Source organism: Lytechinus variegatus, chromosome 7 (assembly GCF_018143015.1).
Source record: "Lytechinus variegatus isolate NC3 chromosome 7, Lvar_3.0, whole genome shotgun sequence".
NCBI lineage: Eukaryota > Metazoa > Echinodermata > Echinoidea > Temnopleuroida > Toxopneustidae > Lytechinus > Lytechinus variegatus.
This window is the reverse complement of record NC_054746.1, coordinates 31,723,236-31,795,324: the sequence shown is the minus strand read 5'-3', so window position 1 is coordinate 31,795,324 and position 72,089 is coordinate 31,723,236. Positions and strand designations below refer to the sequence as shown.

Here is a 72,089-nt window from a genome sequence, read left to right as displayed (position 1 = left end):
ATGTACAAACATCGAATTTGAGTCCAATTTCATTTTATTTAGTCTTCTTTCCTATGACTTGCATAAATTTATATTATATATGAATTTATTTATACTCTTTCCATCGAATTTTATTTGTCTTTTAATCTATATTCAAACTATTTGTTTATTGAATATAATTATATAATTTCTTTCTAAATTTATTCCATGATGTTATTTTGTTATTTATATTCTGCTTCAAACATAGAGAGTATATATTCTAAACGCATAATTATGTTTTATATAATGTTTATAAAATGCGCGGTAAAATGAATCACCCTCAAATTTTAAACATACTAAACAATAATTGCGTTCAGTAATGCTTGGTCAAAACACTATAAAAACTTTTAAAAAGCGACGAGGTCGCCAAATTTCAAATTTTTAGATTGTACTTTTGAACATTTTAGATTGAACACTATACAGTGCATATCAAAAAAAGTTTACACTTTGAAAAAGCCCTGCATGGGAATTCAGAAATATACAACATGTGGATAATTTCTTCACATATAATCTTCGGTTTGGGTCTCATCTATCCAATAAAAGTAAAAGTTTTGACAGAATGTTACACTTGAGTGAGCACTGTCCATTTTTGTAAAACTCGCAGAAATCTGCGCAGAAATGCTCGTTTTCATGCTGTGTCGAGGAGAAAGGGCGAAATCAAACTTACCGTGCGATACATTTCTGATACATTTCCCTTCCACTTTTAGTCAATTGTAATAAAACGGATACATTCCAGCATTTTGTAACAATTTTGCCACCGAAATTGAAATTTCAACACTTAGCAGTAAACAGTAAGCACATCCTTTACCCTTTGTGTGCCAGCTGGATCTGAGGACATAACTTAATCTGAACAAAACTTTATATCAGACATCTCCAGAATTTTTTCACTAAGTTTTATCATTTTGAAGTGGAGTTACATTTTATTTTTCATTTAATACTTGTTTCTCCACACTTTTCACAAGCTTAACAATGATAAACAAAACAAACAAAACAAAAAACAAGCCTAAGCCATTTCACAGCTCAGTGTAAAGCAAGTATCGTCACGATGGCCTCGGTGTGTGGGAATGGGGTGGGGCTCAATGCACTCTTCGAAGTGTTTTTGGCAAGGAAACAAGTTTAAAAAGGTAAAATACATCTTCAAGTCAATTTTACTAGCTAAATTCCATCTTCATGATTTAGGTCTACTTATATTCGCATAATTTTTTTCAAATTTCTGCGCAAATCATTTTTCACCAACTTTTCAAAAGTAAGTGGTGCTCACTCAAGCGGAAATTTTTTTCGACAGTTACATCGTCATTTGCTTAAATGGACCTGTACCAATGTCATAATGAGGAAAAATCTTCAGGATATTACAAATGTATAATTTTACAGAACTTTTTCTAAGTGTAAACTTTTTTTTTGATACGCACTGTATAGTTAGACATAATAAACCAGTTTCGAAGGGGTGGTATGAGATTATGGAACGTAGCACTGACGTTAATCCGGTCGGAGTTGGGGGCGGTGGCAATATATTGACCTGAAAAATTCAAAATTTCGGGGACACCCCCACACCAAAGGCTATATGTACGGAGGTATATATAAAACCGTATATAATAGTACCATCTTTCAGTATAATAAGAGGCCTATAACGATTTTTTTTCGATGGCTGTATTGCAATGGATTTGTTGTGATATAAAGTAATGAATAATTTATTGCAGCTAATATCAATATGCGAGAGAGCAAAAAGAGCGAGCAAATTTTGAGTAATTGAAAACTGGATGGTGTCCAAAAATCTCTTTCAAAATAATGGTGTGTAATTCATCGTGGGCAATGTATACGTATTGTATATATTATAAATATCTGTCATTTATAGGCTTATCAATATATTTTTTTATAAAGGATTAGTTGGTATCACAAATTAATGAATTGCAGTAAATATCAATGTGCAAGCGAAAGAAGTGAGTGAACAAATTTTCAATAGATGGAAGACATAATATTTCAAGGCGTACAGCGAGTGAGCGTAGTGAGTGAGTTCTGAAAAAGTTGCTTCAGGGTTTTTTTAAGTGACAAAAATGTGGAAATAGCACAGTAATGCAAATGAAAAGGAAAATATTGTAGAAATACATAATAATACATTAAAGGTTTTCTACCTAATCAAGATAAATGTATAGAAAAGTGTGTTTTTTAACCTATATAAACTGAATACTAGTTCTTGTCGGTGTGGTGAGGAAAGGGAAGTGGTGGACCTTTTCTATTAATCATCTTATTGACGCTGGTAGTGTGAATACGAGAGAGGCGTCAAAACCTGTTTTATAAGTGAATATTCTCAAAATGTCAAAATAACAAAACGAGAATGCAATAGACCCTACAATTTTGATTTACGAATACAAACAAAGGCATTGAATTCTATGTCGATTCGCTCTGTCGTATGCCTATTCTATCCATGTTTAGACTTCTATATGAAAGTTCCCCAAAATTATTCATTGTCGATCTAGTATAAGGTATATTCTAACATGTAGGGACCCATTTGCCTATGACTGCAACTAAAGAATTCAAACACAAATCCAAGATTTTCTTCTGATTAGGTAAATTATTTTTTTTTGTATGCCTATACTTAGCCCCCCCCCTACAAAAAACAGATGAATGTATCACATTGCACCGAGTTTAAAGGAACTACATTTTCTTCATTAAGGCGATTAAATGCGTCATCTAGCGAGGCAATATTGATTAGGTGCGCATTGAAAATCGTTGATGTGAGTAGAAGAAAGTAATAATGAAAATTACATCAAATCATCATCCATTCATTCTCTGCCTCGAATCGAACAATGTTGCATTGGCCTAAGCAGGGGCGTTGTTCCATGTTGAGGGTGAAAAAATGTCCAAAATTTTATGCGCCATTTCAAAATAGGCCTACAATATCTTGCGCGCTTATAGAGCGCCGAAAAACTTTTATTCATTTACTTATTTATTTTATTTTTTAGGGGGGGGGGGTATAATGATAGCATAATTATGCTAAGTTTAATGCTTTTACGGTGCTTTCCCATGCTAAGATAGGGGCCAATATTTTGCGATTTTTTTTCTTCAAACTTTTAAAGTTATCGGGGTGGGGGCAATTGGAATTGCCCCCAAGTATTTTCATTCGGAGAGACAGGGGTGACCCCAGATCAACCAAAATTTTATGATGAAATTTTTTGACAAGCAAAACAAAAACAAAAAAGGTTATCAAGCTAAATTTTAGGGGGTCCACCTGAATTTTTTGGGGATGCAGGACAAAAATAACAAGCAAAATAAAAGGTTCTCAACAAAAAAAATTAGGGGGACCGCCCCCAACTTCAAATTTAGAGGGGGGCCTGTCCCCCCCCCCGCTTCCGCCGCCTATGGTTAGTGGCGTCAATCTCGTTCGAGCAGTGGGTACTGGGAGGGCTTTTAAATTTCGACATGTTAACACCCCGAAATCAGAGGCGAAAAGTCAGTGCCGTAACAGGCTGCAGGGGCAGGCTGTCCTCCCCCTAGCGGATTTCACCGGGGAAATTAAAACGAGAAAAATAGCAAAGAAAGAATTAAAAAAAATGATTAAAGAGAGAGAGAGCGAGAGAGGGAGGGAAACAAAAGGAAAGAGAGAATGGTGAAAACATAATATCATTTTCTAAATACTATGTCAAAATATATAAAAAAAATTGATTTTGTAATAAAGATATCAAAATTTTTGCTCGCTCGCTTCGCTCACTAGCAACTTTTTTCTTAATTTTAATTTTTTTTTCTGGTACACCATATACCTGGGCCCCTCCAAATCACTGGCGTAAATCCTTGCGTCACATCTGTTGTTCAGGGGGGATGATATATTGTTCCATCCATCCCTGAAAAATAAGTGTGACGCAAGGATTTACGCCAGTGCTCAAAATGTTTGCCTCACTGCCCGTTCATACCATGATTTTGACCGGAACTTTTTTGGACCCCCCTGGGGTTAATAACACATGCATTTAATTTCATATGCACAAGCGAGAGAAAGGCAACTGACATTTTTTTTGGGGGGGGGGGGTTGTTTGTTGGAAGACTGAGCAGTATCAAGAAATGTGTTACAAGTGTCGAGAGACTAAAAAATGTTTCAAATCTGACTATAGCGAGAAAGTGAACAATGCATGCGAAAGCCTATAAAGTTGCATTTATTAAGTTAATGTGCACATTGAAAGAAAATGTCCTTTATCAGAATGTTAATGAGCAAATTCGTTATAATAAAAACTGTGCGAATGAGGATGAAACCATTAATATCATTCCATAATCACTAGTCGCCTACTCATCACTGGTTAAAGGTGAGATGAAAATCATGAAAGTGCTAGATGTCAGCTCGCGCTTCACGCTTTCATAACTGAAGAGTTTGTTTGCAAAGGCGTAGATTCACATCAGACAATTCCGAGAAAATTATGGATTTTTTCTTTAATTCTCCCATACTGCAATATTCTTATGCGAAACTAAGTTCTCATGATATATTGTACCCTACCATGTGAACATAAGATTGGTTATAAAAGAAATCTTGTTTTCAAATTGTCATTGTGGATCAAGCTCCAATTGCAGACAAACTGAAATGGATCCATTCCCTTTTTAATAAAAAGGTGATTTTTCTTTGCCATTGTTATTCACGTTTTTATGGGAATTTCAACTTTTTTTATTTGTTATTATCAGAGCGACTAAAAATCTATACATTGAGACCAAAATAAAAATCAAATTTTGTAAAAATTGATCTTTAATGCGAGCGCAAAGTGCGAGCAGAATTTTTTAAATTCATTTTTGATATACGTTTTGATCTGATAAAAAAGGGATTTGTTAACGGCTGCTTGTTAGTCATGAAGACGTTTAAACGATTTAAACTACCAAATATCAAAGCACGAGTTGAAAATTTTGACATTTTCTACCTGGAGAATGGAAATTCTAAGCACTTTTTGTTATCGTGAAAAGGATAAGTAAATAACTAAACAATGCGAGCGCGAAGCGCGAGCGGAAAACTCTCGACACTCTATTCATGTTTTGTAAATCATGAAAAGGAAGAGTAATTTGAAGTTTCCTACATTAATAATGCGAGCGCAAAGCGCGAGAAGACAATTTTTGATATTGTGATCTGATATTGGATAATGATTTAAATAGAGAACAAGCTGCGTATCTGAATAAACGCGTGTTTCAAATTACCTTTCTTCTAAAAAAATCAATAAAGCGAGCTAAAAATATAAGATATTCCGATCTGAAAAAGGGTCAATTTAAGCTCTGCATTTCAAGCATTTTGTGGGAAAATTGAGAGGTACCGTGGATATGGATTACAGTTTAAAGGAATGGTCCGGGCTGAAAATATTTATATCTTAATACATAGAGTAGAATTCACTGAGCAAAATGCCGAAAATTTCATCAAATCGGACAACAAAAAATAAAGTTATTGAAGTTTAAAGTTTAGCAATATTTTGTGAAAACAGCCGTCATGAACATTCATGGCTGATGATGTCACATCTCCACTTTCCACTGTCTTATGTTATTACATAAAATCATGTTTTTTCATTATTTCATACTTGTGTGAATAATATGTCTCCCTTATAATGAAATAAGTTGCAGCAATAAATATCTAATGCACTAAATTAGTTGTAAATCCAGTTTTTCTATTTTTTGGAGAAATGAATAAACCTAATTTCATAAAATAAAATACAAAAGAACAAGTGGGGATGTGACATTATCCGCCTATAATGGATATTCATGACGACTGTTTGTACAAAATATTGCTAAACCTTCAAATTCAATAACTTTCTTATATTTGTTATCCGATTTTGATGAAATTTTCGGCATTTGGCTAAGTGAATTCTACTCTATTTTGTTAAGCTATAAATACTTTCAGCCCGGACCATCCCTTTAAAAAGAGCTGATATGTTTCATTTTTATTACTTTGAGTTTTGACATATATAGGACCGGGACATTCTATAAGGACATTATGTCATCATATGAATATGATGACTATCTTCATATTTCTCTTCCTAAGCATGAGAGCGCAAAATCTGTTAAGTTTATGGCCTGAAAACTGGACATTATTTTAAAGCACTTTTGTAATTATAAGATGCATGAGTTAATATCTTTCAATGATCGATGCGAACGGAAATCGCGAGCAAAATCTATCATAAACTGTCATCAAATGGGGATTTTAAATAGTTTGTTTTAGAATTGATATTGAGATATATACTCACCAATTAAAATGCGAGCGTGCAGCGCTATACGTTTTGACAATCTGACCTGAATAGGGATATTTTGATAACTTTATGGAATACAGGAAAATAATAGGTACCTGACAATCAAATTTTGCGAGCGCAGCGCAAGCAGAAAATGTTAATATTCAGACCATAAAAAACAAAAATTTTTACAGAGCACTTTTTGAAAATCAAACAAAATAATGACAGTTCAATTTTCGAACTGAAATATGTTTTGTATATTGACTTTAGAATTTGATATTTTGAGCTCCATATTGAGCAAGTTATGTAAATCACCTAAAAGGCAATGCGAGCGCGAGCGAAAATTTTATATCCCGACATGAAAAAATTTTAAAATTATTTTCCAAGTCTTCCCCTAATCTTATTTTATTCACTCGTCTACCTCCTCTTATCTTTCTCCTTCTTTTTTCTCCTCTCTTTTCCCTCCTTTTTCTTTCTTTCCCTTTTTTCTTCTTTTTTTTTGCTCCGCCAATATAGGGGGAGGGGCCGGGCCCCTCGGGCCCCCCTCCCCCCTGGATCCGCATATGCGACGCCATTATGCCGCTCTATGATGATGATGATGATGATGGTGTGATGATGACACGGGGGGGGGGCACTTACATTGACGAGTGGATACCATGCGTGACCCCCCCAAAAAAAAACACGTAAAAAGGATGCCTTTTTCAAGATAGGGTACATTACGGGCGTCAAAGACACAAAAATAATGAAAAAAGGGTATTTCACTCGGAAAGTTACGTGTTTAGGATCAAATTTCCGGGGATGATGAAAAAAATTTAAAATGTTTTATAGAGGATGTCCTTTTTGCCCCAACACTACGTGTTTAGAGTTCGATTTGCGCGAGGTGTGGAAGAGGGGGTCGTACCATGGAACTACTAGCAGGTCCATGAGGTAAAATCGACGACCAAAGGGTCAATGAAATATTCCTGTACTTGTTTAGGGGTTCATTTCAGGGAATATTTGCCAAGATCGAGTGTCGTTTTGTTTCCAATACTTGTTAAGGGTAGGTTTTCACATGCCAATACTTGTTAAGGGGTGCATTTTCAGAATATGGAAAATACGTATTTAGGGTGCTTTTCGAGACCCCATGGTCGCGCATGGTATCCAGCATCCACTCGTGAATGGAAGTGCCCCCCCCCCCGGCCCCCCGGGGATGATGATGATGATTATGATGGTGATTATGTTAGTGGTGGTGATGATAATGATGATGATGGTGATCATGATGGTGGTGATGATGCCTGATGCAATGATGATTTCCGATACGATATAGAAGATATCAGAAGATAACGAATAGTAATGAAAAAAAACAGTAATGATGATACTTAAATCATAATACTCTAAATGTTAAAATGAAAGAAAATTATGCAATATTCTAATGAAAACAAATTATTATTATTATTTTTCAATGTATATTTTGAACCGGGTATTGAAGAATTATTCACTCCTTAAAATTCGGTATGATCGGCCAGCGCCGGCGCCACTGCCAGCCGGCCAATTTGGTTGGCAAAAATAATCAGAGCGGGTGATTACGATTTGATGGCAACCTAACGACGCTAACGACACTAGTTACAATTTTGCTGTCAAATAAATTACAAGATGTATCTTAAGTCCTGTATGCTCAATGTGGTATTGCTTTACTGTGTCGGTGTCTACAATTTAGGTAAGTTTGATAAAAGTCCTAGGAAAAAGACTTGACGAGTTGAATTCTTCACTTGCTGCTACTAGACTCCGGTCCTACCTCGAGCGTAACCCAGGGAGCTCCCGCCCGCTGGGCGGGCGGGAGCTCCATCAGTAGAGGTGCACGGCCAATATGGGAGACTCTCTCCAATAGGGGAGACAATCTCCCACATTGGAGACTTGCTTTGCAAAAGGACAAAAGAAACAACACCAACAAAAGCACAATTTTTTCCACCCAAAAGTTTGTCTCGCTGAGGTCAGAAGCCCATTTGTTTTGTGTGTGGATGACAACAAAAATCCTTATCAAAACAAAAGTAGACGGTGAATTTTTAAAGTAGACGGTGAAAAGGTGTAAATTTTCATGAGGAATCTGCTTATCACATTTTTATTTGCCGCCAAGGTAATCCTTTTGCCGCAAATGTAAACAAAGGAAATTAGTCTCCAAAACTGGAGACTGTCTCTGAAATTGGATACCCAAATTCTTAATAAAAGTCTCTGATATTGGAGATAATCTCCCACATTGGAGACAGTCTCCAATATTGGCCGTGCGCCTCTACTGACCATTAACTACCTCGAGCGAAGTTCGTGCAGGCTCCACTCCACTTCACTACCGCTGCACGTCTACGGCTACGCTCCACCTTCGGGTAGGTGGAGCGGGTACTACCGGTAGTGAAGAAGTGGAGTGGAGCCTGCACGAACTTCGCTCAATCAAGGTACCTAGTCTGGACCACCCATGGGTTCATATCATCTCGTCTGCGAAGGAATATCAGTCATACGCACGCGACACAGTAACTATGGTTGGAACTAGGCCTACCCCTTATCGACCACCTAATCTTCTAAGCATCATATCTGCGAAAATATCAATTTTACCCAGTTTTTGTCTCATTTGTGCAGAAAATTAAGCAGATCAGATTCCCATGTTTCTCACAACGACTCCGATTCAATCCGCGTATATATCGACGGACAACGAGTACGACGATTTTACATTTGCTCATTTGCACCCATCTTTTGAAACCGACCACCCGCGATACACTAAGTTTACGGCCGATTCTTGTCGCGGTTAGCCAGGAGGCGTTCTGGGGTAAAAATCATAGTACTATTCGTACCTTTTACCCCTAACGCCAGGCACTTGCCCGTATAGGGCCGCACGTCGGAAAGGAAAATGCAACTATACAAATGCACCAAACAGCGCCTTATAATTTGAAACTGACGTTAACACTTCTGTACATGGGTATAAATATCGGTTAGGAAAGTTTGGTATGATAGAATTAAATGAAAGGGAACAAAAATCGCAGAAATGGGATGAAGAAATAAAAGTAGAAGAGAGTTTACTCACATTTGTTGTCTTCGCCATCTTGGATCCATTGTTAATGCAACCTAGTTACGTGACGCTTATAGAGGGCGGCAAAATCAAGTGCTAAAATGTCCCGCTTCAACCACTGAACCAGGGGGGTGTTTCATCAATATTGTCACGCGACAACTGTCAGCGCTGATAGTTGTCGCGCGACAATATTGATGAAACACCCCCCTGGTTCAGTGGTTGAAGCGGGACATTTTAGCCAGGGCTCGACACTAGCGGCGGTCCGACGGTCCCAGACCGGTAAAAATCGCTGTTGGGCCAGTAGATTTTCAGAAATTGGAAGATTTACTGGTCCGACATGACCAGTAAAAAATATCATTGTCGGGCCAGTAATTTTTCCAAAAATAGCAAGATTTAAGGGTCCGACATGACCAGTAATAAAAACCATTGTTGGGCCAATAACTTTTCCAGAAATGGTCAAATTCACAGCAAACCATTTCCCCCGTTCAATTCTGCAATTCACACACAGAATACACACAGAATGAATCGCACGTGTTACTAGAGTACTATACAGCATGCGTACAGTGTACATGTAGTCAGCCACACAATCCACATGGTGAATTCTCCACTGGCCGCACGAACGAAGTCTGGCTAAACTCTGGCAGAAATCTCTCACAGAACTGTCAAAATTCACGGTTCATACTCATGAAAGGCTCTTATAATGTCCATATTTCCTAAAAATTGGAGTAACTCTGTCATCTGTAAGCAGTAAAAGGGTAAATTTTCACTTCTGTTTGGTTCAAACAGATCGGGTCTCGGGTGGTATCGTCTGAATACATATAGCCCCACATATGCATTTATGTGTGTGTTGATACACTTGGTTTCTGACTTTCTTTCGTAGCTATTTTAATTGAGCCAAAAAAGAAACAAATTATTTATGATAATAGTTTTAGCTTTCTTCCTCCGTTTTCTTCCTGTTTTCTTTCCTTCTTTCTTTTCAATCTTTCTTTTATTTTTTTTTCTCTATTTCTTTCCTTCCTTCTTTCCTTCCTTTCCTTCCTTCTTTCATTCCTTCTTTCCTTCCATCCTTTCTTACTTTCCTTCCTTCTTTCCTTCCTTCTTTCCTCCCTTCTTTCCTCCCTTCCTCCTTCCTTCCTTCCATCCTTTCTTTCCTTCCTTCTTTCCTTCCTTCTTTCCTTCCTTCCTTATTTCCATCCTTCTTTCCTTCCTTCTTTCCTTCCTTCTTTCCTTCCTTCCTTCTTTCCTTCCTTCTTTCCTTCCTTCTTTCCTTCCTTCTTTCCTTCCTTCCTCCCTTCTTTCCTTCCTTCTTTCCTTCCTTCCATCCTTTCTTTCTTACTTTCCTTCCTTCTTTCCTCCCTTCTTTCCTCCCTTCCTTCCTCCCTCCTTTCATCCTTTCTTTCTTTCTTACTTTCCTTCCTTCCTTCTTTCCTTACTTCTTTCCTTCCTTCCATCCTTCCTTTCTTCTTTTCTTCCTTCCACCCTTTCTTTCTGACTTTCCTTCCTTCTTTCCTTCCTTCCTTCTTTCTTTCTTTCCTTCCTTCCTTCTTTCCTTCCTTCCTCCTTTCCTTCCTTCTTTCCTTCCATCCTTTCTTACTTTCCTTCCTTCCTTCTTTCCTTCCTTCTTTCCTTCCTTCTTTCCTCCCTCCTTTTTTCCTCCTTTCTTCCATCCTTTCTTACTTTACTTTCCTTCCTTCCATCCTTTCTTTCTTTCTTACTGTCCTTCCTTCTTTCCTTCCTTCCTTCTTTCCTTACTTCTTTCCTTCCTTCTTTCCTTCCATCCTTTCTTTCTTTCTGACTTTCCTTCCTTCCTTCTTTCCTTCTTTCTTTCTTTCTTACTCTCTTCGTTTCTGTCTTGCTTTCTTTTTGTCCTTCATTCCTTCGTTTTACGGGGGGGGGGGGGGGGTCACGAAAGGCTAGAAAAATAAACTTGCGCCTTTTTTTAAATGTTTTCTTTACTTTTTGGGACCAGTAGATTTTAGGTTCGGACCAGTAAAAATTTGAAAAACTGGGTATCTACTGGTCCGACATGAATAGGTTGGACCAGTAGAAAAAATGGGTTAGTGTGGAGCCCTGTTTTAGCACTTGATTTTGCCGCCCTCTATAAGCGTCACGTAACTAGGTTGCATTAACAATGGATCCAAGATGGCGAAGACAACAAATGTGAGTAAACTCTCTTCTACTTTTATTTCTTCATCCCATTTCTGCGATTTTTGTTCCCTTTTATTTAATTCTATCATACCAAACTTTCCTAACCGATATTTATACCCATGTACAGAAGTGTTAACGTCAGATTCAAATTATAAGGCGCTGTTTGGTGCATTTGTATAGTTGCATTTTCCTTTCCGACGTGCGGCCCTATACGGGCAAGTGCCTGGCGTTAGGGGGTAAAAGGTACGAATAGTACTATGATTTTTACCCCAGAACGCCTCCTGGCTAGTCGCGGTGGCGAAGTATTTTGACTCTTCCAAATCAGTTCTATGATGTCAACATGCTAAATGATCGTCTCAATACTTCCACTGCCAGCTTCGGCACATGATTTGACGATTGACGACGGATATTTGCTCTAAAGTCGTTTCCTATCGGATTTCTTGGTTTTTCAGCGGGGTTAGGTTCTGGTCAATACAATTTTGATTAATTCTACTTAATTTTTACTTTTTGTTGCTTCTTTTTTTCTCGTAAAATCTATTCTTACCATTTCTATGGACACTGCGCCTACTCTCCCGCGCATATCATTTGTAATACGCAATAATTTTAACGTGCGCAAGGTGGTCGGTTTCAAAAGAGGTGGTCGATATGTGGTAGTCTCACCATACTTCCAAAATACAGTGGGCTTTTGCCCACATAAAACATGTATGATTTGGTATTCCACATCCTGCTATGACACTTACCGAATCATTTAGATCCTTTCGTGACTTCTTGAAGTTTCTTTCTAAAAATATGTATATTTTCTTGATCTTTAGTGAAGATTTCACGGAGATAGAAATCAATCAGCGTGGATATCAATTTTCTCCTGAAGAGGGCGCGCGATTTATATTCATATCAAAGACACGACAAGGGAAAGAATAGGCACCTACATTATTTTACACGCATATCGACGCAAGGCATTACGCAAAGTCCGTGAAGTGTCCAATCTTTTCATTGTATAGACTTTGGTATACCGTATTCTTATTATTGACGTTCGTCTTCTTCCTTGGTTGGCAACCAGTCAGGATTGACTATTTTTCCCACAGCTTTTGTTCATTTTCAGTAGCTTATATATTTTTTTCCATTCCTTTTTTCCTTCTCTCTCTAATTCTTTTTTTTTTCTTTTTTTTTCTTCCTTTTCTTTTCTGTTATTTTCTTTGTCTTTTTTTTCTCTTTTTTCTTTTCTTTTTCATTTTATTTTTTTTCTTTTCTTTTTGTCTTCTCTTTTCTTTTTTTTCTTCTTTTTTTTCTTTTCTTTTCTTTTTTCTTTCTTCTGTTTTCTTTGCTTTTCTTCTTATATTTCTTCTTTTTTTTCTTTTTATGAATTCTTTTTCTCTTTTCTTATCTCTTTTTTTTCCCTTTTTATTTCTTTTGTGTTTCCCTTCCTTTTTTAAAAGAAATTAATTTATTTTTCTTTTGATTACGTTCTGATTCTTGCAACACGTTTGACTTTCTTCTGCTACAGTAAGCTGCAACAGAAAAAGCAAAAGTAAACTGGATTTGTGGCCTGATAAAACTCCAGGTTTCGGGAAACCGAAACTAAAGTATTGGATGAAAGTGCAAAGTGCAAAAAACAAAAAAAAAAAAAAAAAATTGAAAATAGAACTAAACAAACCAACAAATTAACAACGAAAATTCTCTCTTCATCCTTATCTCCTTTCTGTCCCCCTGGCGAATCGCCAAATTAAAAAAAAAAACTCGGATAATCAGCCAAGGGTAAGAAAGAAGGAAAAAGTCTCCTTTCTTCCTCCTTATTCAGACTTTATATAGTCGTTTTGTTCTGAGAACGAAACGGACCAGTGCAGATTGGGTTTCTACTTTAGCACTCTTTAACTTTAAGAGATCCATTATTTTTTGGGAGGTTGAAAGATTTGTTTCTGTAAGTAGCATGGCCCTCTCTATTATATATTTGGGACATTCGATTAAGAAATGCTCAACTGTTTCAAATTTGTTAGGCCTACATGTATCACAAAGTCCCGTGGGGTGTATATTAAGTCTTTTTAAATCGTAGTTCAATCCTATTACACCAAAACGGAGTCTGTGGATAATGGCTTCGTGGAATCTAATTAGGGAACAAAAAAAGGGAGAATTAACAGTGGGATGGTATAATTTGAGGAGGCTGTGGGATTCATTCCATCTTTTTTGCCATTCTAGATTGTATCTTTTGAAAATGAGATGTTTTATTTCTGTTAAAGATAATTTGTTGTTGATTTCAATTTTTTCTGCAATGCATTTTTTGCTTTCATGTCCGCCATCTCGTTTCCACTAATACCGCAGTGGCTGGGGATCCATTCAAAGTTTATATCTATGCCTAAATATGTTAAATTTGTTAATAGGGTAAGAATTTCTGAGACAAAAGGTACTTCTTTTTGTTCTGATATTGCTACGAGGGAGCTTAATGAGTCACTAAATATTACTACTCCTACATATACATCAAGATTTGCTAACCAGTTGAGGGCTAAGATAATTGCTGCTAATTCAGCTCTATATGATGAAGTATAATCAGTGAGGCGTTTAGACTGGGAGTAATGGAAAGCTGGAACGTAAAAGGAGGAAGCACAGGCTCCAGTGACGGGTTCTTTGGATCCATCTGTGTAAATATGGAGTTGATTTGACCATTTTGAGTTAATAAGATCGAGGCTCTTTTGTTTTTGGTATAAAGGATGGTCATGTTTATTTAATTCCTTGTTCAGTTCTACTGAAACCTTCGGGCGTTGAAAAAGCCAAGGAGGAAAAGCGTATTTATATGATTCTACAGAGTAGTTTATTTTTTCCGCTCTGATTCCAAAAGGTTTATTATTTTTTTGAGTTTTGGATAAATCGAATTGCCAGCACGGTTTTATATTAAGCAAAATTGGATGGTCTTCATGTGTTTCAATCTTTGTTCTGAACTTATCTGTGAGTACTCTTCTTCTCAGGTCGAGGGGCATTTCCCCGAGTTCAGCCTGCAGGGCTTCTAGTGAGGTAAGAGGGAGCCCTCCAACACAGCTCTTCTATCCTTAATGCTTGATATTGAATTGCATCTAATTTTGCTTTCATTGTTTGGGATGCACTATCATAGGCCTCGCACCCATAATCCATTAGCGATCTTATTATTGCCCTATAAACAATGAGGGATTTGGAGGAGCTTCCAAAGTTCCAAATGAAGTTCCAGTAAGGCTTCTGAGAATGTTAAGTTTCCTTTTACACCTTGTCACTATATCCTCGATATGGGTATGCCATGTAAGTCGGTGATCAAAAGTGACACCTAAAAACTTTTTAACAGAGTTGAAAGTTAAACTATTTTCTCCTAGTTTTATCTCAGGGCAATTATTTTTGGGGGTTTTTGTAAATAATACCAGAGCGGTTTTATGAGAGGAAAGACGAAAGCCCCATTTATTAAACCATTCGTGTAAATTATTAAGATATTCTTTAATATTTTTTTAGGTTACATCTAATTGATTACCAGACATCCAGACTGCTATATCATCTGCATATATAGATGTGGTGACTGGATTGATGATAGGGATGTCCCTCATCATGATATTATATAATATTGGACTAAGAGTACTTCCTTGTGGGAGTCCGTTTTGCATTGCATAAATGTTTGATTCACTCTTTCCAATTGTAACTTGGAATGTTCTATTTGAAAGGTAGTTGTAGACAAAAGTTAGCATTTTACCCTTTATACCACACTGCCGTAATTTGTAAATTAGACCTTTTATCTACAATCTATCGTACGCCTTTTCGACGTCTAAAAATAGAGCCAAAGTATGTTCACCATTATTAATAGTTTTTTGAATAGTGTTTTCCAAATCAACAATACTATCAGTGGTGTTATGGTTTTTTCGGAAGCCGCTGATTATGGGAGGCAAAACATGTTTTTCAATGTACCATTCAAGTCTTCCTTTAACCATGCGATCAAATATTTTGGAAAAGCACAAAGAAAGAGCTATAGGTCTATATGAAGAGACAATTTTAGGATCTTTCTTTTCCTTAAGTCAAAGCTTGTACTGCTGGTTTCTTTCCAGGCACGTATATTATTTTCATTTTTTTTTTATCAGTCATCTTTTTAAATTAATAACAAATGAGTGTTATCATCACCAATAATAATCTTTATGTTTTTGAAGGTATTTCATTCATTGGTGCCCATAATTAGTAAATTAATCATAAGGATTGCGCATTCAAAGAATTTAGATACAGTTATAAAATTACCAAGGAGCTGAATCAAGGTTGTGAAATTATTAGCGCCACCAACGGCCTTCCTTGTATTTCCGTGGAAGAGACAAGCGAAGTCACTTTCGAGGCCGAGGTAAGCGAAATTTGCTTTTTTTTACTGATTATTATTTTATTATTATTTTCATATTTAATAAACTATTGCTACTTACCGGCAAGAGCCCCGGTGCGTAGCGAGAAGGAGTTTCGGCAAATATTACTTAAGCAATGAAGCGATGTTTGCCGACTACTTCGTAATCCAGGGTCAAACACGGTCTATTGTATGAGGTTAGTACATACTAACCTCGTACAATGTGTGAGTGAGTCTGGACCACGTATTTTAGTTCCGTGTCTTTATATGGACTAGCAAGTCTGTCGGCACATATCGAAGAAGAAGACCAAAAGCTTCGGTCTCTGTTATGTGGGTTGTTCCGCTGAACTCCGTTGGCTCCACTGTGTACGAGGAGATATTAACAAAATAAAAATGTTAAAAAACTCCTCGAATGCGTGCCCCTGCTTAGCCTGGAGGCGTCTGGGGAGTAAAATTATTTACTTCGTAGGCTTACTCCCCATGATGCCTGGTAGTGGATCCCATTTATCCCTGTAATACGCTGTATACATGTAGGGATAAGATTCCCACGGTCAAAGTAACTAGTAAGGCTAAATCAACAGTTGTCCTTTATGTTTGGAGCCCAAACTAACGTAAATGGGCCCAAACCATATTAACCTCCTGTTTTTGATAAAATAAAGGTCCTTATAGTTATTAAATAAATAGTACTAAATTTGAAAAAAACAGCATGAGCGTTAACTCACCCAGTCTGTATACGTCGCCATTTTGGAGTCTTTTGTTATCGATAACAAGATACCACACGCGTGTAGAGCTGCCAACTTAGTTTTTAAAAAAATACTTGAATCGGCCGATAAATAGCATTAATTATAGGAATAAAGCATTCCGCGGAGTTGTTTAGCAAGTATGCAGTGCACGAGAGGTCTCTTCTGAGCATGCGCACTCCACACGAGCCAGAGGCGAGTGTGGAGTGTCCATGCGAAGAAGAAACCTCGAGTGCACTGCATATCGCTGAACAACGACGGGAAAATGCGTTATTCCTTTTATAAGATGGCTAAGTAATTTTGAAAGCAATTAAGCACCTTATATGAGAAAGAAATAATGAAATAGATCTAAATCAAATATCAAAAATTTTGAAATTGCACTTACCGTGGGTTAGACAATTTGGGTGCGCAAAAGTCCCACGGCTGCAAATTATTTAGCCATCTTATAATGTAAAATACTTGTTTCGGTCAATAAATATAACAAGTGCTGAATGATATTGTAACGCTCCCCTCTCTCAAATCTCGCCAAATCAATCTTCTCCGTGTGCTCCAGTGTAGCTCTCACTGAACTCACGTATACGTCAATCACACACCATTGATTCACGCTAAAATAAGAATCATTCTGTGATCAGTTTTCATTCACATTAACACAATTTATTTAGTAAGTATTCCATAATCCAATCATGAACAATAATATCTGATTATATAGGTCAATTTACCGATTAATCTGGATTACAATTCTTGTATCTCCCGCGATCTTCTATCAGTTTTCCGTTTGTTTCTCTCCTCTCCCTTGCGCCCTGTACGTTAGAACCTTCAGGCGCTACACTACCCTCTTCTTAGAATGAAACGTCCTCGTTTCGAATTAAAACATAACCAAGGTTCAATATTTGCAAAACACATCTAGAGCAATGTTAAATTTACATTAAAAACAACAACAACAAAGTTCGCTTTAAAAGATTTCAATAGAAACGCGATGGCATCTTTCGCAGGCGTTTACTACGGCGTGGTAGCATCTGGTTGCCGGTTCTCTGCTCCTTCGCACGAGGTGGTTCCTGGTCAGATGTGGATGTTTCTTTGCTCTTGGATGTAGCGGCCACTTCTGAGTAGAGTCGCTTCTTCCTTCTTGTTCCTATCTCTGCAGTACGATCTGTATCTGTTGGACAGTCTGCTCTTTGCTAGAAATGTCTACTCTAGCTCCAGTTTCCACAGAACTTTCTTCCTGTGATTGAGCATCTTGCTGTGTCTGCGGGTGTTCCTCTGGGGATGCGTCGACTGTGGCTGAAGATAAAGACTTGTCATCGATCTTCTTCAAAGCCCAGTTCGGCACGGGGGCTCCAACATATGTCTTTAACCCGAAAAAGACTGGGGGGGGCTGATTCAGCCCCCCCCCCGACATTTTTCGTGATAAATCCGCCGTGCGAAATTTTTTGACCGCGTCGCTCGCTGACATTACTTTCAAGTTTGAGCAGCTTTTAAGACCAAAATTGTGACCCCCGGGTACGCGGTTCCAAAATTACGTAACATTTTCGGAAGTGCATGCAGACCCAAAATTACTTAAAAACGTGAATTTGTGTACAAATCCAATGCAAATAGTGTTCTTAGCCAAAATTCATAAATGTATCATTATTTTTCCTTTTACTGCTTAAAATCAATCAATTTTATCTTTTTTATGGTCAAAATAAATTCCCCGACAATTTCCAATGAAAAAACAAAAAACAAAAAGTCAAAAAACAAAGAAATACATAAGAAATTTAGAAAACAATAGAATTCATAAGAAACTAAATGTGATTTTGAAATTTTTTAAAAATCAATTTGATCAGATGCCTATCTAGAGTATGTGAAACAAAAATTAGCATTTCAGGGGCATTATTTTATTAATTAGAGCAAACTTATGATTTTACGCATAAATTAGCATAATTAATGAGACATGAGATTTTTTGCAGAATTTGATGTTATAGTTTTGTAGATAATGCCATGGGTAACGCGTGTGCCAATTTTCGTCGCGATGCGCAATCAACGGCCGAGATCATAAGGGGGGGCTGAATCAGCCCCCCCCCAGTCTTCTTAGGCGTTGAAATAGCCCAGTCTATTTAGGGTTGAGCGGTTGAAATGAACAACCTTTGGCTTTGATTTAGACGTTTCCTGAATCCGATAGGTCACATCACTGAGAGCATCAATGACAAAGAATGGACCGGTCCAACTCCTCTGTAGCTTGGGAGAAATTCCTTTCTTCCGCCTTTTAGTGTGAAGCCACACCGCATCTCCCTGTTGATAACCTTCCCCTTCCTTGTGAGTGTCATAAGTACGCTTGTTCCGGTCTGTGTTAACCCTCAAGCGCTCTCTTGTCAACTGGTGGGTGTAATTCATGCGGTCCTGCAGTTGCTCTGTGAACTCAGGGTAACTAGATTCTGGAGTCCCAGAGCTTCCAATCAGCAGATCCACTGGAAGTATCATCTGCTTACCCATCATCAGCTCACTAGGAGTGTAACCAGTAGCTTCATGTTGAGACGAGCGGTATGCCATCATGACCAGAGGTAAACATTCGTCCCAGTCCTTTTGATGATCAGCAACAGCCTTGGCCAATAAATCCTCCAAGGTCCGGTTGAAACGTTCAACCATTCCGTTACTCTGAGGATGAAATGCTGTAGTTCTGGTCTTTGAACATCCCAAAATCTCACAAACACTTTGGAAAAGAGCTGCCTCAAAATTCCGACCTTGATCAGTATGAAGTTCCAATGGCACACCGTATCTGCAGACAAAGATTCGTGCAACTGTTGCTGCTTCTTGGTTCGGCATTGCAAAAGACTCAGTCCACTTGGTGAAGTAGTCACAGATTACGAGCACGTATTTGTTGCCTCGATCTGACTGTGGAAGGGGTCCCATGATGTCCATTGATACACGCTCCATTGGAGCACCGACGTTGTATACCTGGAGTGGGGCTCGAGGGCGCCGAGATGGGTTCTTCCTGGACTCACATGTGCGGCAAAGTTTGCACCATAGTTCAACATCCATACTAAGTTGAGGCCAATAGCAACGCCGTCGAATTCTTTCAATTGTCCGTTTGCTACCCATATGACCTGCAACCTTGGATTCATGGCACTCTGCAAAGACTTTCTTGCGCAATGCAACAGGTAGAACCAATTGAAGAGAGATTTCCTTTCCGTTGAGGGATTCCCATCGACGATACAGGACGTCCTCTTCCAACTGTAGCCTTTCCCACTGACTCCAAAGAGACTTTACTTTGGGGCTAAGGGGTGCTACCTCTCGCCATGAGGGACGTGTCCCCTTTTTCTTCCATTGGATGATTTGATCTAACTCGGGGTCCTGGCCCTGTACATCTCTCAAATAGGACTTTGTCCACAAGGGATCTTCCTGTTCATTTGATGGGGCGTCAATGTTAACGGCGGATTTATCACGAAAAATGTCGGGGGGGGGGCTGAATCAGCCCCCCCCAGTCTTTTTAGGGTTAAAGACGTATGTTGGAGCCCCCGTGCCGAACTGGGCTTTGAAGAAGATCGATGACAAGTCTTTATCTTCAGCCACAGTCGACGCATCCCCAGAGGAACACCCGCAGACACAGCAAGATGCTCAATCACAGGAAGAAAGTTCTGTGGAAACTGGAGCTAGAGTAGACATTTCTAGCAAAGAGCAGACTGTCCAACAGATACAGATCGTACTGCAGAGATAGGAACAAGAAGGAAGAAGCGACTCTACTCAGAAGTGGCCGCTACATCCAAGAGCAAAGAAACATCCACATCTGACCAGGAACCACCTCGTGCGAAGGAGCAGAGAACCGGCAACCAGATGCTACCACGCCGTAGTAAACGCCTGCGAAAGATGCCATCGCGTTTCTATTGAAATCTTTTAAAGCGAACTTTGTTGTTGTTGTTTTTAATGTAAATTTAACATTGCTCTAGATGTGTTTTGCAAATATTGAACCTTGGTTATGTTTTAATTCGAAATGAGGACGTTTCATTCTAAGAAGAGGGTAGTGTAGCGCCTGGAGGTTCTAACGTAGAGGGCGCAAGGGAGAGGAGAGAAACGAACGGAAAACTGATAGAAGATCGGGGGAGATACAAGAATTGTAATCCAGATTAATCGGTAAATTGACCTATATAATCAGTTATTATTGTTCATGATTGGATTATGGAATACTTACTAAATAAATTGTGTTAATGTGAATGAAAACTGATCACAGAATGATTCTTATTTTAGCGTGAATCAATGGTGTGTGATTGACGTATACGTGAGTTCAGTGAGAGCTACACTGGAGCACACGGAGATTGATTTGGCGAGATTTGAGAGAGGGGAGCGTTACAATATCATTCAGCACTTGTTATGATATTTATTGACCGAAACAAGTATTTTACATTATAAGATGGCTAAATAATTTGCAGCCGTGGGACTTTCGCGCACCCAAATTGTCTAACCCACGGTAAGTGCAATTTCAAAATTTTTGATATTTGATTTAGATCTATTTCATTATTTCTTTCTCATATAAGGTGCTTAATTGCTTTCAAAATTACTTAGCCATCTTATAAAAGGAATAACGCATTTTCCCGTCGTTGTTCAGTGATATGCAGTGCACTCGAGGTTTCTTCTTCGCATGCACACTCCACACTCGCCTCTGGCTCGTGTGGAGTGCGTCAATGTTACCTTTTGTCAGCTGTACTGCCTCCTGGGTTCCTAAGGTAGCGACGTGGATCATTCCAGCTTCAGGACAATCATCTTCGGTATTAGTGCCGACAGATAAGACTTCCTTCAAGTTAGATGTTTTTATGGTGTCGTTTTCTTCCAGTCTTTGACAATGTGGACAGTCCCGATGGCCTCCTCGAAAGCGCATCTGCATTTCCATGAATGCGACCTGCCCTGTGTTGAATGTCCATGTCATAGGTACCAAGAAGCTCCAACCACCGAGCTACCTGACCAACAGGATTGCGGAAGTTTAACAGCCACTTCAATGCTCCATGATCTGACCGCACTGTGAATTTCCTTCCATAGAGGTAGTCATGAAATTGTTTCACTCCTTCCACAACAGCAAGTAATTCCTTCCTTGTGACACAATAACGCCTCTCTGCCTTGGACATAGACTTGCTGTAGTATGCTATGACCTTCTCTGTACCATGTTGCACTTGGGTGAGGACTGCTCCGAGTCCGTTTGCACTTGCATCAGTGTCAAGGATAAATGGATCGTCAGCAGTAGGGTATGCAAGGACTGGGGAGTTAGTCAGCTCATATTTTAGTCTCCTGAAAGCCCCCTCACACTCGTCTGTCCAGTGGAATACTCGTCCCTTCTCTGTAAGCTGGTGGAGCGGTCTTGCAATGTCTCCAAAACCCTTCACAAATTTCCTGTAGTAGGAGCATAGTCCAAGGAAACATCTGACATGGTGAACAGTCTGCGGGGTGGGCCATTCCTTGACACTACTGATCTTTTTGGGATCAGCTGAAACTCCTGCTGCTGATACCACGTGACCCAAGAATGCCACTTCTTTCTGTAACAGGACACATTTATTTGGATTAAGTTTTAATCCAAAGCTCTTCAGCCTGTCAAATATGGTGTCCAGTCGGTCGAGCTGCTCCAGTACAGACGAACTGTATACAATGACGTCATCGAGATATACCAGGCAGATGCTGTTAATCAACTCATCCAGGACTTTTGTCATCAGCCGCTCGAATGTTGCAGGGGCATTGCAGAGCCCAAACGGCATCACACGAAACTGATAAAGGCCATACGCTGTGATGAATGCAGTCTTCTCCCGATCTTGTTCTGACACGCATACATTCGTAATTCCGAAGCTTCGTAATTCCGAAGGTTCGGTTATTCCGAAGGTTCGTATTTCCGAAGGTTCGTAATTCCGAAGGTTCGTAATTCCGAAGGTTCGTCAATCCGAAAACGAAATAAGGTTCGTAATTCTGAAGGTTCGTTAATCCGAAAACGAAATAAGGTTCGTAATTCCGAAGGTTCGTTAATCCGAAAACAAAATAAGGTTCGTAATTCCGAAGGTTCGTTAATCCGAAAACGAAATAAGGTTCGTAATTCCGAAGGTTCGTTAATCCGAAAACGAAATAAGGTTCGTAATTCCGAAGGTTCGTTAATCCGAAAACGAAATAAGGTTCGTTAATCCGAAAACGAAATAAGGTTCGTTAATCCGAAAACGAAATAAGGTTCGTTAATCCGAAAACGAAATAAGGTTCGTTAATCCGAAAATTAAATAAGGTTCGTATTTCCGAAAATGAAAATAATTCATTTTGGTAACAAAAACGATGTTGTCATTACAAGATTACACGATATTATGCAATGATAGTAATAACGATCGATGATGTGTGTTGGGGCCAAAGCATGTATTTCATTAAGAATGGCGCCCTGATCAAGCATAGGCTAATTTCGATTTTATCTGAGCAATTGCTGCCTATAAGCAAATGGTTTAATTAAAGATGCAGGGGATCAAGTGTGTTGGAAGCGTGCGAGCAACCTCTAGATAATAGGATTTGTATTGGAGGGGATGTCATTTTTAATAACAGCTTCTGCTGGTAATAAAAATAAAAATAATACTAATAATGATCCTTGTGAGATGTTGAAAGCGCGAATCGCAAGCTGAAACTAGTAGACATTTCATGTAACAAGACGTGAAGTGAGCATTCGGAGCATTTTTTGTAATCGTGAGAAAGATGTGTATCTTTCTAAAGAATTAATGCGAGGGCGAGTTGTAATTTGTTTATATACTGACCTGGGGCCCGTTGCATGAAACTTTTTACCTGAGAAAACTCAGGTTGTTTTTACAGGAGTTTTTGCCCTGTGCTAAAGTAATTAGCGGAAATCAGACTAACCTTAGTTTTCAGTTTTTACCGGAGTTTTCTCAGGTAAAAAGTTTTATGCAACAGGCTTCAGAAAGTAATCTTTTAAGGACTGCATTTAGTGACTCATGAATAGAATATATATCTCACGAACTAAATAATGAGAGCGCGAACCGCAAGCTTAAAATTTGTGATATTCCAACCTGAAAACTGGACATTTCATACTTCTTTTTTGTAACCAGGAATAGAATGAGTTCCTCAATAAACATTACTTGATGCGAGCGAGAAACGTGAGCCAAATTTTTCTGATTTTCCAACCTGAAAACTGGACATTCTATAGCATTCTTGTAAAAAAAATAATAATAGCTGGGAGAATAGTTTTCAGAACTGAAGTGGCTTCCCTGGGTAAATGATATCTTTATCAATATCATCATTCTAGGCCCACATGAAATTTCCAAAAGATTGAGCACGTGATTCGCTCGCAACATCTCACAAGGATGCCCTTTTCACAGTATTGACCAAAAAGGTGAATTTTACATCTTCAGATTTGACATTTCCCCCAAACCGCTTGCTCTCTACGCTCGCAGAAATGAAACGTAAATATATAACTTTAGCAGGTTTAGTGATCACTTAAAAAATTGTGCTCAATTTAGTTACTACAAAAACACACAACCTCTTTACACAGATGATAATCTAATGGTGAAAATATCCGTTTGCACCAAATTGCCCCTATTGGCCCCTTTTTTTTTTACTTTGCCCCCCCCAAAAAAAAAAAAATACGTTCCGCCGCCATTGGCTAAAACACGATCGTCTTCATGGCTAACTGCAAAAAGTTCTTAAAATGTCCCCTTTAGATCAGATCAGAGCTTATATATTTAAAAATTCTGTTCGCGCTTCTTGCTAGCAGTTATTATCTAAATTTAGTTACATAGGCATCTCGCTTTGAAGATCACAAACATATTGCCCATCATTTTAACAAAAATATAGCTTGCGCTCGCATTATTTAAAAAGGGTTTATCATGTTATTACATATTTACTTTATTTTATAAGGATAAAGCTAATTATTGACTGTTAGGACTACCCTTTCAAAGAAACAAACAAAAATCAACTTTAAACTGCCGATCAAGGAAAATATGGCTAAAAAAAATTCCCCCCCCCCTCTATTTGACGAAAGTTGGATCCGCCAGGAGGGAGGCAGGGGGCATCAAAAATGGAATAAAAAACAGGGGAATTAATATTTTCCAAAATGGGAAAGTTCCTTTTTCAAAAACAAATATGCCGTTTTTCATGTTTTTTCGAAATAAAATACTCTTTTTAAAGTATACAAGTTAAGTTAAGTTTTCAGGCTGGAATATTGAAAAATTTCAGCTTGCGCTTCGCACTCTCATTCGATTGGTGAAATATGCATCCTAAAGAGGTCACTAAATGCTTTCTTTAACAGGTTCCTTTTCTGGTCAGTATGTTTAAGCTCGCGTTTTGCGCTCGTGTTAATTCTTTAGTTAGATGCACATCTTTTTAATGACAGCAGAAATCTGCTCGGATTTTTAAAAACTAATTTTCATTTTTTATTGAAATAACCTAAAGTTTAGCTTGTGATTCACGCTCACAACACCTCGCAATAATGCCATTTTAAGAATAACTGACCACAAAAAACGTTATACAACTTCACCTTTGAATTTGTTTTACCAAGCCGCTCGCTCATTATACTCTCTCCCGAAAAATAAAGCCTATATACATTTTGCCATAATAAGAAGTCACTTCAAAAAAGTTATTCTCTACTTAATCACTATCAAACAGACAATGACTTCAAGCAGATGATAATCTTAAGGTGAAAATATCACCACAGTCCCAATTTTGACGTATGAGTTTCATTTTTTGGCTTTACCCCAACGAAAATTTGTTCGGCCGCCCTTGCCTTCCCATCCTCATATGATAATTGAACGGCAACAGTGTCCCCCGCCCCCTTCCCCTTGCCTCTGCTTTCCCGGTTTTCATTTTTCGGATTAACGAACCTTATTTTGTTTTCGGATTAACGAACCTTATTTTGTTTTCGGATTAACGAACCTTATTTCGTTTTCGGATTAACGAACCTTCGGAAAAACGAACCTTATTTTGTTTTCGGATTAACGAACCTTATTTCGTTTTCGGATTAACGAACCTTCGGAAAAATGAACCTTATTTCGTTTTCGGATCAACGAACCTTCGGAATAACGAACCTTTTTTCGTTTTCGGATTAACGAACCTTCGGAACAACGAACCTTATTTCGTTTTCGGATTAACGAACCTTCGGAACAACGAACCTTATTTCGTTTTCGGATTATCGAACCTTCGGAATAACGAATCGTCGGAATTACGCCACAAATGTTCGGATTAACGAACCCTTTTTCGTTTTCGGATTAACGAACATCGAGGTATAGGCAATTTACGTGTTTCGGAATTACGAACCTTCGGAATAAAGAACCTTCGGAATTACGAAGCTTCGGAAATACGAAGTGTAACCGTTCTGACATCTCTACTTGCCAGTAACCACTTTGCAGATCGAGAGTTGAGAACCATTGTGATCCAGACAATCTGTCCAATGAATCATCAATACGTGGGAGTGGAAATGCATCTTTGGTGGTCACATCATTCAGTCAAAGAATGGTGACTGGTACTGTATATAAAATTATGAATTTTGCATATGTACATGCACTTACCAACCAAGTACCTAATTGTTTGTATCAGACAATTTTTTTTTGGGGGGGAGGGGTACTTTTCCCAACCTATTGCCTAAATCTGCAACATTTGATAAGCTTAAACATAGCGATGAATGGGGGTTGCCAGGGCCCCTTTATTGGTTTCTAGGATTCTTTTGAGCATTTCCAGGCTAAAAGTAAATTCCTGTTTTTTATACATGTACCTGTTAGTAGTGTAGATGTGTGATACAATTTTTGTTTTTGGTTTACAAGTATAGATGAAAAGTGAAATTTGACAGTTCTGATCAATGTTGCATGGATCTAAACTGGGTTTTTTTTTTTCAAATTTACAAGTACACAAGTAGTTCAGTTTCAGTTTAGAAGCTGGAGTTTATTTTTTGTTGACAGCTTAAAAGGAAATTAGCAAAGAGAATGAATTATGAAGAGAATTCAAATCTGACAGATGTGCACTGTCTGTAAGCATTGCTTGCACTGACCAGAATAGAAATCAATAACTACATCGCTGCATGAGATTTGGGGGAGGGGAAGCATAGTGGAGGTGACCCTTATTCATTTTGCCTTTTTGAGGGGAGGAAAGGATTTAAAAAGTCAATATAAAACTGATGAATATAAATGGGTGCATAGTCAGAAAAATCCATATGTACAGTCAATGCAGTATTAAATTACTATTTGAATACATGTAGCTGCTGTGACCCCCCCCCCCCCCGAGTAAGTAAAACATTCATGTATTATCTTTTGATAATTAAAAAAGTGAAGTATTATGGAACTTTTATGATTTTAACGAGCCTTACATATAAGTACCAAGAAAATTATGCCTTTGAAAATCATATAGCACTGGTAGATCTTCATGTGTAATGTCAGTTACCGACAAATAATACAATTTTTAAATCAAAGAATATAAATTCAGAAAAAGAAAAAGTTTTTTCATTTAAATGTTTGTAGAAAGTATACTTCCACATCAAGTCCACTTTCATGTGAAGCCCTGCACAGAAGATATAATGCAATGATTCCACACATTTGACTTTCATGTGTTATCTCTATGGCAAATTAAGTGTAACATCAGTTACTGTAACGTCAGTTACCATTATAGTCGTGGAAAAAATTATCATAGCCCCCAAAAGACAAAGAGAAATTATTTAATATTTTGACACATCTTAACCTAGTAATGAAGGTATATATTTACATATTCACATTATTACTCAATCGACTCAGGGACATGAGATCTTTCAATTTTACTGAACACCGTGAAATTGCATGTCCTTTTTGTGTAATGTCAGTTACCAACACATTTTTGCTTGCTGATGCATAACAAATGTAGTTACATTGAAAAACTTAGTATCAGAGTATACAGCAAGGTTCACTTTTTCACAGTTCTATCAAAAGCAAACTCCCATCATTTGTTTTAGAGATATACACACAATGAAAGGTGCGTAAAATTGTGCCATGTAACGTCAGTTACCTTTAAAATGCCCAGTTATCAATAAACTGCTTGGCTTTCAGTCTAGCTGTACATACACACACCTTGATAAAGAAAAATGATATAACCCCTGCGCTGCCACCGGTAATTGCTGCTAGTAATAATGATGATGATGATGGTATATTTACCCGGTCTTCCAAATAAACTTCTGTTTGGCGAGCTCTAGGAAGGAAGGCGCTCTCATGGAGGCCCAAAGAAGCGCTTTAAAGACATACTAAAAGCAACACTTAAGTCTTTTAACATCAACCATGACACATGGGACCAGAAAGCCCAAGAGGAGCATGGCGAACAGCTGTACATAAGGATGCTGAAGCATGTGAGGCCAATAGGACTGTAGTGGCCGTAGCCCGCAGGAAGGCAAGGACTGCCAGCCCTGTAGCAGCAGCCAATATTCCCTGTCCACACTGCCAGAGACTATTTAGGGCACAGATCGGCCTGACTAGCCATCTGCGGACCCATCAAGGTAATAAACCTCAGGATGAGTAGATGATCCTCGCTGCATCGACGGACAAACAAGGATATTTACCCAGGGTAGCCACTTCAGTTCCAAATACTTTTCTTCCAGCGGGCCCTGCATTATTATTACTCCGGCTAAGCTAGGCAACCTATTCTGGAGCACACAGCTTTGTGAGGAATTACTTCCTACTGGTACCCTGCCGGCATTGACCTATCAGGACTAAGAACCAATTGATAATTCATCTTTTTAGAGCAATTCATTTACCATATTAAACTACTTTTAAAAGAATATGGACTTTAATATTTCATATGAGTGGATTGTGAAGTTTTTTTCTGGTATAACAGCAGTTGAGTGGAGATCAATTGTTTATCCTGTTAATTTTTGTCGGAAAAAATAAATAAAAATAATCTATTAAACAGTTTTTATAACCATTCCTTTTAAAAACAAAATTTTTCAAATTAATTGCTGACCCAATAAAATGAATGTTTTGTTTGCTCAGTCCTGGCAATCTTTTATTTGTATTTGATAATTTATTTAACGGTAGTACATTGTCAAACCCGCACCAAATCAAAATTCTGAAAAAACTCTAACAGTCCATCTGACTTGTAGCACTAACATGTGTACAGTGCATTTGAGTGCCCTGACCTTAAAATTCATGAAAATGATAAAATAAAAGAAGGCTCTAAATCTATACCTACTTCCTTTTTTCCCTTCCTCCTCTCCTTTCTCAAGCTGAAGGTCTGCAGTGTTACCGATGTTCCAGTGAGGACACCAATGATAACTGCATCGGATCCAACAACATTCAGACATGCTCGATCACCCAAGATAGATGTCTTACCCAAGTTACTTATTCAAGTAAGCCACTGATCTGAGAAATTAATTTAATGATTTGTGAGCTTGCACATTCATTATGTCACTCAGAAAAAAGTAGTGAAAATTCCGCTGTAAAGTGCTTGCTCTTTAGATATAGTCGTGGGTATGCTTACCATGTATATTTTTATAATTGTTATTTAACACCATTAAGAAATACTTTTTATCTATTTGGCCGAACCTAATGAGCCTTGTGTGTATATGTAAACTTGCTTTGTCATTGCTGTGCAGTGCAACTTCTTTTGGTGAAAATAATTGCATTACACCCCCAAAATATCACACAAGACACATGCTAAGCCTATGTGTTTAAGCAATTAAACTCTCATGATCATCATCTTCTAGGCTATATAAATGCTGATTTGAGATGATTCCTTTTCTTCATTTCCAACACATACTGTTCAAGAAAAGAAGATCGTAAAAAAGAATTTGTTCATAGGGAATTATTGAAATTGTATGCATATAATCTTTCATGTACATGCATATAATTTTTCAAATTGTATGCATATAATCTTTCATGTACATGTACTGTACATTGAATTAACCAGTTATATACAGTGCATCCTACAAAACTGATGTTTAGCGATGATTTTTCATAATTTAATCACAAATACAATAAACAAATGACCTACCACTATATAAAAGCTTAGAATGTCCTCTTTCAGCTGGTATAACATACATGATTTTTCTTCCACGCATGAGTGAGTAAAAGCAATTTGAAGCAAGGAGAGCAAAAAGTCATTTGGTGGGGGGGGTATCAAAATTTTACAAAGAAAATCACATGCCTAAATCTGCTCTTAAATTTGATAGTTAAATTGCAGAAAATGGTAATGAAATACTAAAGTTATTTCTTCAAAACAATGCTTGTATTTCCATAATTTCAAGAAACATACATGTTTTCATCGGTTTTCCACCGAAGCTATCGCATGGTTAACAGAAGACTTTCTGCATGGCTGATCGTCAACAAAAAGAGTGTCGAGTAAGTCTTAATGCTATCCTGTAAAACCTTTTCATTTTATGAAATTATTGGAACTCAAGCCTTAATTCAAATAAACAGAACTTTGTTATTTCTTGACCGATTTTTATCTCACCTGCGAAGCAAAGTGAGACTATAGGCGCCGCTTTTCCGACGGCGGCGGCGGCGGCGGCGTCAACATCAAATCTTAACCTGAGGTTAAGTTTTTGAAATGACATCATAACTTAGAAAGTATATGGACCTAGTTCATGAAACTTGGCCATAAGGTTAATCAAGTATTACTGAACATCCTATTAGAGTTTCATGTCACATGACCAAGGTCAAAGGTCATTTAGGGTCAATGAACTTAGACCATGTTGGAGGAATCAACATCGAAATCTTAACCTGTGGTTAAGTTTTTGAAATGTCATCATAACTTAGAAAATATATGGACCTAGTTCATGAAACTTGGACATAAGGTTAATCAAGTATCACTGAACATCCTGCATGAGTTTCACGTCACATGACCAAGGTCAAAGGTCATTTAGGGTCAATGAACTTTGGCCGAATTGGGGATATCTGTTGAATTCCCATCATAACTTTGAAAGTTTATGGATCTGATTCATGAAACTTGGACATATTAGTAATCAAGCATCACTGAAAATTTTGTGCAAGTTTCAGGTCTCATGATTAAGGTCAAAGGTCATTTAGGGTCAATGAACTTTGGCCGAATCAGGGGTATCTGTTGAATTACCATCATAACTTTGATAGTTTATTGGTCTAGTTCATTAAACTTGGACATTAGAGTAATCAAGTATCACTGAACATCCTGTGCACGTTTCAGGTCACATGACCAAGGTCAAAGGTCAATGAACTTTGGCCGAATTGGGTGTATCTGTTGAATTACCATCATAACTTTGAAAGTTTATGGATCTGATTCATGAAACTTGTACATAAGAGTAATCAAGTATCACTGAATATCCTGTTTGAGTTTCAGGTCACATGATCAAGGTCAAAGGTCATGTAAGGTCAATGAACTTTGGCCATGTTGGGGTTTTTTGGTGAATCTCTGTAAGTTTATTGGTCTAGTTCATAAAAAGTGGACATAAGAGTAACCATGTATCACTGAACATCTTGTGCGAGTTAGAGTAGTATTCAAAGTCAGCACTGCTGCTATATTGAACCGCATGATGCAGGTGAGACGGCCAGAGGCATTCCACTTGTTTGTAATTGAGGTATCAAACCAAAGAGCAGATATTGAACTCAGATACCGCCCACCAAGTGACTTTTTGGTTTCCTTTCTTCAAATTGTTTTTGCTCACTGCCTCACTCATGCATGAATTAGGGATATTCTTAGTTATTTCAAATGAAAGAGGAGACCCTACGCTTTACGATGATAGGTCATTTATCTATTGTATTTGTGATTAAGACATGATAAATCTCAGATTCGTTTTTTGTTGGATGCACTGTATAGTGTAATGTAAGTTATCCATGATATGTATTGTGAATAATTGTGAATAATTAGATGGGACTTGATCAATCACTTTTGAAAACTCCTTACTTGAATGAAGATTATTGTGTCAAGTGAGTCCTGTGATTATAAATTTATTTTCTGTTTACCCACAATACTTTTCCGCAAGGGTGATGGAAGTATATTTTATATTGTTTTTGTAAATTCCATTTTTGTTTTAACTATTAGAACAGGGTATTATCACTCAATTTTCATAGATTTGACCATGATCATCTCATAGTGGGAATTTGTCCCTTATATTTAGCGGTATTTTATTTACAAGACAGCCATACCCCTGTTATCACTTGCAAACTACATTTTCCACTAAGCCACCCTCATTTTATTATTTTTTTTAGTTTTCAAGTTCACATTCACTAAGTCAACCAAAACAATTATAAACTAGATTGAAGCTAAAAACCTACCCTCTTTTCAAAGTATTGATTGTAAGTTTATAAATACAATATTGTAATTGTGGAGCACATGATGAACGGTTGCCCCTCTGAAAGCTCTCTGCGAATAGCTGATTTTATGTGACTTTTTAAACAACAACCTTTTTTGACTGCACTAAGTATTTGAGCAATTTGTACTAAATTCTGAATAAATTTTTACTTTCATAGCCTTTAAATTAACTCAAAGTTTTGCCATTGTTTTAGTCTCCATTTCAATCCAATTAATAATTTGAATTTTTATTTGTCTAATATTCTTCCCTTTTTAATATTGTATTTTCACAGTTTTTTCTTCATTCTATTTTATCATATTTAATGAATTTTTATGTAGACTTGCTCTTTGAAAATTATTATCTTTGTACATCACAAATCCTTACATGTACCTCTTTAAATTGTAATCGTTGCTTTTACCCATTTATGACTTGTGAACATTTTATTGTCAGCATGCTAATTTCAGCCTTCTGGCTGTGTAACATGTATTGATTTTATACAAAATAAACCATGATTGAATTGAATTGAAAAAATGCACAACTCTTTTCCCCTCCAAAATTATATGTTGATAAACATTCCTTTAAATCTAAAATTCCAAAATTCATATTTTATTATTCGAAACAGAAATCCTCTGAAAATTTGTTTTGCCCAATTGATCGTGGGCTTGGCAGACACCGTGCATGTAGCTCTATCCCTTGTATTGTTAACAACCCTTTACAAACCTTTTTACACAAAATTTGTATTGATCATGATTGGTCACATATGTGCATGTATGTACACCTTCAAATTCAGGATTTTGCTATAATGAGATTCACCTGCCCTTTATTATTCAAGTTTTTATCCCATTCTTTATTTTCATTTGTTTGTGAAGGAGAGCGAGGAAAGTTGGGGATAGATAAATCTTGTGCCTCTGTGCAAGGATGCAATGCAGCTATTGAACAGTTGTCCAAGTACTACTTCTGTGACAAGTCCAGAGCGGGATGGGGGTGTGTAGAATGCTGCCCAGAGGACAGATGCAATGAAAGTAGAGGGGTTAACATTCACCAGCAGTCCTGGATTCCTTTGATAACCAGCATAGGTATTATTTTCTATTATGAGTTGTGCAGATGATGGATGGAGTTTTTTCTTCTAAATTGTTTTCTTCAGTGTAATAAAAATAAAATGAGGAATTATTTCCCTTTTCAATGCTTTCACTTGACCATACAGATTAATTGAAAGCTACTAAAAGAATGGATACCAGTTTAAGAAATGCCAATGAATGATGATGTGCGTGGATCTGTTTCTTAGCATCTTTACAAGTAATGATCACTTTGCATAGTATTGGCTTTCTGTATCTTGTACTGTCAAGAAAGAAAAAATCTCTGTGAGTGATGCACATACTAATTACTGAATTTTGTGTTTTCACTGAAAAGAGATACATGTCAAAATGCATAAACTTTTGACTAAACTACAAAAACATTGTAAAATAATGAATTAAAGTTTGCAAGTCAAGATTTTTAAATGTTGAGCTGCTGTCAAACATAGCAGTTTGATCTGCTAGAACTGATGAAAATAGCTTTGATAGAATTTGAGCATGAATGACCATTCAAAAGAACAATATTTTACAATAAGTGAAGAGGTCTTGTGAATACATCTGTCTTGCAATATCAGATTCATATCCCCAAAAATATTCAACAAATTTGTTGCTACATAATGTAAGAATGCTGGGAATTTACAAGGGAATCAAACCTTTGTAATGAAATGATGGTGTGAGAAAAGGAGAATAATTAAAAAAAAATAATATTATGGTGGAAGTTTAAAAGAAATTGTTCCAAGGAATGAGATTAGTGCTGTTTGGGAAACAAGATCTCAAACATCTCAAATTGACAATTTGGTGAGTAGACTGTAACAAGTGGCTAGTGCAACTCTTCTTTTAATTCATTTTGATATGAATTACTGTAGTGGTTTTCCCTCAAGGCAGTAAACCATTACAACCATAAGTGGAAAGATAAAATCTTGAGAAAAAAGGGTAAATTTGTATACTTGAGCAATTCAAAGAGAAGTCTGTATCCTCCATTACAATGGCCCTACCTGTATATATGTTGCCAATTTGAAATATCTACAGGTGTAGTAATTAACATTTACAGTCTGAAAAACGGTCAAAACTCTCTCATAGTTTGCCAGATTTCCACCCAAATCTTTCGCCATTCTGCTTCTCTTATTATTTTCTATGGGTTTGATTCCCCATTCTGCATGCCATGTAAAACAGGTGCACTTGTGCCAATCCAATGGTATGCCTGAGTGTGCAGTATTACTCACTATATGCAATATGATCCATGATCTACTGGTTTGTCTTCCTAATGAGAGAGGAGGTACACTTGCCGACTCTGTGCTGTGCGTAAAACCAACCATTGAATGGCAACTGTGACCTTTCCACTTTGCAATTTAATCCAGAAGAAATTTGATGTAGAATATTTTCCTTGTATCAGGCATGTGATACTTCTGCAATTCAGCATTTTTTTTCTTTTTTTTCTTGAGTGTAGAGTTGGTGATATTCTACATTTTCTCCTTCCCCACCTTACCTTTTTACATGCAACTAGGTATCCATTGGGCCTAGAAACTAATGTTAGGCCTTGTAATATAAATCTAGATCTGGGAACAGGAACATTCTTTTGGTGCTGAATGAGAATGCCCATTGGTGATGTGAGTTGTGCCTTTACCAGAGATACATGTAGTCTCTTCTGAAAAGTCGTTGTTATCCCACACCAATGTTGTTAGGCATGGCTGTACACCATCAGGAAGAGCATCTTCACCTCTATTAAACTGTTGCTCAGCAAGTGCAGTGTCATGTTCTAGCACCACAGAATGACTGCTACAATGTCCATAGGAGTTGAGGAGGCCAATCAGCCTCGCTGACCCGGTCATGTGTCTGACTGTCATGGTAAGAGAAGAATGTTTGGGAAGAATGTTATTACCTTTACAAGACATGTACATAACATCCTAACATATATATAACAACTTTCTTTCATCTTCTACACTTACATGTACAGGATTATTAACTTCTGGCTCATTAGAGGAGTTTCAAGAATGTGGAAAACCACTCCTCACCCGCCATCTCTTCTGTCCGAGCGATGGAAATTTCAGGGTGTTTGCTTCAGCAAATTCATTGCCAGCTGTCTAACTTCTTTTGGCAAAAGGCCATTGTACATTTCAAATAAGCTTCTTGATCTTCATTAAAAACTAGCTTGCCAGACATTGTAACCAATTCTGGGTTTATGGTAATATGAATTTCTTTATGATCCATAGGGGCTGGGGGTGATTTAATGCCTGAAATTATCAAAAGAGCCCTGAAAGCTAAAAATGTAGAGGACTGTGGAAAATCCACATCCATAGCATTGCATGTTAAAGCTCATGCAATATTGCAGATTTATGTAGCAAGGCTGTAAGCTGGGTAAACTAACTCCAGTGCCCAGATTTAACAAAAATCCTTGTTCCTTGCATTCTAAAACATTTGCTATTGACTCCCATCAAAATTTGAGCAAAGCTGAAATTTCTTAGAAATAACCCAAATCTTTCGCCAAACTGCTTCTCTTATTATTTTCTATGGGTTTGATTCTCCATTCCGCATGCCATGTAAAACAGGTGCACTTGTGCCAATCCAATGGTATGCCTGAGTGTGCAGTATTACTCACTATATGCAATATGATCCATGATCTACTGGTTTGTCTTCCTAATGAGAGAGGAGGTACACTTGCCGACTCTGTGCTGTGCGTAAAACTAACCATTGAATGGCAACTGTGACCTTTCCACTTTGCAATCTAATCCAGAAGAAATTTGATGAATATTTTCCTTGTATCAGGCATGTGAGACTTCTGCGATTCATCATTTTTTTTTCTTTTTTTCTTGAGTGTAGAGTTGGTGATATTCTACATTTTCTCCTTCCCCACCTTACCTTTTTCCTGTTTGACTTTTGCTGTGGCAAGGAACAATCACAGTAAGCACATTTCCAATCCAGTTTACTTGCGCATCCAAAACGTTTATCGTAATGCACATGAGCATAACATTTTTTTGTTGTATTAAATCACATGTGTAAAATGTGCTATTCAGAGCAGACTCCCACATTTATAGTTTACATGCAACTAGGTATCGATTGGGCCTAGAAACTAATGTTAGGCCTTGTAATATAAATCTAGATCTGGGAACAGGAACATTCTTTTGGTGCTGAATGAGAATGCCCATTGGTGATGTGAGTTGTGCCTTTACCAGAGATACATGTAGTCTCTTCTGAAAAGTCGTTGTTATCCCACACCAATGTTGTTAGGCATGGCTGTACACCATCAGGAAGAGCATCTTCACCTCTATTAAACTGTTGCTCAGCAAGTGCAGTGTCATGTTCTAGCACCACAGAATGACTGCTACAATGTCCATAGGCGTTGAGGAGGCCAATCAGCCTCGCTGACCCGGTCATGTGTCTGACTGTCATGGTAAGAGAAGAATGTTTGGGAAGAATGTTATTACCTTTACAAGACATGTACATAACATCCTAACATATATATAACAACTTTCTTTCATCTTCTACACTTACATGTACAGGATTATTAACTTCTGGCTCATTAGAGGAGTTTCAAGAATGTGGAAAACCACTCCTCACCCACCATCTCTTCTGTCCAAGCGATGGAAATTTCAGGGTGTTTGCTTCAGCAAATTCATTGCCAGCTGTCTAACTTCTTTTGGCAAAAGCCCATTGTACATTTCAAATAAGCTTCTTGATCTTCATTAAAAACTAGCTTGCCAGACATTGTAACCAATTCTGGGTTTATGGTAATATGAATTTCTTTATGATCCATAGGGGCTGGGGGTGATTTAATGCCTGAAATTATCAAAAGAGCCCTGAAAGCTAAAAATGTAGAGGACTGTGGAAAATCCACATCCATAGCATTGCATGTTAAAGCTCATGCAATATTGCAGATTTATGTAGCAAGGCTGTAAGCTGGGTAAACTAACTCCAGTGCCCAGATTTAACAAAAATCCTTGTTCCTTGCATTCTAAAACATTTGCTATTGACTCCCATCAAAATTTGAGCAAAGCTGAAATTTCTTAGAAATAACCATGCCATGGCCATCATTTATTTCTTTAAACAGTCCCATGACACAATCATTCAAATTACAAATGATTTTGCAAGGTAGGGGCACTGTGCCTGTGCAAATTTCACGCACCACTCGATGGTCTAGATACATTTTTATTTTGTTGGCACAAATAGCATTGATCTTCTAAAGGATTAGGGTTAGGGTGGCTGTCGCAAAAGGAATTCTTTCCAAATGTAACTTACCATGGAGTTCTTGTCCTACACCAAGATGGTCATCTACATCATGTGTATAGCTGCAATTTTTGTCACTGTCCGGCTCTTGTAATGTAGATGCCCAACTCTAGATCTTGATCTTGGTCATCTAGATCTATGCTTCTTGCGCTGTCGTCAGCACCTCCTTGAATCCCAGATGATTCTAATATTGATCCACCTGGAGGATACACACTTGGTTTTCCTCCTAAAAACTCTGTAATTAGAACTTCATGGTTCTGTAATGTAGGGTAATGTATCATTCAAACTCTATGTAACAGAATAATACTGTGACACTATAGCCAACAATACATATTCCTCTTTTTGCCTTTGCTAAGAGGCGATTTACTTTTAAATATATTTCTTTCACTATTTTTTAATCTGAAACACATCACTTTGAATAGATTTCGAATTACTTTGTTTAACAGAGTTAACGAAAATACTGCAAAGGTCTTGGCTCAAATGGTGCCAATCTCCCCCCCACCTCCAAGTTTAGTCCCTGAATTACAAAGAGCCAAAAGGTCACCAAATTTCAATCCTAGAAATTACCATAAAGACTCTCTCTGTATAAAGTTTTCAAGTATAATATTTTACCACCTCTACAGGTCCAAGTACAACTGAATATGATCTATTTCTGATGTGGTAGCTTGTTGTAGAATTTCTTGTAGTCTGGGTGTGCGATTACAGGGGTAATCCCGGAGCAAAGTGCCATGAAGTCCTTATTTTCCCTGAGACAGCTCAGGAAGCCTGGACTCGTATGCACCTCCTAGCGTTAGATCTTCTACTAGTCCATTTGAGCCTCGTCTTGTTCCCAGAAGTCTGATATGACAAAAGGCGTCCATTGTATGGGTGGTTTTGAAGAAGGTGCTGTCTTTAACCATTTTCATGACTTTAATGGCTTAGAACTTAGTCCAGTCTACGGATGTGCCATTATCCGCACTCGAAGGATCCCTTCTTTTGGCTGTATGTCTTCCAGTCTTGGTTGTCTGCAGCTGTTACAGAAGCAACCTTGTATCTTGGTGGTGTTTCCTTTGCCATTTGAAAAATGGTAGCCAACTGAGCTGGAAGACCAACCACTGCCCATTTTATTTTTCTTTTCAAAACCAAAAACTACTGAAATATAACAAAGCCATAACTCTAAATTGCATGGCAAAAACACTACACATATCATCTAAACTGAGGCAATGGATAATGTACTCTCTTCAGTGTTGTATTAAGAATTAATGGATCAATATACACTTGATTTTCCCAATGGGTTTCTGACTTTTTCTGTACTTTTACCAGACTCGACACCCATTCAGTTGGTTGTACAACAGGCACAATGTAATCCTTTTTCTCTAATCTGGCTAATTCATCCTTTAACCTGTCCTTTACTGGAAGAGGAACCCTCCTTGGTGGCATCACTACTGGTGACACCGTTCCATATGCCTGCAAGTGTACTTTTCCTGGCATTTTTCCTCTTCTACTATAAAAGACTTCAGGATTTGCCTTAAGAACATCATCTTTAGTAGTAACATAGCTTTCACTATCTATCAGTATTTGAATCTACCTGAGAGTTATCTCTACACACTTTGATTGTTTCCATGAGCTGGGCTGGTTTGAGCCCATTCACAGGCATGATCCTCATCTACAACTACAAAGTGAACATCATATTTCTAAAGGCCCGAGCTGTCCCATCGTTCCGTGCAACCCTTGCGAGTAAGTTTCAGGTAATCACCTGCAACTCACTCGCAAGGCTTGCATGGAACGCAACACAGTTTTGAGCATGTTCAAAACTTTTCTGTGTGCAAATCAGACTTGCGTGCGCTTCTGCGGTAATCTGCGTGTGAGATGCAGCCTGGCCAGTGAAAAAAATTCAATTATGCCAGAGGAGCAGCGAAATTATGCTAAATCACGAAAAATTATGCCAAACCGTTTTGAACCCTTACGTAACATGCGCGCGCACGCACACACATACACGCGCGCACACACACGAAAGAAACATATTAGTGAAGGTTTGACAAAAATTGGTCAAAGGAAAAGAAAGTTATGACATTTTAAAGTTTTTTTTAATTGTCTCAAAAAGATAAGCATCCTTTTACCTGTGCATTTGATACTTTATTAGAGATACATTTTTACACATATACCTGTATGTAAAAAAAAACGTTCAGTTGTCAAAAACGAACAAAAAACAATTTATGGAATTATTTAACATATAGGAGAGCACCGTGCATGTGACATCATAAAATCAAAACTTTAAAAAAAAATAGAATAAAAAAAAAATCTTTTTGTCAACCCTTCCCTTATATGTTTCTTTCATGTGTCTCCTTTTATTGAAGCTCCCCCCCCCCCCCAAAAAAAATAGGGTGAGCTATCCCTGTAATAATACCACATGCACAATTGATGTGAAATGAATGATTCTTGCTCTTGAATCATGCTTGTCTTTAGCTGTGGTACGTGGCAGGGGAATGCACCTGTCAGAGGGTGCAGACTCTGAAGCTTCCGATGATGCCAGTGAAGGTGGGGAAGATTCTTCAACTGTTGGCCTTCTTGCTGGAGCTGAAAGAACTTAATGTGTGATATTTTCTAAGGATGTCAATTGTGTATTTATATGCATCATATGATATTAGATGAAATTACTGCAGTGGTATCAAAATGTTGTAATTCTTCTGTTCTTCCTTCTGATACTTTACAAATTTAAAGTTGTCTACAACTCAGCAAAGAACATCATGGACAATAAATGTCAGCAAACCAAATACAAGGTCTAAATAAGAAAAATCATGGTTTGGACAAAAAGTGCAAATTGTTTGAACAGTCACTGACCTGGAACCAGACTCATGTAATGGGATTCAAAGATGTGCCCAATAAGCAGTGGAGCATTCCGATCTCCACTCTAAATTACAAAGACTTATATTTAAGTCTATTAGACTTAATTTTAAGACTTTCACAGACTGTAGGTAGGGACCAATCCAATAGACTTAAAATAAGTCTTTACAAAGTTTTAATTAATTTTAAGTCCATCAAGGAGTTAATTATAAATCTTTACAAAGACTAAAATTTAAGTCTATTAGACTTAATTTAAGACTTTCACAGACTGTAGGTAGGGACCAATCCAATAGACTTAAAATAAGTCTTTACAAAGTTTTGATTAATTTTAAGTCCATAAAGGATGTAAATTAGAAATCTTTACAAGGACTTAAATTTAAGTCTCTAAGATTTAATCTCAAAACTTTCTCAGACTGTAGGTAGGGACCTATCTTGAAACAAAAATGACACAATTTCAACATGAAATAATCATCTGAACCACAGATATTGGTATTGTATTGTTCTCCATTTATTGTAAGGAAAATTCAGTAAAAACGCAAGAATCTACATGTATACTATACAGAGGTCCACATTGGATACAAGTGTAATCATCTATTCAGAGCAGTTAGATTGACAATTGCTCCTATGCTGTTCTAATGAAACTCTATAGTTTCGCTAAACGTTCCAACATGAACCTCTCTGGGAAAGAATAAATTCTGCTCAATAAAATCAATTACATAAGATCAACAACTTCTTAAATACAGATACAGTAATGATTGAACTCTTCTGAATGACAATTATGTGAATAGTTATAAAATGTTCAAATTTCAAAGTATTTTTATACACCTTTTGATAAAGTCATAAAAACAAATGTTATATAATGCTGATTAAAATTAATAAACAATGGTTGTCCAATGAGTGTCATTTTTATTTAAAGAGGTTAGGTCAATAGGTCAAATTTTCAAACACAAAATTATGTGGAAAATTAGACTTACGGAACGTAAACGATCACTGGTCAAAGAACCTTATGCATGGTACATGTTGCACGAAACTTTTTTGCGATTAAAAAAAGAAGTGGCAAAAAACGAAAACTCCAATACTGCCATTGTACTTTAAACACAAGGGAAAAAAGTATTTTGTGGCGAAAAGTTTTATGTCATGGTAAACATGTCCCATTTAAAATACCAGTGGATGAAATTATGGTGATTTTCTTTTAATATGAATGAAAAAAAATCATAGGGTATAGGTCAGCAGGATGGCATCCAAACATATTTTCCTTGGCCTTATCACAAGTACAATATAAAAGTGCAATGCAACATAACATGGATTCAATTATGAAATTCCCTAAAATATTGGTCAATTATATTGAAAATACCATTACAAGGATATAATCAACTTAATGATGCAAAATACCTGCACCATTGTATCAATGATACATGCACGTTTCCTTATTCAAGTGTAGTTGAACTGCAAGTACATGTTAATAGTACAGGTTTCAGAACATTTCTACTTAAATGCAACATTAAATAGTAAATTTAGACTGCATTTCCTAAAACTCCTTAATTATCATCATTCTATATTATAGTACAACTGAAATGAAATTATTATACAATATAGGATATTTCATTTATGATGCCGGTACCCAGCACCATTGTTTGCACTAACTATGCATGCTTGTTTGCGATACTGACGCCATCCTGTCATGGAATAAGTTACAAACATGAGGAGATAAAGGCACAACCCAAAATGACAAATAAATAGTGAAATGTATGTACCCGTTAATGTAAACTTTCTAAAAAATTTGTACTAAAAATCAAAGAATGTTCAAAAATTACATATAGATTGTAATTGCAAAAATCATAGACTAATATTTTACTTTGTAAAATATAAAAATCAGAAACAGATTCGATTGAGATGAATGTGAGCACATCGAAATTTTCAACAATTGGAAGAAAAATTTAAAAAGCATGTGATAAATATATTATTGCACATAAAATAATGCCATACATACTTAATCTTTGTAAAAAAATAAAAAAAAAATAAGAGCCAGAGAGATGTTATTTCAAAAAGGCAAAATAGCATTAAAGATAACAGAAAGATCGAAAGTAAGAAGATGGAAGAAAGAAAGGGGTAGATAAGAAGAAACTACACTGCGTTCGGTTATAAAATCCAATTGACCATTCGCAATAACCATAAAGAAAAATGTGATCAGAGGAAAATTTGTATTTAAAGAACCAACTAAAATTTCAAATTGTAAGTACCGCTTTACATTGTAATCGCTTAAAAAAATTTACACCGGTACTATACACAGCGATGAGACGACAGTGACGTGAGGAAGGAAAAGCTGGAAAGAAATAATAGAAAGGGAGTAAAAAGAGGGAAAACAGAAAAAGAGTAATGCCCACTACAAATCTTAAGATCAGACAACCTTGCAACTAGATTGCAATTGAGTAAGCCGAGTTGTAACTCTGGTGAGAATGTCATTCGCACACAGTTTGAAGCAAATCACAAGATTACTCGTGAGGATTTGACATGTTGAATCGTAAGCTCACATCCAATGAGACAAGCGCTTTGATCATGTTGATTGTGATGTCAAACTGATGATAAAATGCGAGTGTCTTTCTCACCAAAATTCTGTTAACTGGTGCTAGAGACCAATAACGACTTTAAGAACTCTTAATCTAACCAAAATTTCAATGCAAATATTATACAGGTTGTACTCACTCTTGTTGCTATACAAGAATTCTCAAATACATGCATAAATTTACATAATCTCACAATTTCACACATCAAATTATTCACCGTCTAATTATGCAATGCCATCATAAATTGAAGTGACACTTTGGCCGGGATTTACAAAGGTACCACATTTAAACTATGGAGTGGTTTAAATTTAAGCGTACATGCGCTTGATTTATTGTCACATTTGCACGTCCACTTTTATGTGTAAGCGTTAAATCACGCACAATGGCGCTTATATTTTCCCACGCCATGGTTTAAACCATGGACTAAAAATAAACCACCTTTGTGATTTCCGGTCTTTTGGTTTTAAATTAACATTTTGAGTATTTTCAAATGTTCAATTGAATTGTTCTCAATTTTGTGATATACTGTGCCTACCGTACTCCTACACTGCATTTATTGAGAATACAGATCATACCCTTACTATTTTTGACCAATCCCATGATAACAAGGTATTGATGCACAAGATAATGCACATGTCAAAAGTAAAAACTGAGCACCTATATGTATTTTCATCATCATTTATATGCTTCAAGGGACAGAGATGCAGCAGAGCCAATATTTTTAGATACTATGTTCCAGTAAGCAGGCCTTCAAATTCAAATTTCTGTTTCCAGAATTGCTGTGTTGATGGAACAAGAAGGAAAGATTACATCCGCTAAACACCTTCATTGTATGTCTGATGAAACTTCAAATATATTTACAAGGAGCTTTAAATTTATCACGCATAAAGATGCTTCTGTCTTTGGTCAATGTTGGCAAACACATCTTGTGCATCATAATTGGAGGATCGGTGACTTCATGATGCCAATACCCTAGGCCTATATTTGGAAGTTAAATTATTTAGACAGTTGAGAAACAACCATCATTCCACTTTCTTGCACCAATCTATAATAATAAACTCTTTAACTCAAGTGATCACTGCTCCAGCTAATACTTTCACAGACAGATATTTACACGCATCGGGACAAGATTGACATTTTAGTGTGTTGTTATTTTCATGTGTTTCGTAGTATTTCCATACATATGAATGTACATCCTACGAAGTGAAATTTTGGAGAGTTAAGCAGGGCAAAATTCACAATAAAATTAAAGCAAAAATTTCAGCTTACTGGTATACAGAGATACTATGATAATATGGATTACAAATGTAACATAATAGTGCTGCACGATATCGCATTTTTTAAAAAGAAATATTGACAATATTTTTTCTATATTGTTTGAAGGCAATATATCGAATGACAAAAATGCGATATGGAATATTCATTAGCATTTAATATCGGGATATTTTGATATATCGTAATATCGTGCAGCCTAATACCATTTTTGTACTGAATGGTCTCTTCAGTAGAATCTATTGTTATACTCATCACATGTTGAATTTAGAACCTCTATTTTGTTCTTGGATAAAACATACATGTATGATCAATAATATTAAAAAGGTTCATCATGGCAGGTAGACATAAAATTGCTGGAAATTTTCATTTGTCTCATTTGTAAGCCAGTAAATATTTTTGCAATAGTATTCACAAATTTCCTTGTTGACCACAATACATTGCGAGAGAAATGACTAATTTCCAGCAATTTTAACATAAATGTAGTTGTGAAGCTATTTTCCCCCTCGACATAGTGGTCTATATTAATTCCCCGAGTCCACATGAGTTCAGCTCTTTAAAACTATTCTAACATACACAATGTACCTTTTCTGGCACATCTTCTATGACAATGTCATTTGTTTCCATGTAGTGCCTTCTTTGGTCTGTTGTTCCTCACTTGGTGTGCATTTCGATGTCTTCCTCAATTTCTCACCAGTTACCTGACGAACATTCTTTAGTCAACGCCTCACATTTTCCTGATGTTGTCAAGGCGTCTGTAACACTTGACCAGTCATTCGACGATATCCACTGGCCAAAAGATCTCAGATTGGAGTCACGCATCGGTCTGACAACACGTGTGGACATTTTGTTTGGCCTATATTCACTTGTTGACGATGGTGTCCAAATGAATTATGGTCGCTCATGCCAACAGGTGAGGTAATCACTGGTGAATCGTAGAACTTCGTCATATTCGTCAGTATCTTGTCGAGTATAGCTTCATCCCTCGTTGGTGAATTAACAACCTGGACAAGACTCGTGTTGGAGCAGATCACATCCGTATTAAGTCGGTTGAAATCGCCCATGATAGCAAAACCGGCATCTGGATGATGAGATGTCAACTCGTCAATAGTGCTGATGATGTGATCAACGAGCTCTTGCTCTTTGTCATTGTTGGGGGGTGAATATACAGTAGCGAGATACACTTCAGAAACATCTCTTGGAAGCCGGAAAGGGCGGATTTTACACCACACAACCTCTAAGTCTTCTGGGACGGGCATGAAAACAGTTCTCGGCTGCATGCCGTCACTAATGTACAAAGAGACACCCCCTCCTTTGCGATTAGTACGGCATTTTGAGAAATGTAAGAATCCATCCACATTGAAAGAGTTTGCTGTATCCGCTGTGAACCATGTCTCTGTAATGGCGCACACTTCCAGTTTGTTTATTTTGATCAAAGTTTCAAATTCGTCAAACTTGTTCGATAGAGACCTGAGATTAGACATGAAAATACGGGGAAACTCATAGTTTTTATGTTTCTTCTCTTTCTCATTTGTCACATGTAAGGGTGAGATGGATATCAAGTTCGATCGATCGATAGATGATCTCTTTTGGAAGGGATCTCTTAGTCCATCGTTTCGACAATTTACGCGCACGGGTATTTTCCGCAGTTTACGAGAGCCCCCTCTGCATCCTCGAGTTCTCGTAATCCCGTACTGCTTAGCAACCAACTTCGTTTGTGATGGCAACGGCACCTTTTGTTTGTTACGTAACCTATAAAGATCATTCACTGAGTACGTGAGGTGCCGAGGTGAGTCTATTGTCCGTTGGACGATTTGAGTGGTCATTTTATCCTCAGTTTGACCAAACGACCTTCTTCCAAGTTCAAAGTCGTTAGACAAGATAATACTCTTCGGTTTAACACACTGCAAACAGGTATACGTGGTAACGACACAAATGAAAAGCATCCAGAGTTTCATGAAATTTGAAAATACACCAACAGCCATAGTTCAATATTGCACAAGAGTAGTGCTGCAGCCGAACCGCCGAACCGAACGGAAGTTCGCCGAACTTGGCACTTCCGAACCGGACCGAACCGAACCGAACTCAAAGGCCTGGTTCGGAAGTTCGGTAAAAAAAAAGTATGTTTGTATGCAATGCGTGAATGCGATGACTACATAGATTTAATTATAAAATAAACAAAATATATATTGGTTAGTGATGTGCACAAAGAGAATTCCACTCAATATATTTTTAAAATCCACTGATAGCTCCCATCTCGTCTTTGATTGAACTGTTATCAATTTAAGAATATTTTATTAACATAAATATATTTTTTCTTGATAAAATGAGGGGGCATTTTGAAGCTAAACTCGGTATAAAAGTGTGGTGTATTTACGTATTGCCGTAATCGATCGTGATCGTAATCGGACCTAATCATTTTGTATTTAATAAAGAAAAAGAACCAGAAATAAATTCATTCCTCGTAAATGACAAAGTATGACAGTTTCGGTCTCGTGTTTGATTAAATTTTTTTTATTTTCATTTTTTTTTAATAAACATGAATAGGCCTGGGAGTAAACATCGATTGATCGAATGGTTCGATTGGCATGCCGCCAATCACCAATCTATTAGCAAAATATACACTAATCGAATGTTCGGCAGATCCCGATTATGACGTTGGCATAACTCTAATACCCAAATAATAATAATAAAATGACAAGAAAACAAAGATGACAGCTGTTTTTTACAGGTTTAAAAATTATGTTACCGAGGTAATGTTTCAAAAATTATCAATGATGGTATCACATTCACAGTTACATACCAACATGATAGCGCTCCGAAAATGTTAATCCCACCCGACCTTGCCCTCATACACAAAATAAGTCATTGTGTGCGTGCACAATAATAAACACATAACCAGCTCACTTGAGCTGATTGGACCTTCGGATAGCCAATGAAACTTTGGGAAACAAAGAAGCGGAAGGCATGTGGTTCCCTTTATTATCAGGAAAGGTCATGACTTCAGAAATAAATTGACCCCTCCCCCATCTGTGTGTGTGTGTGCGTGTGAGGGAAAGAGAGAGGGAAGGATAGGGGGTGGGAGCCGGAGAATTTCTTTCATGTTTCAGAACAATGCAACCTTTTTTATATCCCCCTCACACAATGAAAACTACATTCCAACACGCGCCCGCCTTCACCAGTACTTTCTCGACTAGTCTCCAAAAATAGACCCAGTTATACATGTGGGTTCAAATGATAAAAAATCGTAATTTTGAAAGGTATTTCAAATGAAATATTTTTTTAAATACATGTGTAGCATCGTGGGCAGTGCCACAAGTGGAGGCGGGGACATGGTGTGGGCAAGGGATGAAATTTTTCAAGTGAAATGCTCCACCTGGGCTCAGTCTCAAAGAATATACTTCATGAATGAGTTGTTTACGTCTTTGGACTCGGCGGGGCTGATTCATTTATATGCAGGGGTGTGGCACTTGGAGGGATGCATGCATAATACCAGGGTACCAGTATTGATTTAGGAAAGATTTTCATTGGAACAATAAACTGAAAGATTTAATCTCATTTCATGAAGTTTCTTTTGATATAAAAAATCATGGAGAAGGGGGAAAAGGGCCTCATTTATGCTAAACATGTGACTTTGATGGAGATTTCTTCATGGGGGGGGGGGGGTCACCATAAAGTAGGTCAACTATATTGTGACTTAAAAGACGTGATTCCCGACGAACAATCGAATCATTCAATTATTTTTCCAGGAAATAATCGAATGGTAATAATAACAATCGTCCCAGGCCTAAACATGAATATATTTTTTCCTTATAAAATGTGGGGACATTTTAAGCTTAACTCAGTTAAAAAGTGTAGTTGAATTACGTATTGCTGTAATCGGATGTACATTTAATTGAAAAGACATAAATTAATTCCTTGTGACTGACAAAGTAATGGTAAAGTATATATATTCCACCTTCTGAAATTTCCATATTAACATAAAAGATAAATAAATAAGAGATGAAGGAATGAGGGTGAAAAAAACAAAAAAGATAAAAATTTAAACAAAATCAACGCATGTTCCCTGATCGATGTTCCAGAAATGGTTGGTAAGGAAAGTTGAAACAGGAAGTCCAAACAACCTGCTCTCGGTTGCTATTATACAGGTAAAATTCGTATTCCAAACTTGAAACGTTTTTCCATTGTCAGTATTTTCTTAAAAGTGGTTTAATCTGGCCAATTACTGAAAATGAAATGATAAATTATCAGTTCCGTCTTAGTTCTGACGATCAACACCGAGTGATTTCACAACACTAAAATACCCAGTACAGTCCCATGTACTCATTTTCGTGTTAGAAATATGTTTGAAGTCACGTAGCGTCGATCTTTCTGGACCAAGAATGGACTGATATTTTATCTTTTTAAAGTAATTCATTGACCAGATTTTACCACTTTTCAGGAAATAGGGACTTTCTAAAACACTCATATTCTTTGGAATGTGAATTTTACCGGTATAATAACAGTTGAGTGGAGGTTGTTTGTCTACTATTTCGACATTCCCGATCAACACTTTCCAATTTGAGAAGCTGCGTTGGCAATGACATCGTAATCGATCATGATTATAGCTACATGAAATAATCGTGAAAAAAATATTCTGATCTTTGTAATTCTATTTCTGTCCTGATTCTCTCGTTATCACTATTTTTTCTTTTGATTTTTTTTTATTTTCATTTGAAAAATGAAAGTAGAAATGACTTATTTTTTGTTTATTAAAACAAAAGAAAGTTCAACAATTATCTTAACTATTCTTTTTAGAAAAAAAATTTATTATTAATACATGACAGTTCATCCCAGAGTGTACTTGTTTGTAGGTCGGCGATCTTTATTGTCTATGTTAAATTTAATTTGGCATTTATTGCTGAACCCCGAACCGAACCAAAGTTCGGAAAAAAATTGCCGAACCATGCCGAACCGAACCCAAACATGCCGCCTGACTTCCACACAAAGCGCACTACACAAGAGTCAGTTCATAATAATCACAGATTCACATGCCATGAGACTTACTACTACTTGAAAGAATCATTATTCTTAGTCATCTAAGAAACATTACAGTCTGAAGACATTTTTTAAAATAAAAATGGCAATATCTATGGCATGTAATAAATTAAATCTCTGAACATCACACACTGAAAAAAACTTATACAAAGTGGTTATAGTTTTAGCATGTAATAAAGCTCTGAATATCATTCAATGATGGAACTTTCTTTAACTTGGCAATACATTCACTTGCTCATTGCACTTACTTTGTACACAACTAAAATGGTCCTATAGAAAATTTCATATCCGAACATTTCAATAGTAACAATCTTTTGAACGGAAATGAAAACTTAAACCTGCCCCATGCTTTAATTCTTAATACAAATAAAATAAAAGAAAACTAGAATTTCAATCTGATTATGAGTATTTGAACAATATGACTAAGGTGGTTTAAAATGATCTTAGTTTTTTTTGGGGGGTGCAGTGTTTAACTCCTTGGGTGCCAAGCTCGCATTTTTGCGAGTTACAATACACACAAATGTCATAGAGCATTAACATTTCTAGCACAGATAACAGATAACATTTGTAAATACTATATTGAAAAAGTATCTTTTAATTGTTTAGTTTAAAGTTGTGGAGCTCTGATAATGTTATCAATATGTTTTGATCACAAACTTTTAAAATAGAATATTATACATTATCACAAGACACTTTATTTTTATTTTGTTATGATTCTTTAATTCAATCAAATCTCCTAATATCTAAGAATAAAAAATGAATATAAATCCTAAAGGCATAAATGAATATCAAACAAATAATAGACACCATTAGATTTAACATAATTAAATAGCAAGTAAAGGGTAGACACTCTCTGGGTATCCAAATAGTACAACATGGCATATTCGGATGTCAACAGCTATTCAGATTATTTGAGTATATATATATTTGTCCGAGGTCTAAGTTTAATATTCAGGAATTTGGATTATAGATGTGGATGACTATAGAAGTTGACAAGCACTTACCTCACACCTTTCTGGGTTTTGAGCTGGTTGTGCAGAAGCTGGCATGGTTGTGTGATATTGATAAGCTGATACTGATATGATCTAAAACAAATTAAACATAGGAAAATAAAAAGAGAATTTCAATATGGGAAGGTAATGATTATGTATTGGTATCCAAACTCTGTCACCAAATATAATGTTGATAGTTTAACTGATTACTTAATTGGCTGCTTACTAAAAAATAACAATTTAGTTGTTTTCAAAAATATTTATATTTCATTTTTGGAGTTTCCTTTGATGTTCCAAATATTTCTAAAACATAACGTTATGTACCTTGCCATCTTCCGGGTTGACCGATTCTGTGGACTTCTCGCAAGGTGTGGCCATGGGTCTATCGGGGTTGACCGATTCTGTGGACTTCTCGCAAGGTGTGGCCATGGGTCTATCGGGGTGGACCGATTCTGTGGACTTCTCGCAAGGTGTGGCCATCGGTCTATCAGGGTTGACCGATTCTGTGGACTTCTCGTAAGGTGTGGCCATGGGTCTATCGGGGTTGACCGATTCTGTGGACTTCTCGCAAGGTGTGGCCATGGGTCTATCGGGGTTGACCGATTCTGTGGACTTCTCGCAAGGTGTGGCCATGGGTCTATCAGCGTTGACCGATTCTGTGGACTTCTCGCAAGGTGTGGCCATGAGTCTATCGGGGTTGACCGATTCTGTGGACTTCTCGCAAGGTGTGGCCATGGGTCTATCAGGGTTGACCGATTCTGTGGACTTCTCGCAAGGTGTGGCCATGGGTCTATCGGGGTTGACCGATTCTGTGGACTTCTCGCAAGGTGTGGCCATGGGTCTATCGGGGTTGACCGATTCTGTGGACTTCTCGCAAGGTAAGGCCATGGGTCTATTGACAACTCCCTGTAATATTTGAGACACAAAATGAAAGAGACCAATTACTTACTAGTAGAAAACTTGGATAACTGAAATTGCTAATTATATTTGTTTTGTATATACTGATTGTAAAATGTTGTAAAATTGATGTGGGTTCTGAATATTGATTTACTTCAACTCGTGAAAATAATATAATACACCCTGTTAAGGATTTTTAAAATATGAATACTAGAAGACCGGATTGTCAATTACAAACAATTTGATTAAAATAGGTTTTGACCTGCAAGTCCTGTGATTAGAAGTCAAGCTCATATCCAACTGAGCAACAGCATCTCCAGATGTCTGTGTTTACTCTTTAAAAACATTGATAAGGAAATTAATGTGAATTTTACACACCGCATAGTTGTTATGCTCTGAACATGGGTCGTCATCTACGAAGTGCTTGTAGCACAGGAAAACCTCACACACGACACAAACAGAGAACACCTCGTCTGCACACCCAAAGTGCTCACAAATTTCTACATGATGCTCCTGCCTGCCTCTAAGCACCTCTCCAAGAATGCTGATACATTCATCTTCAATAAAAAAGTATTATTTCAAATGAAATCTGTCATCCCAATATAAGGGTGACAATTATTAGAAAACATTTAAAAAAATATATATATTTATACATATTCACCGTAGTGATTTTCTCATTTTAAAAAATCCATTAAAAAATGCATGTCCTTTAATCATGTATGTATAACGTATGCCAAATTATTTAAGATGTAAATACTGCATAAAGATGAAATACATACCTTCTGTGACAGCTCCTCCAAGGTCAGCTCTCTTTCCTTTATCTGTTATACATTATACAGAAAAACAGAATGGATTTAGCAAAATGATAGGTCATATGCAGCATGCCTGAAGGAAAGGGGGGTTACAATTTAATACTGAGAATATCCAGCATATCACATTGACAAAAAAACCAATGGGCCATTTAGCCCACAAAATGTTCATTAAATGTTGATGCAAATAAAGTTTAGAGTGTTATTTTCATGCATACAATTTTGAAAAGTATTGAATAAGTAGCACCCCCCCCAAAAAAAAGTCATGATAATAATACTTCATCTATGATAGTATGATATAAATATTGTATGTATAAAGATCAAATATATACCTTCTGTAATATTTCCCTCTATGACAGCTGCAGCTCTCTCTCCCTTTTCTGTCAGAAATGGAGAAAAAAACAGAATGATTGTATGTAGTAATCTGATAAATGGTATGCAGCATGCATGGAGAGAAGGGGGGGGGGGTACATTTAAATACCAAGACTATCCAGCATATCACAATTAAAAAAAATACAGAGGGTCATCTAGCCCCCCAAATGTTAACAGTTTGATACAAATACAGTTTAGAGTGTTGTTTTCATGCATGCAAGTTTGAAAATCATTGAAGAAGTAGCACCTCCAACAAAACAACACTACATCTATCTTCAATAGCTACAGTATTAATGGTTCAGTAAATTAAATAAATTTATAATAATCATCTTGACCTGACCAAACAAATACTGGTCTGCATAATGCTGGGTCATAAAGAAAATGATTTTCTCACCTCTTAGGAATTTCAAAGGAATATCGTCATCATCTTCATCCGAGTCCTCTCGAAATTTGTAGCACCTTGCCGTGCCATCTCTCCCTCCCCCATGGCATGACGACTGCATCTCCGACCCTCGGATGGCGATGATGAGGACATATAATGTCTTTATATTCAACCACGTTCTCTGATTGGTTCCTAAACCATCTAATCAGCAGCAGTGTGTCTGGCTCCATGACTGTTACTGAATTTTTTATTAGGAAAATTGAAGGAAAAAAAAAACACAGAAAATCTGTGAACAGTGAATGCAAACAAAATATGATGGCTTTCTCATAATCAGGTCAGAACCAGGTGATTATTCGTCTAGATCTGTAAGAACTAGATCTAGACTTTCTAGTCTACTGACTACTGCATTTAGTAAATGGTAGTAATATCTAGTAGTAGTAACCAGGAGGAGGGGGAGGGGGCACTTCCCTTGACGAGTGGATACCATGCTTGTCCATGGGGTTTCGAAAAGCACCCTAAACAAGTATTTTCCATGTTCTGACAATTGCACCCCTTAACAAGTATTGGCGTGTGAATCCATACCCTTATTAAGTATTGGAAACAAAAATGGTACCCTTGACAAGTATTCCCTTAATTTGACACCCTAAACAATTCCAGCACTCACAAACGTCTGCTTTAGATCTACCTTTACTTACCATATTTTGGGTTTAGTATCGCCCCACCTCCCACGCCTCGCTCAAATCGGACCCTAAACACGTAGTGTTGGCGCAATTGAAAGAGTACATTTTAGTGTTTTTATACCCTCACAAATTTGACCCGAAACACGTAGCTTTCCTAGCGAAATATATACCCTTATTTCAGTATTTTGGTGTTTTGGCACCCTTACGATACGTACGTAACGTGCCCAATCTCGAAAAAGATACCCTTTCTACATGTTTCTTTGGACACGCATGGTATCTCCACTCGTCAATGGAAGTGCTCCCCCCCCCCCCGGCCCCGGAGTAGTAACTAGACCCTTTACTATAGTATACCTTTTGTAGTCAAGAGATCAAGATTAACATAGAAAACTTTGAATCCCATGCATCAACATACAAATCTATAATAGTATCATTGAACAAAGTAACACTTTTTAAACAAATTAGACTTTGCACTTGGCCACTCAACACAACAAGAGACCCACAGCCAGCCAACAGCCACAGGCAAAATGACGCCCAAAATCATACAGGCACACAATGTCAGTAGGTCAAGATCTACTGAAGACGAGAGTTTGACATTTACCTTTGACAGCTAGTACTACTACTAGATCTAGTAGTAGTACTGCACATACAATGTAGTGATTATATAAGTGTCCTACTAGTAGTACATAGTAATATTACTAACAATAATATTAAACAGAAAACAGTATTAAAAAATACAAACAATACACGAATTTCGACAAGTGGGACTTGAGATCTAAACAAACAAAAATATGGCGTAATTTCACGATTTAACTTGTTTTGGGGGAATTGCCTTCATTGAAACACAGTGTGCCGGTTAAAATACTCGTAATGAACGATATTGTATAAAATGAAATTAAAATTTATATTTATATTGAAAAGCTGAATTTATCATGCTTACCGGACGCTCTCCTTCTCCCGTTCGGAATTAGCGCCTTTCTGCCGGGCTGAATTTTAGCAAAGCCGGTTATCGTATAAAGGCTGTAACGTGTGCGCATGCGCACGATCGCACTGCGCCCTTCTGCCGGGAAGTGATTTTGTCTTCCATCTGCTAGTGCCCTTTGATTATTGACCATAACTTTAAAAATAAACATTTCCCAAAGCCAGGATATTTTTTAAAAATGTTGATCTTTCCAAACCCTATCGATTTATGAAAAAAAATGAAAAGTGAAAATTTGGACGAAATTCCCTGCTAGCGCCCTTCTGCCGGGCATCTAGATGAGGAACAATATCAAATTGTTTGCATCACTCGGCACAATCATAAAACTTTAAAGTGACAAAATCTGACAAAAATGTAAGTTTTCTTACACTACAGTGAGATCTAGGTCGTAGACTGTTACTAGTGTAGTGTTAGTGAGTGTTACACAGCAATCTGATGAGAGCTGAAAAGTGTCCGAAGTTCGGGAACCCCATATTTTGAAGGTGATTAGTTTCTAATTCCAGAAAAAAATTGAACATCTGTCAAAATCATGTTTTTTTCTTCAGACACCCTAATGCTACTTTCACATTATCACACAGACCGTCACCGGTGGCGGTGCGGCGCCGGTGCCCGTGTTGCGTGCCTCCAACTTCTGGGGAGCGTTTCATGAAAGGATATTATTTGACAAGTCCTGTTTTATCCGACAATTACCATAGTAACAGCACCTCTCAGCCAATCAGAATCAGGGAAAGTTGTCAGATCTGACATCTTGTCGGACAAAAATGTTGATGAAACACTCCCCTGGACTCCGGCAAGATGACATGGTTAACGTTCGTCCGTAGTGCACGTTTTACGAAAACATTGCCTCGGCCTAACTGTTAGTTCGATTTGAAGTAGAAATCCACACATTTAAACAAATATATTTCAGCCAACAAACTACCTCTTATGTCAAGTTGTTTGCTTAGCCTACTGAGTGGAAGAAACTTATTGGAAACGAAAATGACTTTGGCCCCAAAAGGGGTACAATATAGAACTCTACCACAGCTATTTTTCAAGTAAAAATCTACTTTAAATCACCAACAAAATAAGTTGAAATAGTCCTAGATATAATAAACTTAAATGTAAAATACCTTTCAATGTCTCCAATACAGTTTCATCCAGCCCATTTTCCTTTAAAAAGTTCTCCATCATGTCCCTCGGCGACAACTCCAAGTCAGAGACAGGAACGAAAAAAATGGCTGCGGGATCGGAGGCGAGCGCTAGGTTCTGTCATGTGTACGCGCATCCTCATAACCTGATTGGTTTAAAGTTTAAGTCTTTCGAAAGGTTTGTTTTGGCGGTTTGTCAAAATATACAAATCGTAGCTAGCGTAATAAGTCTTCAAAGACTTAAATTTCATAAGTCTGTCCTAGGACTTACCGTAGCTCGTGTTAAAATAAGTCCATAAGACTTAAATTATTTTAAGTCCCTCCTAAGACTTGTAATTTAAGTCTTTTAAATTTAGATGTGTAATCGCCAGTTTCGCCTGCAGAATTCATGACAAATGGAATTAACAAAGTTTAGATCCCTCCATACATGCCACTTTGATAAAATAACCAATGAGATGTGTTTTTATTTGAAGGATACTGCCACAATTGATGTGAAATAAACAATTTTTACCTGCTCTTGAAGCATGCATGTCTTTAGCTGCTCTACGTGGATGGGGAATGCACCTGTGCAGAGGGTGCAGACTCTGAAGCTTCCGATGATGCCGGTGAAGGTGGGGAAGATTCTTCAACTGTTGGCCTTCTTGCTGGAGCTGAAAGAACTTAATGTGTGATATTTTCTCAGGATGTCAATTGTGTATTTATATGCATTATGATATTAGATGACATTACTGCAGTGGTGTTATCAAAATGTTGTAATTCTTCTGTTCTTCCTTCTGATACTTTACAAATTTAAAGTTGTCTACAACTCGGCAAAGAACATCATGGACAATAAATGTCAGCAAACCAAATACAAGGTCTAAATAAGAAAAATCATGGTTTGGACAAAAAGTGCAAATTGTTTGAACAGTCACTGACCTGGAACCAGACTCATGTAATGGGATTCAAAGATGTGCCCAATAAGCAGTGGAGCATTCCGATCTCCCCCACATCCATATCCGTTATCGTCATCTCGTTTAGGCTTGTGTAGATCCGCACATTCACTTTCAAGTGTTGTGCGAGAGACTGGATGGCCGGATGATCTGCCCATGTCCCATCTTTGGACATTTTCACCAGATATCTGTCATCGATGACGATAGATACAGGATGGTCTGGATATTCCTTAATAGTAATTCAATGAAAGACATGGAAAAGCCACTCATTCATCTTTTGTATTAGTGGCTAGGTTGGATAGCATTTTGCACATCCTAAAACTCCAAAAAGAAATTACACAATTAATTTTATTTAGTGTGCAAATATAGAAAATGTACAATTAACATTTCGAGAAATTTTGAAGCCTAATCAACTGTCATGAAAAATTGTTAGGATGCTCTTAAAATATATACAAAACCGAGAACCTGTACAGGTACTCAGTTTCGCGCGCACACTCAGCTGGGCGTACGCACGGGATAGTACATGTATATATGCATGTTCATACCATGATATGACCAGGAAATTTTTGCTCTTGCCCCCCCCCCCCCTGGCCACCGACCCCTGTTATGCCGCTGCCTACAATGTAATAAATGAAGTGCTAATTTAGCACTTACAGTGCTTGCATAGTGACTGCACTATGAGTGCTGATTTTTAGCTCAAATTTAAACTAGAAAATCAGCACTTGTAGTGCAGCCACTATACAAGCAATTTAAGTGCTGAATTAGCACTTCATTTTTTTAAAGTGCACAACATACATGTATCCTCATTAGCTTTGCTCCCTCACAGCTTTGCCATTTAGATAATTTTTCCTTTTTTTTTAAATGCCACTCACATGCCTGATATCAATGGAAACCTTGAACATCTGAAACTGTGACATCTGGTAGATTCATTACTTCATATATTTTACTATTTAAATGTAATATATTTTATGCTTTTGAGTCCATATTCGATTATTCTTCCTGCATGAATTAATACTGACTTCACTTAATAATGTACATGTAGTAATAATGCAGCAACAAACCATTGCCTTTTAGCTTTTGTTGTTTGACAATTTGAGCTAAATTGCTTTATTTACTTCTGAGTATTTGAAATATAAAACTATATGTGTATGAGTACAGATATATCTAAGCTTTGAGTACATGTGCACAGGAGTACATGGCATGTTTACATGTATTACATCAAAAAAGAATTCAGTACTTATTATTTAATATTTGAGACAGTGTTAGGCCTATTTCTTGTCATCTTTGGTTTTCAGACTGTGCTCTATGTCTGAAATTGTTGACATTGCAAGATTAAAAAGTCCACATTCTACTCTATTCTACTCAGTATTAATCTTCCAAACATTCCTTTTCAAGACGAAAATTTTATCATCTTTTGTGCTATGTTTACCTAAATTATATGTAAGAAATTGTACTGTGCACAGTACATTATGCTGTCTGCCAAGACAATTTACCAATGTGGTATTCTTAGTTGAAATTAATTTATTTTAAGTACAGATTGTGGTATGTATTCAACATTTCTATGTCACATTCAGTTTTATATTCATGGGGAATGTGTGATGTGTGTTCAGTTTTGCAAGAATTTGAATTATTAAAAAATGAAACATAATACGGACTTGAATAATTAATAAATCTGCACTTGTGTAGTTGTTTTGAGATAAACTTGTAGAGTATTTGTACCACAATGTTTGCATCCGAATTACTTATTGTTACTTTGTATTCATTTTCAAGGAATTTTTCAAGGACACTCATGATATTCTTTTGATTGGATTGCCAGGATTCGATTCATGAAGTTTTTATTGGTATTGCCTCTTTAAAAGAATAGACTAAGGTAATGAAATATTTTTTACAAGCCATGTGTACTAATCTTCTTCATCCGTTGATTCTTTATGATAAAAAAATAGAATTTTACCTTTGATGATTACTACTCTTCTTGGCGATGTTTTTATTTTCTAAAGTTGGAAGATTTACTTTTGAACACTACAAATGGTTTGGTATACTGATTTTTTTTTTTTTGGGGGGGGGTATTTGGGTAGGATTCGAATTCAAATTAATTTAAGGCAGTTAGTAACTTTGTCCAGAATTCAATGTAATTTATGTCAAGATGTTAAATGCAAAGTCTTCAACATCAGTTCTGCAAAGGCAAAAAATGTTCCCATTGAAAAATGGTGTATTTCATTTTGTGCCTCATTTGATATCCCCAATTCCGTTGAAGCAAACTGGGTCTACTTACCAAAGTCCATGTGCATTTGAAGTTATCCAGGTCATTGGAATAGGAAAGCATGGGATTTTAGCTTCTCAATTCAAAATTTGTCAAAGAAGTATACCTGTCGAATGGGAGTCTACTTTTCTTGACTGCAGGACTTCAAGGAACTAGAAGGCATATATACATCATAATACTAAAAGACAAACTGCCTAACACCATAAGACAGTTTCATGACCCCCCCACCCCCGCAATGAGGTCCAATGTTCATAATGATGTATGAGGTATTTGATGACCCCCCCCCCCCCCACTGGTAATAAGGTCTGTTGTTGACAAAATAAACAAGAGTAGAATACAGAAAATTAAATGAGTGCATACGAATATCAATATTGAGATTTGAGAACTCTATATTCTAATGCAATTTTTAGGGGGGGGGATATTGTATAGATCAGCACAATTTGCCTATAAGTCATTTGATTCATATAATATGAAGATATGATGGAAATGACGATTTACACTATTCTTTTTTTTGTATAGTCAATGAATACATAATTTACATTACTGTAGTCCAAACCCCATGGCCATTTGTATGCTGATTTGATCCACTGAACTTAACAAAATTCCTTCAAGGTACCTACAAAATTTTGAATGACGTGCTTCATTGTATGCAATCGTATGTGCGATATTACGGTAGTTACTGTGATGAATATTCAGTTATTTATGTAGTGATAATGACAGCATTGAGCAAGTCCGTCCATATATTTTTACAAGCTGTAGATTGAAACTATCGAGATTTTGTACATACTTTAACTTATCAGGAAACCAGTGCATAAAATGTGTAAATTGTTTGGTATGGATTTCATTTCTATTCTCATTCCAATATAGAGGTGTACTATTTATACATTAAAGAGGACATTGCCGACGAAATGTGCGGTCCCTTTAATAGCTAATGTGTATTTTCTGTATGATTATTAATTTTTCTTGAATGTTTGTCACAATCAGAACAGAGAGGGAGAGAGGAGGGAGATAGAAACAAAGAAAGAGGGTGTGGGAGAGGGTTTTATTTTATTTTTATTTATTTATTTCATTTTTTTGTTTGGGGGGGAGAGATATTCATAAGATATCCGTGGAGGATTGTTACGTAAACATTGCTTTGACTTATCATTAATTTTATTCACCCTGGTCACTTGTGGCGTTGAATCATACCATGTCAATCATATAACATGAGGCTGTTCTTGACAATGGGAGGCGTATTATTTGGTGCCTGACGGATCTTTTCTGAAAAAAGAGGAACGCCCCCGAACCTCCACTCCCCCGTCCATTGGCGGCGCAATAATTAAATGAAGGGGTCAAAAGAAGAATCAGAAGGAAATGAACAAAAAAGAAAGGGATTAAGTAGAAAGAAGTTTGAACAAAAATAAGGGGATTACATATATCAAATCTTTTACGAAATAATATTTTCGGTTTAAAAAGTTGGGGTCTTCTCATCCGCGGCTATGAAGAAATCCCCTACTCACTGGTATCGGGTATATAGTAACGTGTAGAACAACCTCGTTTCTTCTTCCTTCTGTGATTGCGACCCAATATTGTACTTAGTTATCATCAAGCATAGCCAACCCCGGTGGCGGATAAGGAGGGGGGGGGGGTGGTGTTAAGCACATTTTGGTAAATTACCAAAATGTGCCACCCCTCCGTCTGTACGCAAGTGATGCACACTCTGGTTTATAATTATCTCGTTCGTCTATTAATAGACGATGCACATTTAAACGTCAAAGTTCTTTTTGTATTGCCTGCATAGCAGAGCGAGACTTTTGGCGCCGCTTTTCCGACGGCGATGGCGTCAACATTGAAATCTTAACCTAAGGTTTTATTGTTTGAAATGTCATCATAACTTAGAATTTTAGAAAATATAATAGACTTTATTCATGAAACTTGGACATAAGGGTAATCAAGTATGATTTAACATCCGGCTGAGTTTCAGGTCACATGGCCAAGAATCCAAGATTAGAGGTCATTATTTTTAGGGTCAATGAATTTAGACCATGTTGGGGGAATCAACATCGAAATCTCAACCTATGGTTAAGTTTTTGAAATGTCATTGTCATCATAGCTTAGAAAGTATAGGGGCCTAGTTCATGAAACTTGGACATAAGGGTAATGAAGTATCACTGAACATCCTGTCTGAGTTTCAGGTCACATGACTAAGGACAAATGTCATTTAAGGTCAATAAACTTTGGCCATGTTGTGGGTAATTGTTGAATTGCCATCATAACGTTGTAAAATTTATGGATCTGGTTCATGAAACTTGGACATAAGAGTAATCAAGTATCACTGAACATCCCATGTGAGTTTTAGATCACATGACCAAGGTCAAATTAACGTCATTTAGGGTCAATTAATTTAGACCATGTTGGGAGAATCAACATCGAAAACTTAACTGAGGTTAATTTCTTTTTTAAATGTCAAAACTTTGAAAGTATATGGATAAAGTTCATGAAACTTAAGCTCAAGTGAAATAAAGTATATCAGTGAATATCCTGCATCATTTTCAGGTCACATGACGAAGGTCAAATGTCATGTAAGGTCAATGAACTTTGGCCATCATGATTTGAGAGTTTATGGATGTAAAAAATATGGACATTGGGGTAATCAAGTATCACTAATCATCTTGCAACAAGTATTATGTCACAATGATCATGGTCAGATGTCAATGAACGTACTTTGGTATTTAATCATCATATACTAGTAAATGTTTTGTTTGGTGAATAATAATTCTCTAGTCGTTTTCAGAGTCAGCTATGCTGCTATATTGAATGGCGAGACTGCAAGAGGCGCTTCGCCTGTTAAGTAATGTAACCAAAATGTGCATATTGTCAAAAATATGCAGTCACAACACGTCTTACTGCCCATTTTGTTAACAAATAGATCCCGTCAGGCAGGTGCACTGTCGCCAAATTTTGGTATAAAATTTATTTTACCAGAATGTGCAGTTTAGAAAAAATATGTATTTTTACAGGGGGCACATCCGTCCCGTGGCCCTTAAGGGTCATAACAAAAAAAATGTTTGTATTGAGATTAATATGCATAAGCAGTGAAGACCGTTTAGGAGGGTAGGGCTTGGCAAATATTATACCCCAAAAGAATAAAAGACGTTGCAGAGAACAACGATGCAGGAAAGATCTAAGGAAGGATGTTGGGGGGGGGGGGGGTTTATAAGCGTCATGCTAAAGACACAGCTCATTTATCTTGGCACACTGGATTTCTATCCCGGAAATGCGGCACACTACCGGTCGGTTCGAGATACAGCACTCCTCTTTCCTCCATCCTGCCTGAGAAAAGTTGTCCTGTCTAGAGTATTTAATATTTCCACTTGGTTATCCTAACTAAACACCAATATACCTGGTGGTGATAATAAAACGATTTGTTGAAATACTGGTGGATTCGTCTCGGGATCCTTTCTATAAACTTTGTAGAATTCATTTGGTAGTTCTGTATATTTCGTATGCCTGACGAGTCTGTCCTGTACTTCAACCAGTGCTTACAAAAAAAGTAGAAGAATTCCTGAAACACAGAAATTTTGATTTACTCCTTACTTCATTTTTATGAAATTTCATGCATTAAATTATATATTGTTTATTTATAGATTTGTTAAGCGGTTAAGGTGTGGTGGTGGTGATGGTGTTGTTGGTGGTGGTGATGGTGATGGGGGTGGTGGTGGTGGTGGTGATGGTGGTAGGGGTGGTGGTGGTGGGGAGGTAATGGTGGGGGTGGTGCCGATGATGGTGGTGGCGGTGGTTGTGGTGATGATATTGATGATGATAAAGTGGGAATGAAATTGAAATTATTATCATTATCAAAAACATTTTTACGCTCTCAACAGCTATCCTACACTATATCACACTGTTTACGTTAACAAATATTATCAATAGGATACACAATAAAATTGAAATACCCAAGAAAATAAACAAAACTTTTAATGATCAGTATAAAGGCTACATGTATATATAAGGACTTAACTAAGCCATGTTACTAGACCTCGTTGGTTCATGAGATAAGCTTTTGGCATTTTATAAACTTTTCTTACTCTTCAGTATTGGTATATATCGGACTACTCCATCACTCATTGATTATGCTCTCAGATCAACTGAAATTATGAGTGATGGAGTAGTCCGATATACCAATACTGAAGAGTAAGAAAAGTTTATAAAATGCCAAAAGCTTATCTCATGAACCAACGAGGTCTAGTAACATGGCTTAGTAAAGATACATGTAGCCTTTATACTACTCCATCACTCATAATTTCAGTTGATCTGAGAGCATAATCAACATTCCCAGTCAAAATTGAATTGTATCTCTCCCGATCCTTTACAGCCTTTAAAGTTAGGTCAGAAGCCTCACTTGGGCTCCCATTCCTCTTTTCAATGACTAATTCTTTATCACTTAGGAAACTCATAGGAGACAGCCCCCCCGTTGTGCTCTCTCTGAGTGAGATAGAGATGCAAACCGACATACGAATGCTCACCAAGGATCATTGAGAAAAAAAACCCATTACAGACCACAGGGTTTTAATCCGCCAATAATGATTCCGGATAATGACTCCACAAAGGGATGTAAGGTCATGTTTGTGTTTTATGAAGACAAATATGTCTAGAACGGACATTATTTTCGCCGACATGGAAGGTTACTAGACTTGGTGTGTTCATGGTCAATAGGCATTGGAAAGGAAGTGTTTCCTCGACGCTTGTCTCATTTTTTGATCGCACCTTTGAGGGGCAGTGCTGGTAAACCGAAGCTGGAGCACGGACATTGAAGAAAACCAGAAGAGAGGCGGTTGACGTTTCCAGAACACCATTCGGTTGTAGATCTATGACTAGTCTTCGGTACGTTCCAATCTAATGCAGATCTGATCAAAGGTTGCATTTTCACACAGTATCAATCTCAGAAGAGCCTAGTATCCAGAACTGGGAACATGGAGAGCTATGATGACGTGTTTCCAGCCTATATTGACGATCAATATTCATACCACTACCATCACAATGGCAGTATCGACTACTTCTCTTATTATTCATATTCTCAATATTTCTATCAATTCGATTTCGGTTTCAATCACCAGGATCGTCAAGTGATATACATCGTAGGCTTTTTCTTCATTCTTCTTCTTGTCATCTTTGGGTTGCTCAGTAATACGTTCCTGCTTTATGGCATCGTCAGGTTCCCGCGCATTCGCCAAGATGTCCAACACATCTTCATCACTAACATGACCATCGTATGTATCATGTATTTGGTCCTTGTTGGAATTCCAGCATTGTTTATCACGGGTTTGGAGGCATTTGCCCATTCAGTGGCATTCCACGTTAAAACCGGAAATAGCATGATATACATACAGATCTTCTATCAAATTATTCATACGGTGAATTTAAAGCTTGTGTATAGTTTTGGTAAATCCACCAAATGCACCTATCACTATTCCAATTCATTGCTAGCTAATATGAATGGATATGCCCTATAACAGTTATGATGTGGAGGATATGAAATGAAAATGTGTTTTACAGGATAAATTTTGCGGTTTTACATGGAAATTTAACTTGATCGGGTCACCCGATCAAATTAAAATATCTGTGTGTTTTTGTCTTTTAATTAAATCCTATTCCAAATCATGGAATGGGCTGAAACTTTCAAGATATGTTCTTTTTCTGTAACTTTTGGATATCTAATCACTAAATTTATAAGATAAGTGCTTGAATGCCAGTTTAAAATTTAAAACAAGCATCGCCGAGAGAGGGCGCTATATATCCAAGATTTGAATATTTGAAATTTTCTCAGAGAAGTGCAGTTGGAAAAATATCTAACGGTCTCTACGCTTCAGTAAGACTGTCATATTAGATGATATTCGATTATCAATCACATTATTGACCCTTTACCAAAGCTATACACAGGCTTTAAGACACGAAGGGAATTATATTATTTTAACAAGTTATAAAGATTTAAAAAAGTAACAAACAAAATGTTTTTTAAATCTGTGAAATTGTGAAATCTGAACGGAATGCGAAAATAACTTGGATTTTATTTCTATTCAATAAATTACACGTGATAATATTATAATTGAATTGGAAAAAAATCGTGTTTTCCTCTTATTTTATAGTAATATATATAACATGGCTTTACTCTTGATGAACAATTATGAATAGTTAGTCTAACATAATATGGTGAAACAGTTTAGATTTTGACAAAATAATGAACATGGTGAAAATTAAGTTATGTGACAGGGGCAACATCATCTTCTTTTAGTCTGTATACGACTTAAGTTTCAATAATCATATTATGAGACCTATTTTATCATATGAAGTACGGTTGCCCATATTTATATACATCTTTATAATGTCAATTCAAATAACACATAAGTGGTGGTTAAAATGTACGTGGTATGTTCATAATAATTGTAACACTTAAAAGATCCAAGTATAGGTTTAATTCCAGAAGGTGATAAACAGTCGCAGATCAAAATATTGTCCGGAGCGGTAAAAGATGGCTCCCAGTTTAACCGCTGCCACCAAATGTAACACTTAAAAGATGATAGTAGTAGCGTGACGATTGTTAGTGTTACAAGACAAGATCCGAGACAAATCAATGGTCTGTCACAAAGTGTTTATAGTTCATTAATTATTCTGAAGATGATAAATACCAATCAAGGATGAATATATAAGATATATACACAGTAGGAAATATAGCTGGTTATAAAAAGGCTGTTATAATATTAGGTACTCCCCAACAAAGGCCATTATGGTAATCCCTAAAAAGGGATGGCGAGGGAGACCATGCACACGATGTCCTCTCGTCAAGAGACGGAGAAGAGAAGTCCTTTCTTAATTATTTTGGGGGTACAACTCTTAGTTTTGCACTATTAGGGGGAGGAGTTGATGTATCAACTAATCAGGAAAGAAGGGTGGAGCATAACAAAAATGAAAGTTTATTTGCAACTGAAGTCAGGGAGCAATTATCTGAGAAGGAGTTTGGATGGAGGATAAAGTATACCTCATTATTGCCTTTTAGGAGGAACAGTAACCACAATGCAGGGATAAGGCTACCTCATCAATCTGTGCACACAGGTGATGGGTTTGTGGTCATTTGCTTTAAACTAAAGGAGTTGTGTCAATGGACAAAAGTGCATTGAACTTTCTTTCAACCAATTTACTATCTGGAGTTTGTGAGTTTACACAAACATCCAAGCATGTTTAAAAGTATAGTCAGCTTTACAAAAATATGAAATGCAGAGTGTTATAATATTTTAATCTCGTTTTACCCATATCACCACCACTCTCGACGTAGGCGGTACTCTTTCACCTCGCCTCAATGATCACTGCTCTTGCCTTTGACCAGTATCTCTTCGTGGTTTATCCCGTCGTTGCTCGTAAATGGAGGACACCTCGGAATGCTGTCATCGCGTGCATCAACTTGTGGATAGGTAAGAGATTTTACTCCCATTTTCTTACTCTTATACTCCTCCCCCGAAAAGGATTAAATAAAATGAAATAAATAAGATCATGAAAATAATTATAAAAATAAGAAGAAGAAATTAATTAAAAAAAAGTATTATGATAAGGCATGCACAAACCGTATGGATGTATCCGGATACTTTAATACTCGAGGATAAACATTTGTTTGGGAAATAGGAAAAACCTGGAATAGTTCCCTGCGGAAAGGACCCTGACAAGGGATTGCGGGTGAATGCAATATCTAATATCTTACGAAAAGATAAATATAATCGTTAATATCATTATTCCTCAGAACATGCAAGAAGGCACGATAGTGCATCAGAGGTTTTGTAGAAAAGCTACTTCATAATATACAAGAGAAATATAGTCGGAGTATATTATCTATCCCCTTATCTGCATACCACCCATGATGTTCGTTATATGTGTGTTTGATTGGAAATAAACGAAACGACTTAATATAATTTTTATTCTTATCAGATTTGGGTGAAATTTTCAGTCTTATGCTAGTTTTGGGTTTCCTATATTTATTTCATTTCTTATTGGGATGGACTTGAGCTTTAAGGACTTCAGCCAATCTCATGAAAAAAAATCACTCTCCCTTACTCCCCAAGCCCACCGTTCCCCTCTCCCATACCCTCTCTCTCACGTATACACACACACACCCTCATAACCCCTTTTCTCCAAATGTTTTATTAAAGATTTCATCCAAAATATCACTTTCATTTCGTTTTCACAACATAAAATACGCAACACACACACACACATCCTCACACACACATTTTTACACAAATTCGAATAACTTTCCCTGATTTTCACTGGATAAAAAAAATGGTATATTATTTTTATGTACATGCAGCCATAAGGTATTTGGATGTATATCGTGTTCGTGGTGAGGCATATAATCCCCGGGCATAAAACACAAACCCGGAAATACAGCTTCCTCATCTTTTTAAAGCCAAAGTAGAACAGCCACTTGCAACATTTACAGCTCAACCCCTTAATTGCTCACGTTTTCCAAGCATGGACCCTACATGGTCCAAGTAATTTGCCCACAATACAGCATTTTAAAAATAAAATACAGTCCTTATGATAATACGCCATTGGAAAGATAACAGATAATTTTCCGCGATCGCTCTTTACACCATTCATGATACAACAGCATTTTGCAAAAAATAAAAATAGAAGTAAAGGGTTAGCTCTTGATGTTTCAGAATAGATTAAAGGGGAATGAAACCTTTGGAACAAGATAGCTTGTGTGAAAACAGAAAAATCAAAGAAACAGATCAACGAAAGTTTGAGAAATATCGGACAAATAATGAGAAAGCTATGAGCATTTTAATATTGCGATCACTAATGCTATGAAGATCCTCAAATTGGCAATGCGACAAAGATGTATGATGTCACTTGTGAACAACTTTCCCCATTTCTCTAGTATATATTTCACTTAAATTGCCTCTTTTATCACATCTAAAAGTAGATCATGTGTTCTTCCTATATAGGAGAGCATGTAATACAGATTTTTAAAGAATACACCATGGATAAAGAGTTTGTTACACCATTAGAAAAAGCATAAAGATACATTTTGAGGGTATTTTATAGTCCATCAGAGGGAAAGTTGTTCACATGTGACATCACACATCCTTGTTACATTGCCAATGGAAGGACCTCCATAGCATTAGTGATTGCAATATTAAAATGCTCGTAACTTTCTCGTTATTTGTCTGATTTTTCTCAAACTTTCTTTGTTCTTATTCTTTGATTTTTCTGTTTCGAAACAAGCCTACTTGTTCCTCAGGTTTCATTCCCCTTATGACTATTTCCTCACCGAGCCACCTTTGGCTACTCAGCAGTAAATACATGTTTTGTGTTAGTTTTAGACAGAAGTATTCTGATACTCGCTGCGTTTAGTTATTTAAAACTGATATCTCCTTTCAAGATGCACTCTTAACACAGATCAGTCAAACTGACTAGACCAGTAGTCAGTTGGGTGCAACTGATATGAGAATCAGTGATAATCACATTTCTGACATATATTCTGGTCAAAATAGCTCTGTTCTAGTAAAATACGACTAGAAAATAGTCAAATATGACAAGAATAACAGTTTCACCCAGCTGACCCTATTAACTATTCGTTTTTGACTGATTTGGTTTTAGAGTGTGCATGGGAATCCAGTGAAGGCATATTGTGTTGATCATCTGGAACGTTTAAAAGTAATAATGAGTCTTGATTTGTAAATAAATCACAATATCTAAACTACTGATAGTGATCCCTTTTGATTTTTTTAATAAAAAATTTGAATCAGACCATTGATGCAATCAATACTCCCTGTCGGTAATAGCAATCTTTCTTTTTTCTTGATAGAGGGCAATTTTTTTTTTAGTTTTGCTTATTAACAAGACAGCTAATAATTTATGCGCAAACCCATTATAATGAGGAAAGATTAAGATATTTCTTATTTTGTTTAGGGTAGTATGGTATATAGTGATTGGACTCATGATCGTGAAATTTTGACTTCATCTTCCTGCTCTGTCATTGTTTCAATTTTTATTTTAAAAAAACGACCGAGAGTAATTACTGACGTATTTGCCTATAATGTATATAAGGTCCCCCTATATGACTTACGATTTTTTTCTTTGTCACGTACCAACTTGGCTTTATCATGAGCAGAATCATAGGCGGATCCAGGGAGGGCCCGGGCCCCCCCCCCCCTATTGGCGGAGAAAAAAAAAGAAAAAAAAGAGGAAAAGAAAGGAAAAAAGGAAAAAGAGAGGAGAAAAGAGGAAAGGCAAACATAAGATGAGGAAGATGAGTGAATAAGATAAGATGAGGGGAAGACTTGGAAATTTTTTTTTTTAATCTTTCAAGTCGGGATATAAAATTTTCGCTCGCGCTTCGCACTCGCATTGCGTCTTAGGTGATTTACATATCTTGCTCAATATGGAGCTTGATATATCAAATTTTGAAGTCAATATACAAAACACATTTCAGCTAGGAAAATGAACTTTCATTATTTCGTTTGATTTACAATTTTTTTAAAAAAAAGTGTTCTGTAAAAAATGTATGTTTTGTGGTCTCAATATTAACATTTTCTGCTTGCGCTGAGTGCTCGCAAATTTGATTTGACCTATTGTTTTCCTGTATTCCATAAAGTTATCAAAATATCCCTGTTAGGGTGAGATTGTCAAAACGTATTAGCTATAGCGCTGCGCACTCGCATATTGATTAATGAGTTATGTTTATCTCAATATTAATTCTAAAACAAACTACTTCAAATCACATTTTGATGACAGTTTATCAAAAATTTCGAATCGTGATTTCAGCTCGCATTGATAGATATCAACTCATGACATGCATCTCATGCATAATTACAAAAGTGCTTTAAATGTCGAGTTTTATGGCCATAATATTAACATGCAGATTTCGCGCTCTCATGCTTATAGGAAGAGAAATAGAAAGATAGTCATCATTTTCATATGATGATATAAAATGTCCCATTCCTAAGTCAAAACTCAAATAATAATGAAAAATATCAGATCTTTTTTTTTCTGTGATCCATATCCACCTCACAATTTTCCCACGAAGTACTTGCAATACAGAGCTTAAATTGACCCCTTTTCAGATCGGAATATCATATATTTTTAGCTCGCGCTTTGCGCTCGCGTTATTGATTTTCATGATCAGAAAGGAATTTAGAATACCCCAATTCTAGGTCGAAATCTGAAACACACGTTCATTCAGATACGCAGCTTGTTCTCTATTTAAAAATTCTAATCATCCAGTTTCAGATCACATTATCATCTGCTCGCGTTTTGCGCTCGCATTTTTTATAGGGTAAAAATTTCCAATAACTTACAAAATATGAATGGAGTGTCCAGAATTTTTCCGCTCGCGCTTTTCGCTCGCATCAATAATGGTTAGTTTACATGCTTATCCTTTCCACGATTACAAAAACTGCTTAGAATTTCCATTATTCAGGTAGAAATGTCAAAATTTTTCAGCTCGCGCTTCGCGCTCGCAATATGTTGGAATATGTAACGTCTTCATGGCTAAGTGCAAGCAGTCCATAGCAGGCACGTTTTTGATCAGTTCAAAACGTATAATTTTTTTTTGCTCTCGCTCTGCGCTCGCATTATTAATGTACGGAAGATCCCTACTTACTCATCCATCATGATTTACTAAACTTGAATAGAGTGTCTCGTTCAGTAGATCTAAAGCTAGATTCTTTTTTTTTTGCTCATGCTTCGCATCAGTTGTTTAGTTATATACCTATTCTGTTAAGTTACAAAAAGTGCTTAGAATTTCCATTCCTTAGGTAAAAATGTCAAAATAATTCAGCTTGCGCTCGCATTATATGATTAAAAAAATATGTAAAGTCTTCATGGCTATAACTGCAAGCAATTCTTTAACTGTATACCTTTTTCATCACTTCATTTCTGCTCGCACTTCACGTTCGTAGTAATTATTCACTTGCATACACATCTTTTTTCAGGATAACAAACATTGCCCAGAATGTTAAAAATTTTAGGAAAAAGTACATAAGAATTCCCCAAAATATAGCTCGCGCTTCGCGCTTGCATTATATAAATAAGGATTATGGTATTATATATTTACGTTTATTCATAAGAATAACGATAAGAAGTGACTATAAGGACTACTCCTTCAAAGAAACAAGAAATCCCGGCAAAAATCATATTCGAGCGGCCGATCGGGGAAAATATGGCTGAAAAAATTCCGCCCCCCCCCTATTGGCGAAGGCTGGACCCGCCCCTGAGAATGTTGTCCTGTCGAGTCCCTATTATCGTAACAGGAACAGAAACATACAGTCCAGTAAAGTATACGAAGTTGAAGTGGGTGGCGTCATATAGCTAGGTACCTAGTTTGCAACCTAATCAGGATGTGCATTATGACGTTGCTGGTTTTTCAAAGTTGATATAGAATTTAAAATCCCCCAGATACTTTTCTTTGAATATCGCTCATCATAACTTTATTACCCAATTTCATATTTCATTTTGCAGTCGGTATGGTGGTAGCACTCTTGGATGGTTTGACGTTCATCAATATATTTAAGGGTGTATCGGATACCGTGATGCTCATTAAGGACTCACTCATCTTCATCTTATTCTGTCTGGTTCCAATCATCTTGACCATTGTTTTCAACATGAAAGTATGGCACGCCATGCACAGTGCTCGTACTGCCACAGTGAAAGACAACCACCAGGCTAACAACGCACGACGCTTCACGCAACTTGGAGAAGAGAACGGCGGTGTCCCTGGGGCTCTTATCCGAGCACAAGATTTGCCCAACAATCTTGCTATCTTCTGGTCCTTTGTCGTTTTCTGGACTCTATACCACATCGTCCATCTAATCATTTCGTTCACATGGGCCCTAAAACGGTTTGATCACTGGATATACTTCAATAATAAGGACGGGGTCATGATCATCGTCGGCGACATCGCAGTGCATTTCAACGTTGCTCTTAATCCTCTCTTTTACGTTCTCTGCAACCCCAAGTTCCGTCAACATCTGTATCGTGTTGTCTATGCATTGACAAAAGGCAATTCGCCTTACTCGGGTCATATCGACGAAACAACTATAGGTACAGATGAATAAACAAAATAAAAGACTTGAGTAGGACTATGAAAAAAAGTTTATAGGATTGTTTGACTGCTAAATCGGTTAAGAAGACATGTGTTGAAGACATTTCGGGGAGATAAGACCATCACTTTGGACAGGTGACAGGTCCATGCACGGTACTATGAAACAGGCGCGCCGGAACACTTTCAGTTTTTTTGGGGGGGGGCAAAATCCCGAAGGAGGCACAATATTTTTGACAGCGTGAGATACCGAAGCGATCGAGGGGGAGAGGGCGGGAGACCCCCCCCCCACACGATAAGAACTTTGTGTAAAAATGGAGTTTAAAAGTTGCGTTTCTAAGAGAATTCAAAAATAAATTTCTTGAGAATTAAACATAGAATTCACTACGAAAGACTATACTCAGAGTTTATGAGAACCTATAAAATCTACGCGCAAAACGATCGCTTAATTCGGAATGTGGTTTTCGTGTCTGATCAATTAAATTACGTAATACGCTTATATTGACTCAAAATACCAGACATTACATTTTTCATGCAAAATCCTTTCAGAAATATTTATTTATGTACATTTACATACACGGACGACGCGAGAGAGCACAATTATCATAAGTTTCAAGGAGTGTATTAAGCAGAAGAAGCGTAACAACAGAAACAAAATACATTCTAATGAATGTCTTTTTAAATTCAAAATGTCATACTGTTCTGACGTGGCAGACGACGATAAGCGCTTAAATCCCCATTCTATTTAAATCATTTCTGACCTCAGCATTGGAGAGAGTCCCTGATTATCCATGCATAGGCAAAACGTTTCATATTTTGTAACTGGAGGAAAAAGAAATATGACCTGCTTAATTATTGTCTAACAATTTAAAACTTTTCTGAAAATTAAAAACATTACTCGATTTATGTGTTTCCTTTGGCATGTTTTGTATGGCTGGGAAGCACCTTTGGATGACCCCTTCAAAAT

The 72,089-nt window shown here is 37.0% G+C and overlaps 2 protein-coding genes and 1 long non-coding RNA gene across 3 annotated transcripts; 1 reads left to right on the top strand and 2 right to left on the bottom strand.

The window, feature by feature from the left end:
- Positions 1-48,597: 48,597 nt before the first annotated feature.
- LOC121419023 (sporozoite surface protein 2-like) lies at positions 48,598-50,971 on the bottom strand. The gene is made up of 3 exons (XM_041613282.1): positions 50,894-50,971; positions 49,943-50,524; positions 48,598-49,711 (listed from the first exon to the last, which is right to left on the bottom strand). The coding sequence occupies exons 2-3, from the start codon at positions 50,504-50,506 to the stop codon at positions 49,607-49,609; spliced, it is 669 nt and encodes a 222-aa protein (XP_041469216.1). The 5' UTR covers positions 50,507-50,524; positions 50,894-50,971; the 3' UTR covers positions 48,598-49,606.
- An 11-nt stretch (positions 50,972-50,982) lies between these two features.
- LOC121419024 lies at positions 50,983-54,435 on the bottom strand. Its single transcript, XR_005970543.1, has 4 exons — positions 53,696-54,435; positions 51,657-52,316; positions 51,295-51,336; positions 50,983-51,072 (listed from the first exon to the last, which is right to left on the bottom strand). It is a non-coding gene; the product is annotated as an uncharacterized LOC121419024 (long non-coding RNA).
- Positions 54,436-62,875: 8,440 nt separating this feature from the next.
- LOC121419022 (type-1 angiotensin II receptor A-like) lies at positions 62,876-71,283 on the top strand. The gene is made up of 3 exons (XM_041613281.1): positions 62,876-63,443; positions 65,360-65,495; positions 70,543-71,283. The coding sequence occupies exons 1-3, from the start codon at positions 63,003-63,005 to the stop codon at positions 71,136-71,138; spliced, it is 1,173 nt and encodes a 390-aa protein (XP_041469215.1). The 5' UTR covers positions 62,876-63,002; the 3' UTR covers positions 71,139-71,283.
- Positions 71,284-72,089: the final 806 nt, after the last annotated feature.

What these genes read in the sequence shown, in the direction of transcription:
- LOC121419023 (XM_041613282.1), bottom strand. Translation starts at nt 50,506, where the DNA reads ATGGCCTTACCTTGCGAGAAGTCCACAGAATCGGTCAACCCCGATAGA. An exon ending in TCAACCCGGAAGATGGCAAG is followed by an intron (nt 49,712 to 49,942) that starts GTACATAACGTT and finishes AATTTGTTTTAG; the next exon opens with ATCATATCAGTATCAGCTTA.
- LOC121419022 (XM_041613281.1), top strand. Translation starts at nt 63,003, where the DNA reads ATGGAGAGCTATGATGACGTGTTTCCAGCCTATATTGACGATCAATAT. An exon ending in TCTATCAAATTATTCATACG is followed by an intron (nt 63,444 to 65,359) that starts GTGAATTTAAAG and finishes CTCTCGACGTAG; the next exon opens with GCGGTACTCTTTCACCTCGC. An exon ending in GTGCATCAACTTGTGGATAG is followed by an intron (nt 65,496 to 70,542) that starts GTAAGAGATTTT and finishes TTCATTTTGCAG; the next exon opens with TCGGTATGGTGGTAGCACTC.